This window comes from Dipodomys ordii, unplaced genomic scaffold (genome assembly GCF_000151885.1).
Source record: "Dipodomys ordii isolate 6190 unplaced genomic scaffold, Dord_2.0 Scaffold1, whole genome shotgun sequence".
Taxonomy (NCBI): Eukaryota; Metazoa; Chordata; class Mammalia; order Rodentia; family Heteromyidae; genus Dipodomys; species Dipodomys ordii.
The window spans coordinates 26,425,347-26,497,140 of record NW_012267217.1 but is presented as its reverse complement, the minus strand read 5'-3'; the positions used below and the strand labels follow the sequence as shown (position 1 = coordinate 26,497,140).

Sequence of the window (71,794 nt, the reverse complement as noted above, 5' to 3'; positions counted from 1 at the left end):
AGGGTAATCAGCTAATTTATTATAGCTATATATTCTAAGTACAACCACCCCTTCAATATTTGCAAGTGTGTATGAATCCTGTGACTTAGAACCATAGCTGGATTGCCGAAAATTGTGTTTGATATCTCCTTCTTACATCACCATTTGTATGTTCAAAAGATCTAAAAGCAGATCTCAGAGAACACAAACATTGTTTTAAAGTAGGAAATGAAAACAAGAGGGTTTTTTTCTTTTTTGCTCTTTTAATTTTCTTCCTTTATGTTCTATATATTCATTTATCTGTTTTTAGAGGACAAGGGGGCACAGAAATGGAAGGACAAAGGGTGAATAAATGCAGCAATGGTACTTAGTAGACACTATGTTGAAAATGAACTATATACTTGTGGTTGGGGATGGGAGGGAAAAACTGGGAGATAATGAGGGAAGGGGTGATACTGTCCAAAAAGAAACATACTCTTTACCTGATTTATATAACTGTAACCCCTCTGTATATCCCCTTTATAATAACAATAATTTTTTAAAAATTAACATTGCTGGTAGATAAAATCTAGAGGAACAGCAGACCAATTTAAGGCAGAAGGGTAACATATTGTATTCCAAAAAGTTATTCTTTAAAAACTCCCTGTTTATGGGTGGCTTTTGGAGAAAGGACTATTTTTAGGAGTTACTTTGTGCTAGCTCCTTTCCTCTAACAGTAATCCTAGAAGAAGATATTTTTAGGGAGACTCATAAAAAAGAGGCAAAGGGCCTGAACAAGACACCACCGAGAACTTGGGCTATTTTGTTCACTATTGATTGGTCACTGAACATTGCCCTCAATGTCAAGTTCCCGCAACAGCCTCAGTCTTCCCACTACTGGGCTCAGCATCCAGACATGAGCACTGAACCCTAGCAAGAAGCAAAGAAAAATTTTTTCTTAAGGATCTAGTGCAACACCTTCTTTGTACTTCATAATGTCCCTGGATACTTGCTGAGTAATCAAGACAGCTCACCAAAATATTATTCATTCCAGAAGAATTACTACTCCCTTTCTAAGTAAACCCCAGAGTGGAGACCGTTTATAGAAAACTTATTTTAGAAATACCTTCAAAGTCTATTATGCAATCAATACATGAGAGAGCAGGACAGACTGACCGAGTGTCTCAAGGGGAACAAATCTCATCTTAGAGTTACTGTAGATCGTTAGTTTTCACTCTGTACGCCTAGAAAACAGCCCAGTGTGTTTCCTCTGTGAGTTCCTGGGTCTGAAAGCCAATAGTTCTTGTTTGTATGCTTAGAAGTTGTTTCAAAAAGAAACCAGAACATTCTTAGCCTGCAGGGAGCTCTGCTAGCCACAGACAGCTGGAAATCCTACAATTGCAGTGAAGTAGGTTACATGGAGTCTTCAGCCCCTCCCATTCGAATTCTTGTTTTCAAAATGAAGATGCAGAAAAGCACAACTGCAGTCATAGAGAATTGTACCTGGGTTTCAAGTTTACAGTCCCCTGGAGGGGTGGTGTTGGGGCTAAGGAGAGGAAGGGACGGGGCTAGCAGCCCTTGGATTCTGTCAGATTTTTCAGAGATTTCTGGAAGAACAAACTTGATGTTTCTGTTTCTGTTTCTCAAAAAAAAAATTACATGAAACGCAGAGCAGATTTGTGTTTTCTCCTGCAAACATAATTTTGGTCTCTGATAGAATGTCATTGGCTTATATGTGCTGTTCACAATATCAGACTCACGCCTGAATTTTTAGGATAGGTTTTCTTTTCTTCTTCTCCTTCTTCTTCTTCTCCTTCTTCTTCTTCTCCTCCTCCTTCTCCTCTTCTTCTTTCCAACTCTGAGGTTTGGACACTGTCCCTGAGCTCTTTTACTCAAGGTCAGCACTGTACCACTTGAAACACAGCTTTTTCCAGCTTTTTCTGAGTAGTCTCATAGACTCCTGCCCAGATTGGCTTTGAATGAAGATCCTCAGATATCAGCCTCCTGAGTAGCTAGGATTATAGGCTTGAGCCTCCAGAGCCTGGCTTCTTCTTTTTTAAAAAAAATTATTGTTATTATAAAGGTAATATACAGAGAGGTTATAATTACATAAATCAGGTAAAGAGTACATTTTTTTTGGACAATACCACCCTTGTGGGATGAGTTTTCAAATGACAAAAATAATCATCACATTTGTGTGACATCTTTCTCATGAGTAGCAGAAAGAGTTACAACATTCTCACTAACTCTGGCCTTTCCCTATAAGATCCTAAATCCATTTCTCCACAAACTGCACACCCGAGTGGCCATGTCTCTCCTTCTCTATATGGTTCCTTTTTTCCCACCACAGTAGGAACCTCAGACACCTCTGATACTGGTTGGTCAGACCCCAAGACAGACATAGGAATGCTATTAACCATCTGCTGTTCCAGGTCTCATCTGTGAGCTGTTAGAAATAAAGGATCTCGGATCCCCGCCCAGATCTGCCTTCATTCTAATGAACCTGCATCAATGAAACCCTGGTCTAGATTGTCTTCCTGGGACACAGTTTGAGTTGTGTTGCCAACTCTCGGGAGAACTAGGGCAGGGCACGCCACTGCCACTTCCCTGGGTTTCAATTGCTCATTTGTAAACAAGGAAGTAAAACCATTTCCAGGGGCAGTGTGGTGAAATCAGGCCACACATTGGACATTGAATCAAGTGACTCAAATTTATCAGGCCTGCAGTTACACATCTGCAAGATAGCAGTAAGAACTTCCCATTGGATAAGGCTCCTGTAAACACTGAGTGACAAAATCTGCCTGTATTTCCTGTAGCAACTGTAACACATTGTTTCAAATGCAAAGACTTAACTTCAGGTTTTTATCTTACAGTTCAGTGGTTAAAAGTCTGACATAGGGTTTTATTGGGCTAAAACTGAGGTATCAGCAGGGCCAGAAGGCCCTAGAGGTGAATTTATTTCTTGCCAGTCCATATTCCAGAATCAGCAATGGTCACATCCTTATACCACATCTCTCTAACCTCTCCATCTGTCTGTTAGCACAACCACTTTGCTCTGGACTGCCTGCCTCTAGCACTCACTTCTAGGTGCCCACATGGTAATCTAAGGAAATCTTCCTCTGTTTTAGTCTGTTTTTTTTTTTTCCTATGAGAAAATACCCGAGATGGTCATTTGTAAAGAATAGAGGTCTAGTGCTCACTTTAGCAGCACATAGACTAAAATTGGAACCCTACAGCAAAGATTTGCTTGGCCCTTACCGAAGGATGACACGAAAATTCTGAAGTCTTCCATATTAAAAAAAAAAAAAAAAGACTAGAGGTTTACTTGGGCTCACAGTTCTGGGGGTGAAGAGTCCAAGATGGGGCGAGGAGACTAAGGTCTGAGGATTCCAGTTTGAAGCCAGCCAGGGCAGGAAAGTCTGTGAGTCTCTTATTTCCACTTAACCTCAAAAAAAGCAGAAGTGAAGCTATCTGTGGCTGAAGCTTTGAGCACAAAAGCTCAGGTTCTGCATCCAGGCCCAGAGTTCAACCCCCCAGGACTGGAAACAACAACAAAAGAAAAAACCCAACACTCACCTAATTACCTTCAGATTACCTACTCACTATCTCATTTCAGCAATTACTCTATCCCATTTAATCATTCAGCAATTACTAGGCCAAGTCAGGCCAGGCATGACGTGCTAGAGATAAATTGAGAGTGAGTGGTCATGTACCTATCAGAAGACCCCTGAAAAAGAGTTCTGTGAGTTGCTTGTCTCAGACCTGAAAGCCTTGCTTCAACCTACCAGCTTCAATTTTTTTTAACCCAACACATTAGAGTTTTGCATAAAACTATTTGAAAACAGGATCCTTCTTATGTTGTCTGGCAGACAGTAGGCACAAAGGAACCTGCTAATCTCTTAAATTGAAGACCAGTGGTTTAGGACAGCAAGCCCTGCTGATTCTCCAAGTTTGGCCTTCAAGGTTGCTGACCCCTGAACTCTTCACTCCAGACCCCTTTGCTTATAAGCCTGGAAATATCTTCCTTTGCGGCCCCACAGAGGCAGCTTCAATGGGTCTATAAGCAGCTCCTCCTCCTCTGCCCTTTGTCAGTCCCAACTATTTCTCCTTCTCCTTCTCCTTCTCCTTCTCCTTCTCCTTCTCCTTCTCCTTCTCCTTCTTCTTCTTCTTCTTCTTCTTCTTCTTCTTCTTCTTCTCTTCTTTACTTCTTCTTCTTCTTCTTCTTCTTCTTCTTCTTCTTCTTCTTCTTCTTCTTCTTCTTCTTCTTCTTCTTCTTCTTCTTCTTCTTCTTCTTCTTCTTCTTCTTCTTCTTCTTCTTCTTCTTCTTCTTCTCCTCCTCCTCCTCCTTCTCCTCCTTCTTTTCTTCTTTTCTTCTTCTTCTCCTCCTTCTCCTTCTTCTTTTCTTCTTTTCTTCTTCTTCTTCTCCTTCTTCTCCTTCTTCTCCTTCTTCTTCTTCCTTCTTCTCCTCCTCTTCCTCCTCCTCCTCCTTCTCTTCCTCCTCCTCTTCCTCCTCCTCCTCCTTCTCTTCCTCCTCTCTTCCTCCTCCTTCTTCTTCCTTTCTTTCTTCCATTTCTGAGCCACATCTCTTGCTCTGCTTGTGCTCTTTCTGAAGCTCATTTTGGCCCCTCATGCCGTCTTTTTTGTTTCTTGTTAGTTAAATCCCAACTCATCAGAATAGCTGTATTCTCTAAACCATTGTTGTATTTCCTGCCTTGGCCAGGAAGCATTTTAATATGGCCCTAGTTTACCAGGAGAAGAGGAAACACCACCTGCCCATCCCAGTGCCCTTTCTTCCCTCCCCACAGGGCAACGCAAATACCCAGAGTGTTCTCACAGCTCTGCTGAGGCATCCAAAATTGTTGAAATTAAAGCTGGCTCATCGCTTACTTTCTACTTCTAATAACACCTTATACGTACAGCTCTTTAGAGTTCACAAAACTCTTTAACATTATTGTGTTTAATTGGAGCCTCCAACGCCCATATGAAGTCAGCAAGGCAGTGACTTATCCTTTTCTGCAGAGAAGGAGCGGGGTACAGAAAGCTAGTACCTGGCCAGCCCAAGGCCACAAAACCAGGCCCACGCCAGATCTCAAGTCCAGCACCTTCCGTGCTATGTGGTCTGCTTTACTCCAATGATTATGAGGCTCAGGGCCTGTTTCACAAATAGATTTGGCAAAGGAACAAAGCAGTACAGTTAATCCTGGATGCAGCTGCTAGATCAGTGTTAGCTGCATGTTGAATTTGGAACCTCAAACAAAACTGGTAGGAGGGAGCCACGCACCCATGTCTCATGCCTATAATTCTAGCTACTCAGAGGCTGATATCTGAGGATGATAGTTCCAAACCAGCCCAGGCAGGAAAGAAAGACCATGAGACTCTTATCTCCAGTTAACCAACAGAAAACTGGAAGTGGAACTGTGGCTTAAAGTGGTAAAATGCTAGCCTTAAGCAAAAAGTTCAGGGACAGCACCCCAGGCCCTGAGTTCAAGCACTACAACAGACCCCTCCCTGCCCCCACCCCTGCAAAAAAAAAACTGATAGGAGGAAGACGAATTGTCAAATTGCATTTGGGGGGTCTCCTTTGCCTTCAAAGAAAGCAAAAAAGGAGAAAAATCCACATTTCTGTCCTTGTTACAGTCATGTTAAATTAAATGTCACTTGAAAATTAAACCTGTTCTTTCTGTTATAAAAATCTTTTTTTAAATAAAAGAATGTTATTTGAAGCCAATGAGGGTATAAAGTTTTCTCTAGGTGCCTGTGGCTCATGTCTGTAATCCTAACTGCTCAGAAGGCTGAAATCTGAGGACTGAGGTGTGAAGCCAGCCAGGAAAGTAAAGTCTTTTAGACTCTAATCTTCAATTAACTACCAGAAAGCTAGAAGTCAAGCTGTAGCTCAAGTGGTAGAGTGCTAGCATTGAGCAAAAAAGCTAAAGGATAGTGCCCACCAGTGCACAGACACACAATATTTGACAAATTTCTACACAGCATACCATTGTAAGAGGATAACATGTAAGAGGATAGACAAGGATTCTGGAGGTGAGGAAGTAGAAATAAATGGTAGGGCACATGTGTAGTTGCAATTGGCCCCAAGTTCAATCCCCAAAACAGAGAGAGAGGGGGGAAAGGTCTCTTAACTTGATGTAGTATACATCTGTCACATTTGAGCCAGTCTGGGCTACATAACAAGTTCCAGACCAGCCGTGGTTACATAGTCAAAGCTTGTCTCAAAACAAACAAAAGATGCTTCTTCTTAATTATTTGGTAGCAGAAATATGACTCCCCTAAGTCTCAGGACACCAAATAGTAAAATGCTAATGCGTGCTATGTGGTATCATGGTGTTCACTTCTCTGCCATTCTCTCCTTTATTCTACTTGAAGAAAGCTGTAAAATTTGAGCTGTAAAAGAGCTCAGGGACAGTGCCTCATGACTGATTAAAAAATAAAAAAAGATGTGCATCAGAAAAAAGTTAGAAGTGGCACTGTGGCTCAAGGTCCAAGTGGTAGGGTGCTAGCCTTGAGCAAATGAGCTTAGGGACAGCACTCAGGCCAAGAGTTCAAGCCCAAGGACTGGAAAAAAAAAAAGATGTGTATCTTAAGAGGATATGGAGAAATCTTAAAGGCATACATATTACTTAGTGAAAGAAGCCATTCTGAAGTTACATACTACATAATTCCATTATACAGCTTTTCGAAAATGGCAGAACTTTAAAAATTATCAACAAAGCAATGGCTGCCAAACACTTGGGGTAAGGAGGAAGACCCCCTAGGTGAGTAGGGGAGGAGGCATATAGGGTGATAAAACTATTCTGTATGACACTGAGGTGTTGATTCATGGCACTATAAATTGCTAAAAGTCACAGAGCCTTATAGAAAATGAAAATTTTGAAAAATAATTTAGAAAATACCAGTATGGAATATAGACTATCACTAAACAATCTAACTGTATTAAGATGTATAATATATTTTCTTTGAAGAGGTGGATTAAAAAAGGCACTGATCTAAGTAACTTTGAGGAGAGTGAATCTGAACTCAGGGTATGGCTTATGTGGTAGATTCCTTGCCTAAGTAAACAAGAGGCCTCCAGTTCAGTCCTTAGTGTTAAGAAAAAAAGTGGTAACACATCTTGCTATTTGTACATTTTGATATAAAAAGTGAGAATTTAGGTAGTTCAGAAGTAGGTGGAATTTGTAAGATCGAAGTCAAAAGGAAGTTCCATAAGCACCATACTCTAGCTAATAATGTCACTCTAGCTAATAATGTTGCTTCACACAAGTATACAGATGAACAATTCTGAAACCACTGTATGTGTAAACTGGAATTAAGATGGTAGGTGGCAGGTGCTGGGAAACAGATTTCTCACTGCTGGGACAGGAGCTTGCAGATAAGGAAGGCAAGAAGGCTAGAAGGATCAGAAGGTAATTGATCAGAATTGGATATGAGCATGAATTCATGTGTAGCTTAGTTATAGGTACAGATGATTTTGTATGAAAATATTTGTAGATACATGTATACACATGTATTATTACATATATTTCCCATTGTCAGCTAAGAGAGCCAAGAAACAATATGTCACAAGTAGCACCTTGTGCCCAGACAATAAACCAAACCAGGGCTTCTTGAAGAAAAAATTGGGGCAGGGGATATATATGAGAATATTGAAAACTATTAATTAAGATAAAAAAATACTTAATGATGAGAGTTTCCAAAAGAGACATAAAACCAACTAAAAAAGTTCCAGCACGGCTGGAACAACTGATATAATGAAATAAATACTTAGCATTGCAATTCAAAGGACAAAATGAATATCTATAAATTTATACTGAGATAAATAAATGATCAAATAAGTAAAGAAATTTCGTGATGGAGGGGAATATGCAAATAATCAGTGTAGAAGAATTCTACATAATTTATGTAGCTAATCCATCATCTAGAAAGTAGAATACTTCTCCCTGTTTTTTAGGCATGACTATGCAAAATACAAGGGGGTGGAGGCACAAAATACCTTTCCAGTGGGAAAACCCAAAAGACTGCCTGGGCCAGGTAATTAAGGTTGACAGCAGTGATATAGTGTCCCTCTGTGTAGTCCAGGTTGGCCTTGAACCTGTGATCTTCCTGCCTTAAGCCTCTTGAGGATTACAAAGGTGTGCTATTGTATGCAGCTCATCTTAAACTATTTCATGCTTAGTGATTCTCTGTCACCACCATGTAAAAGTACCAATTACAGTAAATAACTAAATACATATATACATACATAAAATACAAAACAGAGCTGGGTTCTGGTAGCTCACGGCTGTAACCCTAGCTACTCAGGAGACTGAGATCTGAGGATCGTGGTTCAAAGCCAGTTCAGGCAGGAAAATCCATGAGACTTACCTCCAATTAACCACTAGAAAACTGAGAGTGATGCTGTGGCTCAAAGTGGTAGAGTGCTAGTCTTGGGCAAAAAAGCTCAGAGATAGGTCCCAAGCCCCAAGATCAAGTCCATGACTGACAAAAAGAATAAATCTATACATACATAAATAAAACAGAACTATGAAGCCATTATAACAATTTGAGTATGATTGTGTTACTTCTTTAAACTATATTCTTATTTCCTCTAGCCAATTATATCTGCAACTTTTTTCAGATTCTCTTCTCAAAATATGCAAGTCTAACACAAACTACATTGCACAATTTGTTTTCTTTTTGTTTTGCTTAAATAAGGAGCTGGGATAAAGTTGCTGATCAAGGCAAGCTAGGCAGTTGGTATTTATAAAACCTCTCAAAGTGCCTCTTATCACTGCTATAACAGTGCAGGTCAGCAACCCACAGAGGAAGTCAAACAAAGACAAGGAAAGATGATCCATCTAAACATCCTCCTTTATTTTCCATGGTCCCTATGATCATCATTTTTTTCTTTGCTGTGATAGCATGAATTTTTTTATGGGCTGTTATTGCCAATTACCTCAGAGAAGGAGTATTTGTCAATCCTTATTTCTCTGTAAAAAGTGTCTTTCTGCTTTTGTGGTTGTAATTTTATTTTTAATCTTTTCCCAAGACTGGTTGGCAACTCTCTATAGTATCTTCCCCTGGGCACTTTTACCAGCAAGCAGTCTGAAACACTGACAAAAATCTATGGCTGTCTTGCCAGTGAGTCACACGGCTTATTAAAAGTCTATCAAAGCCCAGTGAGCAGGGATGATTTGATAGTTGACAAAACAAAGAAGTCTGTTGCCGTTTTTGTTGTTGTTATTTTAATTAAAAAAAGCTCACTTAGCTTAATGCTCAGGTTCTTTGGCCATAGTCACTTAGAGTTCAAACACTTACATTTAAATATGGTAATTACCCTTAAAAATGAAAGCAATTCAAGTTTGGATAAAAGCAATCTGAAGAATGGGATTCATAACTGGAAGCTTTATAGCATAAAGAAAAGATGGCTTTGTCTAAGTCTTCAGTAGAACTGGTGGCTGTTGGATCAGGCTAGGACCGGGTGTTAGCTGACTAATCCCATTCTTTTTTCTGTAAGGTAAATAAGGAAGCTGGGAGCTAGGGAATCAAGTGACTCACCTAATGTTAGCAGGAGACAAAAAAGAAAAAAAAAGACTTGTTCCAATTTTTAGAATTATATTATTTTTGGACATTTGGACAATAAAGGAATATATTTATTAATTAAATTGCACATTTCCTACCATTGCTAGATATTATTATTACTATTATTATTATTAATATCTCCAAAGGGCAAGGAACCTGACAGAAAATTAAACATTTTTCTTAGGTCAGGCATAGCGGTACATACCTACAATTTTAACTATCCAAGAGTTAGAGACAGGAGGATTATGACAGGAGGCCAGCCCAGGCAGCGTTAGACAGTCTATCTCAAAAGCAAGTAGGGCATAAGGGTGCATTATTCTCTAATGACAAGCATTTCCTGTAGAAAAGGCATTAAATGTCTCAAGTCCATGTGGACCACTTTTTCCACACAAATGGCATTAAGCTAGAAGACACTTATAAAACATAGATTTGCATATCTGTGTATACTTGTGGTCTAGGAGCACATTTTAATGAGTATCTCTTGGAGACCTTCACTGAAGACCCTGACCTTTTAGGATAACTTGTTTCTTTACCCTGACCTATTGTAGAAATTCAGGTATATTTCCTGAAGTTCATTAGGTTAGTTTGTGTCTGTCAGAGACTTACTTCTTTTTCCAAAGGCCTTAGAGGTCCAACTGCATTTCATTTCCCTGTTGAAGAGTTTATAAATTCACATATTTGGATGTTAATCTGATTATATATTTATGTCATATAATAACAATATACCTGAAAATAGAACTTCCAGTGTTTAACTGGCAATGTCAATCTTATCATGAGCTTTCAACTTTCAAATTAAATATTATTGTAAACAGTAGAAGCACAGCCAGATGCCTGTGACTCATGCCTGTAATCTTAGCTACTCAGGGGGCTGAGATCTCAAGGATCACCTTAGAAGCCTGCCCAGGGAGGAAAGTCCCTGGGACTCCATCTCTAACTAACCAGCAAAAAGCTGGGCTGAAGGGAGGCATGGCTCAAACAGTAGAGTACCAGCCATGAGCAAGCAAGCTTAGTAAACACAAGGTCCTGAGTTCAGACCCCGGTGTCCACAAACCTTGGTATTGAACAACAACAAAAATTTTTTTAAGCAAAACAATGGGAAAAATGACTATTAGGTTAGATTTTTCAAAGTTGTTAAAGAATAAACAATTCATGGTTATTGGCATAATTCTTTCAAAACTCAAGGTGCTTGGAGAATAACCAATAATATAATGAGCTTCCAGCAAATTTTCAAACTAATACTGGCTGATGCAATGATTGTCCTGCCTTTTGAAGTCACCTGTCTCCATTTGAAGATGTCAACATCAAAAGTAGAACAGTATTTACAGAGAGTGTGTCTTGCTGCAGGCAATGGAGTGGAACCAAAATGAAAGAGCCTCACCCAGTTAGCTTATAATTACAGGGGAAATGACAGGCAGGGTACTTCAAGGGACAAATACATAGAAATAACAAGATAACATTGAGCAAGAAGAAATTTCAGCATGAGCTCAGGAAAATAATCTCTATCAAACTTCTCAGCATAATCATGGAGCCATTATCCTACATAATGTTGTTGGGGTTATTAGTATTAATAATAGTAATCATCATTTAATATGAATTCAGCATAGAGAACAATTTTGCAGTGGTAGACAGATAGGATAGATAGACTTGAAGAGAAATGCCCGTTCAATTCAGTGAATCCCAAGAACAAAGGTCCTAACCATTTCAGTGCTGCCTGACCACATCTAAGTCTTCTCTGAAACTCTATGCCTGTAATTAAAGAAGATGATTCTTAATATGACTGACTCAGCTGACAAAACCCCAGAAAGAGAATGGTCCGTTTACTGTTTGTTAGCTGTTAGCTGAGAGAACATTTATCCTTGTCAGCTATCTAACCACCTCTTCCCAATGCTTGATACTTTTCCTCTTCTTTTGTACTGACTCTTATTCAAGGAACCATATATACGATGTTCTAATCCACCATCTTGCCCTGCCCTCCTCAATTTCCTGTTAGTATGTACTGCCTTCAACTTTCTCTTTGTTTTGCTTTTAATGTATCTCATAAATTTAGGTGTGCGGTATCACTTTCATTTGAAACTTAGTAAGACAATTTAACGAAATTTTATTGAAATAATTGTAGATTCACATGTAGGTGAAAAAATTGAGAATACTTACTACCAAGTTTCCTAATTTTGCAAACTATAGTGGAATGTTGCAATCATAATGCTGATACTGATACAATTCATCTACTGTAGACATATCTCCTCAGCTCAATATGGATAATTTATGTGTATGCATTTAATTCTATACAATTGTTTTATACATGCAAAGTTTGTGTCATTACCAGTCAACATATAGAGCATTCCATTACACAAGGAACCCCACTTTGCTCTTCTATAACAATCCTAACTTCTTCCCTTCCCCATCTTGCAACCCTGCCAACCATTTCTAAAATTTTGAATTAAAAAATGTTATATTAGTTTGGTGTGGTGTTTCACACCTGTAATTTCAGATCTCTATGAGGCAGAGATGGCAAGGATCATAGTTGGAAGCCAGTTCAGCAAAATTTAGACACTGTCTCAATCAATAAGGATGTGGTCCCAGCTATACAGGACATAGATAGGAGGATAAAAAGAAACTGAACTCAAATAACTATCAGAATTCAATAAGCAACCAGCCACTGGTGGTTCACACCTGTAGTCCTAGCTACTCTGAAGGTTGAGATCTGGAGGATGGAGGCTTGAGGCCAACCCAGAAAGAAAAGTCTTCAATTAACCAGCAAAAATCTAGACTAGAGGTATGATTCAAGAGGAAGAGTACCAACACCATGAACCAGAAGAGCTAAATGAGAATACAAGGCCCTAAATTCAACCCTCTAACCAGAAAAATAAATAAATAAAACACACTAGAAGCAATGTAAAGCAAAGAAGCTAGATGATATGCTAACATACCCAATAGACTAACTATAAAAATTACCTATTTAGATTAATTTTGAGATGATTAGGAGGAATATTGAACCACAGAAAGATCACAACACAGAATATTGGCAAGTAAGGAGGAAAACAGATTCAAACTAAGACTGATATGTAACTCAGTGGAAGGATCACTATTTAATTAATGTTTCAGCTACCTATTATTTATTTATTTTTGCCAGTCCTGGGGTTTGAACTCAGGGCCTGTGTACTGTCCTTGTGCACTCTACCACTTGAGCCACAGTGCCACTTCTGGCTTTTTCTGTTTATGTGGTACTGAGGAATTGAACTCAGGGCTTCATGCATGCTAGGCAAGCACTCTACCACTAAGCCACATTCCCAAACCTCAGCTGTCTATTATGCAGCTGTATATTTCCAGTACCAGAGGCTTAAAACAAGTGATTTTTATTTGCTTATAGTTCTATGGGTAAATGGTTCTTTCAGTGACTTGACCAATGCCTGTACTAGGACAGTTCATACACTGGATGCTGGCTGACACACTCAAATGGGACCATATGTTGGGACCTTGTGTCTCATTCTTACCCCATTTCCTCCATTCTCTTTCATATAGCCTCAAGTTTCACTGCTTCTCCCTTTCTATGTGGCCTTTCCATCTGATAGCTCCATGCTGATCACCAGTAGGGATAGCTAGATCCTTATTTCTGTAAAATACTGCTAAAAGTTAGTAGATTCAGACAGTCCTGGGCTTGAAGACCAGTTCACCTTAAGCAAGTTGCTTAACCTTTCCCAAGCTTAAGTTTCCCATTTCTAAAATGAGGACAATAAAACAGAGCTTATAGCATGGAATTATTTTAAGGATCAAAACAGGTCATATGTAATGGTTTGTACAATGCCTGACACACAATATTGCACATACAAATATTATCTTTATGGTTAATTGTGCCTGTTCTTGATATATAATAGGTCCTTTCTCCTTAACAGAAGTTCTTGTCAAGAGCTTCCATGCATCAAATTCTTTCTTTCCTTCCTTCCTTCCCTTCTTCCTTCCTTTTCTCTCTTGACACTGGAATTTGAGTTTGAACTTCAGGCCTTATACTTTACAAGTAAGTCCTGTTACTGTTGAGGCCTGTCTTTAGCTCCATCAAATAATTTTCTATGTGCATATCTTAATATTTTTTAATATTTTAAAGTACAATCAGATCAGGCCAAAAAGCAAATACTCATGGATAACAGTTTGGGATATAATGCTAAACATATCAACTTCGTATCTAAAAACTTGTTTTGACCCACAGCCACACACTATGTGAACAAAAGAGAATTGTAAGACTCACTGGTGTTGTTTTCTTGATCTCCAGTTAGGTATCCAAGAGTCAGGGCCAGAAATTTTCTACAGCTTTCTTGCCCAGTTTTTGTTTTTGTTTTCTTTTGTGTGTATGCAGGTCCTGGGGCTTGAACTTGGGGTCTGGGCGCTGTCCTTAAGCTTTTTGCTCAAGGTTAGCACTCTACCATTTGAGCTACAGCTTCACTTCTGGGTTTTTTGGGGTAGTAAATTGGAGATAAGAGCCTCATAGACCTTGCTGACTGAACTGGCTTCAATCTAGTCTGTAGATTTCAGCCTCCTGAGTAACTAAGATTACAGATGTGTGCCATTGGCATGCAGTTGCTTGTCCAGTCTCATTTTTGGAAACTCTGAAGTTGGGCTTACCTGAAACCTACAATATAGTAATTGTTTCAATATACAAAAAGTTAAATTTTCCATTTTGTTTCTCATCCGATGATGATAAATATGAGACTAACAGTTCAGACCTTCTGTTACCTTCAGAACCTTTATACCTAGCCTTGCAAAGTCAGATGAGGCACTGGTTTTCAGGTTCTCTCTAATAGTTGGGACTGTGGCATCAAAGATTAGTTAGGAGCTAGCATAGCAGATAGGAATCCCAGAAGGATTGAATAGATACTAAGTAATAGAGTCTCTTCTAAATAGGGCTCTTCAACTTTCTAACCAGCTAGAATGGCATTCTCAACACAAAGTAGATCTGAGATCCTCAGTACTGAATGGTTCTGCCTTTACTCCAGGTTGCTAATTTGCTACAGTGTGTCCCACAGACCTAGCTTAGGTCAAGCTGAGGCAGTAAGATCAAGTTTGAGTTCCTGCTGTTCCAGAGAAGCATTTGAGGGCCTTGTTTTAAATCTGAGTTGAGTGTAGGACAGTGTTTTCCCTACAAAGAAATTTTAACACAGAATCTGTTTTGTAGGGAAACTGCAAATGTCCTGTCCCAGAAGTTTTAGGACCACTCCAGAATCTAGGTGTAAAGAATACCACCTTATTGAGAACCAAGACATTGAAAAAAAATGTCAAGGTTAAAATCTGGCCTTGGAATCCATGGTTTATTGTTTTTGTATCAGGAGGGATTTCCACTGTCAATCCCAGGTCAATAGGTAGATCTACCCAACCTAAACACAAACCTACAAATGAACTGGCTAAGAGTTTTGCCACATCCATCCAAGCTACCAGGTACAAGCTGTTCCTTTTTCAGAACTCTGAAGGGTGGATAGAAAACCTTCCCCACCCCTTCAGTTTTACTGTCCCTTAAAAGCCCTCCTTAAGATTCCATTAATGCTCTGAGAGTAGAGAGAAATGCCCTCAGAGATTATATAATGTGAACATTTAATTCTAAAGTTTTCCTTTCTTCACCATGGCAAATGATTACTGAAATTCCCCTGGACTCTTGAAACCACATCTCAGTAGTTTCCCTACATCTACATGACCTTCTCCCACCATCTTCTAGAGTGCATCTGCTGCTTAAGTTCATCGGGGTACTCTAGAACTACCTCTCCAGATTCATCACTTTAGATAATGAACTCATTACCTGTCTTCTTGGGATTTATAACTTTAGATTATCAAGTCAAGGATAACAACGTTATTTTCTACATTTAATTTGCCATAAAAACTGTCCTAATACAAAGTACACAACAATTATTTTGTTTTTGTCCCCTGAAAAGCTTGGCCTTGTTTCCTTGTGGGATAATGTGGGTTGCTAAAATCAGCTATGAAAAGGACCGTTAGATATAGGAAGATAGGACTAGCTTCAATTTTGCTCCAGAAGCCTAGCATCTTAAAAGTATTTCTAAATTGCATTTTAAATATTTCTTCTAAATAATCCTAAATAATACTCTAAGCATATACATTTGATTTTAAGAATGTATAAATTTTTTAGGATAATTAAATGGACCAATGAAATTGAAATTGCTTAAATATAGGCTAAATTAAGATTCCTTAGTATTTTTTTTACTAAGTGAAAAGTGCATCAGTTATGTTTTCTTAGTGAATAAAAAATGATTCTGATAAAACATATGTTTTTCAGAAAAGTATTTCTTCAATAGGATAATTATGCTCCACTAGGCTAAAGAGTATTGTTAATTATTACAACATATTACACAAAGCAAAAGAATCACAAAAATGTTTAAGTCAGGAAATGCTTAGTGTTTCTGGAAAGCGTTTATTAGGAAATGTTATTCTAGAGTCAAAACATTTCCTGTCTGATGACCATGCCATAGGAAAAAAAACATGTGATGCCAGATAGAGGTGTTATTTTTAAAAAGACTTTTTTAAATGCTGGGATTATTTATTTTGAAAAGAAATCCATTACAAGTAACATGAAATAAATAAGAATTGCCCAGAACCATGCTTTTTAAAAACATTTACTGTTCACATAAAAATTTAAACCTTTTAGAAAAATACAGAAGAGAAAGTAAATATATTTGAGTAAACATATTTCTAAGCAGGTCTCTGTAAACATATATTATGTTCAATTTACATGCATAATTTAAAGATTTTTATATTGGCAAATACATCTTGCATATCATGCATGTCTTTACCTGTCATAAGTCTAGATGTTAGTATTGAGGTTGGTAATTGTGTATCTGTCACATGAACCCACTGGGACTTCCCAAGCTTCAGTGATAGCTCTCCAAATAAGTCCTCATCTGCCAGCAGGGGAAAAAAGAAAGCAAGAGAAGCTTGAGTGGGTACCGGTGAGGGCTTGTACCACAGGTTTCCTCCAAACACAGGTCTGACTGGGGCCACTCACATGCTTCCCTCTCACATTCATTTCCTAATGAATTGGTGTGATGAACTCAGAAAAGCGTTCTTCTTTGTTGCCTACCAAATTACTACCTAAACAAGAATCAGTCTTCTGTGAACAAGAAAAGGAGATGACAAGTAAGTAAGCTTAATTCATGAATCCACCAAAAAAAATCAAACAGCCCACAAACCTAGCTGATGATGATTGCAGAATATTAGGTCAACCAACTCACTTTTGCAAACTGGCAAATTAAAGGGATCAAATGCTTATTGTTCTTTCTCACATCAACTGGGAAATCAAATCATTAAGGAAGAAGCTTCCATTTGCAGTAGTATTTCTGCTCATAAGAAGTGGTAGAAGCTGGGCGCTGGTGGCTCATGCCTGTAATCCTAGCTACTCAGGGGGCTGAGATCTGAGGATTGCGGCTCAAAGCCAGCACGGGCAGGAAAGTCTGTGAGACTCTAATCTCCAATAAACCATTAGAAAACCAGAAGTGGTGCTGTGGCTCAAGTGGTAGAGCACTCACCTTGAGCTGAAGAGCACAGGGACAGGGCCCAAGCCCAGAGTTCAAGCCCTACAATCGACAAAAAAAAAAAAAAAAAAAGGTAGAAGCCGGGTGCCAGTGGCTCATACCTAGGTACCCAGGAGGCTGAGATCTGAGGATCAAGGTTTGAAGCCAGCCTGGGCTGAAAAGTCCCTGTGAGACTCTTATCTCCAGTTAACTACTTAAAAATCAGACATATAGCTGTGTCTGAAAGAGCTCAGAGACAATGTCCAGGCCCTGAGTTTAAGTCTCAGAACTGACCAAAAGAAAAATGGATAGATATCATTATATCTAACATCAACTGGATTAATAGATGGAGGGATTGAACATCAACAACTATCAACATTTATGCCTTTCATGTAAGGACTGAAGACCATCTAAGAAGTCATCTTCCAAAAAAAAAAAAGAATTGAACCAAGACTGTAAATCCAATCACCAATTTATGAGAAACATGGAATGTGTATTCAGGGAAATTAGAGTTCAGAAAAACATGGATGACAAGTAACTTTGGTCCTTTTTTTTTCCTGATCCAGGCTTGAAGTCAGGGCCTAAGTGCTGTCTTTAAGCCTCTTTGTGCTCAAAGCTAGGGCTATCCCACTTGAGCCACAACACCACTTCTCGCTTTTTCTCAACAGTTTATTGAGAGAAGAGTCTCAGGAGCCTTTCTGCCTGGGCTGGCTTCGAACCTCAATCCTCAGATCTCAGCCTCTTAAGTAGTTAGGAAAACAGGCGTGAGCCTCTGGTGCCTGGCTTGTAACTTGGATTCTTTAATTAATAGATTTCAAGAAGACAAAAAAAAAAAGGTTGGAGGAAGAATCAACAGACTAAAAGGAGCTTAGAAGCTATATAAACCAACTGACATGTGCAAGCTTTCTTTGAATCCTAAGCCACACAAAATATTAAGGAAAAATTATACTTATGAGGTACTTGAAAATTCAGACTCTGAATATTACATGACCAAGGAAGTAGTATTACTGTATATTTTTTTGGGGGGGGAGTCCAGTTGTGGGGACTGAAATCTGAGCCTGGGCTCTTGAGCTCAAGGCTAGCACTCTACCACTTGAGTCACAGCGACACTTCCGGCTTTTTTCTTTTTTGCTTATGTGGTGCTGAGGAATCAAACCCAGGGCCTCATGCATGCAAGGCAAGCTCTCTACCACTGAGCCACCTTCCCAGCCCCAGTATTACTGTTTTTTTTTAGGTATGGCAAGAGTATTCTAGTTTTTTTTAAGTCTTCTATTAGAAGCATTCACAAAAATGCTTAATTTTATTGTTATTATAAAGGTGATGTTCAGAGGGATTACAGTTACATAAATCAGGTAAAGAGTACATTTCTTTTTGGGAAATGTCACCCCTTTCTTTGTTCTCTATTTCCCCCCTCATCCTCACCCACAAGTTGTATAGTTCATATAGTGTCACCTGAGTATCACTGCTGCATTTGTTCACTTTTTTTTATTTTGAAAATACCATACAGAGGGGTTACAATTGCATGGGCAAGATAATGAGTACATTTCTTATCAAGCATTGTAGCCTCCTCCTTTGTTTCCCCTTCCCATCCCTTCTCAGCTCCCCCCTTCCCCTATTTGTTCAGCTTTCTCCCTACATTTCTGTGCCCCCTTTACCTTCCCAAAGACAGATAAACTAACAAACAAGACAAAAAAATAACAACAAGCAGTAACAAAGTAGAAACTTCTTGTTTCCATTTCCTGGAATTCATTTCAATAAATATTATTTTATATGATCAGATGTACATAGGCAATTGTTTCTTTGTTCCTCTCCTAAGAGTATCCTCCTTTGGTCTGTGTGAGATTCATGAAAATATTTAAGTGAAAGGAGATGCTTCAAACTAATATGGTGATAGAGGGACTGAAAGTATTAATAAGACAAGGTTCACCATGAATTCCTAATTGCTGAAACTGATGGGTATATGAAGCCTTACTACTTAGCACATATATGTATACATACATGTACATATGTGTACATACATGCATATATTTATGTACATACATGCATACATACATTTATGTGTGTATATTTATATATAAAAATTGTCTTCCGGAAGTGGCGCTGTAGCTCAAGTGGTAGAGCGCTTGCCTTGAGTTGAAGAGCTGAGGGACAGCGCCCAGGCCCAGAGTTCAAGCCCCACGACCGACCAAAAAAAAAAAATTGTCTTCCATAAAAAGATATATATACATTGTCCTCAATTAAAAAATATATAAATTGTCCTCAATAAAAAGAAAAAGCATGGCTTTTTGGCAGGTTTCTACTAGTAGTTGCTATCCCTCAATTTACTCATGTAGTTTTAGTTTATTATATGTGTATTATTCCCATGTGCTAGAATGTGAATATTGATACCCCCACTCTTCATCCCCATTCATATATTGGAACCTAATACCATTGTGATAATATTAAGACACTGTTCTTACTCTTTCCTTTGTAAGTACAAAGAAACAAGGTGCCAACCATGAAGCACACAGTATGCATTTACCAAACATCAGCTTCATTGATGACCTCACTTTGGCCTTTTCTGGCCTCCATAAATGTGATCAATACATTTCTGTTGCTTATACATTAAATACCCAGTCTAAGATATTTTGTTATGACAGCCTGAATGGACTTAGCCACCATGTATCACAATAAAACACAAGGTGGTGATTACCATTCTTCTACATATTTTCCAATTAGTAAATTCCTAGAGGTGAGATTATTTAAGTCAAAGGGCAAATTTAATCTATAAAGCCAATTATCCTCCTCTATCATACTATGATTTCCACTTCATTTTGAAATTTAGGTAAAATCATTTTTTACTGGTATTACATTAGATTTGCATGTCTTAAACTGTGGCATCATCTTATGTAAAAAGAAAGTATGCTTCTTCATCTTGTCTTTTTTTGTCTCTGATTTATAGTTTTCCCAATATTGATTTTTTTATTGATTTTGTAACTGGTCATATTTTCTAAACTCTATTTTTTGTTTTTATTTTTTGTCAGTTGTGGGGTTTGAACCGTGGGCCTGGTCACTGTCCCTCAGCTCTTCAGCTCAAGCTAGCGCTCTACCACTTGAGCCAGAGTGCCACTCCCGGTTTTCTGGTGGTTAATTGGAGATAAGAGTCTCATGGACTTTCCTGCCCCTGCTGGCTTTGAACCATGATCCTCAGATTTCAGCCTCCTGAGTAGCCAGAATTACAGGTGTAAGCCACCGGTGCCCAGCAAACTCTACTGTTATTTCTAAAACTTTCTTAGTTAATTCTTAGTTCCAAAAATAATCTCAAGTCTATTTAATTTGGGTCATAAGAACAATTAATGTGGTGTTTGAGCAGGAGAGCCAGTGTAACTCAAATCCTGCCCTTGACCTATTTGTTGCTGCCCCAGGAGAACTGCATACACAGGAAAGCAGAGCAGGGTAAATGAGCCATTTTGCAAGTTGAGGATTTGATCCAAGCTCTAATGTCAAAACTAAGAGTAAATTAGGCTATGCTAGTATGCTCTGGATACCAATATGACTTAGAACCATTGTCTGCCATGAAACCTCTCCTTATTTACCAGCAATTCATCTTCAATCCTCTTCAATGCTGGGAAAAGCCAATTTATAGCAGAACATTGACCTGAAGTAGCTGCAAAAGAGCATCTACTCCATTGCTGGGAGTAAGTGAGCTAGCATTGTGCCTGTCATATCCTTTGGTGTACAAGGAAGGAAAAGCTGAAGATGGAAATGAAAATGTCTCCAGGTTAGGAGTCATTTCCTGACTAAGGGTCACTGCCAGTATATACCACTGTGAAGCAAACACTGCCAAAGTGAAATGTGACATGCTCACACCCATAACCATACTCAGGAGATTGAGTTTTAAGGACTGAAGCTCAAAGTCATTCTGGGCAAAAAAGTTCCTGAGACACTTCTCCCCTATTAACCAGCAAAAAAGCTGGAAGCGAAATGTGGTTCAAGTAGTACAGCATTAACCCTGAGCAAAAAACCCCAAAACTGCAAGGTCTGAGTTCAAGCTCCAGAACTGCCCCACCCCCCAGCCTGCAAGAACAAGCTCAGAAACTATTAATTGGTCAATTTTACATTCTTTCCTAACTTCTATACCTAATCTTATTATTTTAACTCACTTTTTCTCAAATGCATTCTCTCCTCCAGGTCCCCTTTCCTCTCTTGTATCAGTGAGTCTGGTCAAAGGGGAGGGAATTATAGCATCCAAATCTAAAATCCTATGTAAGATCTTGTGATGCATCTAGTTGTATTGCCAAGGCCTTTTATTATTTGGCCTGCTTTCCTAATTAATTTGAAAGCGGCTACATGGTCCAGAGCATGAAGTTCAGTCACCCCCAACTCCCACTAGTTATAGGACTCTAGGCAAATTACAGGAAGTGTCTTCAAGACGATGACGATTACTTAAAGTGCAGGTTATCCTAAGGATTGAGATAAAATACTATAAAAAGCCAGGCAAAGAAAATTGGTGTGAAATTACTACTTAAAAAAAAAGTTCAGCTGGCAACATTATATTTGTATCTTACAACATGTTTTGATATGTATACACTGTGGACTGGCTAAATCAAGCTAATTAACATGTGCATTACCTTACTTTTTTGTGACATTACTATGGAGGATGTGATGGGTGGAGGGACAGAAGCTGGAGACTGAGACAGGAGACTCACGAGTTTCGTGCCAGCCTGGGCTGAAAAGGGAGACTGCCTCAAACTTAACAAAAAACCCTCCATCAGTTAGTATCTATTTCTCTTAGCAACCTCCGGCATACAATACGTGGCTATTCTTATTAACTACAGCTTCCTTGTACCTGGTCCTCTTAGCCAGACATTTTGCATCTGTTCATTAGTATCTCTCCCTGCGTTTCCCCAAGCCCCAGGCTTTAGTATCCGCCATTCTGTTCTCTCTCCTCGAAGAGATGTCACATGCAATTAAGGAGATATTTGTCCCCTGAGCCTGCTTATAAACTCCAAGATAAAGTCCTCCCAGTCCGGTTTATCCACGTGGTCACAGAAACCAAATCTCCTTCTTTTTAAAGACTTTGGACGAGGCGGCCAAAAACACCCCATGAAAAGAAGGCCGTGCGGCCGGCCAGTACACGGAGCTGGGGAAATTAGATTGTCCCCGTGCAGAATGAAATCAGACACAAAAAAACCACCCACAATGGACTCAAGCTTCAACCTAAGACCACGTGTGGGGACCACAACCCTGGAGCGAAGCGCGTCCCGCCGGGGTTCCCAGGGACCCCCGTGGAGACGGGGCGTCCCGAGTCCCAGGAGGAGAGGGAGGGGGAAGGGAGAAGGGCGAGGCGAGGGCGAGGCGAGGCCCCGGCCCCCTCCCCCCCCACCGCCGCCCGGGCACTGGAGCGCAAGCCGCCGAGGCCAGGCCGCTGCGGGCAGGGGGAGGCGCCAAGCCGTCGTGGCGCTGGGCCCAGACCGTGCCTAACGGCGACCCAGAAGGCGGAGCGGACGCGGCTCCGGCGGGAGCCGGAGGTAAGCAGGTGGAGGGATGGCGTGGGAGGCTGAGGGGAGGCGCCGGACGTAAAGCCAGCCCGCTCTTCAGGTACCTCAAGCCTGGGAAGCGCTCCCAGACCGCCTCCGTCGCGGCGGCAGGCGGCAGGGGCCCCCGGGGCCCCTGATGAACTGAGGGCCTAGGCGTCGCCGCGCATGCGCAAGTCGGCTGGCGGGGTGGTGGTGGGCGGCTGGGCGTGCAAAGCTCGAAAGTGATCCCCAGCGCTGGCCCCGTAGCGGGGCCGGAGGGCGCCTGAGGGAGGGGGCGTGTGAAGGTGGTGAGCATGCGTGTGAGGCCACAGCGCTTCTCTGGCATTGCGCCCACGCTGCACTGCGCGCGCGCGCGAGCCGAGAGCGGCGGAATCTCCAGGGCCTTTGTTTCTGTGAAAGTGGCTCCCTTCAGGGCGTTCTGTTTTCCGCTCGTCTTTCCGCTCTTCGCCCGGCGTGGGCTGCCCGTGTTTTCACTTCCGCCACCCCGTCACTAGCACCTGGCCCGCGCACTCTGGCAGTTTCTGTTCCCGGGGATAAACGCGGGCGGCTGGCTTCCCAGGCCGCCGGTGGCGGTGTGGAGGAACGTGGGGAAACAGTTCGCGCATCCTAAGCCGGAAGGCCCCGCGCGGCTCAGACCGGAAGTAGAGGGCTTTAGCCCGGGAGAAACTGGGAAGACCCCGCCCAGGCCAGCCTAGAACTTTCTGAGTTCGAAAAGGGGGCTTTTTGCTCCTTCTGGGGTGGTGGTTCCTGGCGGGACTGCCTGAGCTGTGAGCGCTGGAGTGGAGGCTCGCAGCAAACCCGTGTGGAGGCGCTCTGCGCCAACGCCTGGCTGCCGAGCCCGGCCTGGCTCTGGGGTTTTCCCGAGCTGTGGGAAGCCGACGTTCTCAGCGTCCAGCGTGGCCGGCCCTGTGCGCCGTCGGTGCCCGCTGGGCTGCACTCCTTCCCGGACAGGGCTAAGCCGGCTTCTGGCAGCTGGTTACTGTGTGCCTCGAGGCGTTCCGTGGCGTGCCTGTGTGTGGTATTGGGACTGACATAGAAAAGCGGAGAATCGGAATGTTCCAGGTGAAATGTCATCTTTTCTTGCAGACGCGCCGTTTCGGGGAAAGCACAGCGGGGCGTTCCCGCGCACGCCGCTCCCGCGTGCCGGCTCTAGGGCTGACTGGGCACGCCCAGAGGACCTTCACCCCAGGGCTTGGGCGCGAGGTGTTTCCTCAGAGTTCGCTCTGACTCCACCCACGTCTCTCCGTGGACGCTGGATCCCATTCTAGACTTCCTGACAGTTGTGAGAGAAGTGGCTGCTTCATCTGAAATAACCACGGCCCTGTTAGTCCCACCTCTTATATCTTGCTCTTCGGACTCTGTAACACCTCATCACTCTATGATTTTATCTTAATGGTCCTCTGTGTTACCCATAACCAGAGCTCAGAAGTTGTTTTTTCATGGTATCAATGAAGTGGGACTCCAACTCCCGATCCAGAGAAATGTTGTGGGAATTCCTGGGCAGGGAGGAGCTCAGGGATGGGTGGAGCCAAGGACCAAAGGTGGATGTCATGCTCACATGCCCTCTATGCACAAGAGATTTCCTTATACTGCCCTTGGACCAGATGCTTCCCACCACTGCAAGGGTACATTTAAGATGGCATACAAAGTGGAAGGAGTTTAGAACTAGTTATCGTTCTAGGAGAAAATACTTGTTACCATGCTCTAGTATATCTTTCATGGGTGCAATCTGTAGAATAATCATTGTGACAGATACAGAATTTATGGTATATAGTTAAAAAATCATTTTCTTCAAATAGAGTTCAATTTAACCACTCATATCAAATGAGGAACCTGGATTCATACAGGGAAGAGTCTAACCAAACACTAAAACTGTGCGGAGGAAAATTAGACAGTTGGCTTTCCATATACTGTTGTTCTGCACCCATAGATTCTGAGTTGAATTTTTCTTGAGTTTATACTAACATGTACTTTTATATGTCACTATTTCTAAACAATAAAGGATATTAATATTCACATAACATTTACATTGTATTATGTGCCATAATTAACTTAGAGATGATTTAACGTATATGAAGAGGAGGCTAAGTGTACATTATCTGCAGTGTTAGGCTATTTCAGATAAGGGGCATAAATGTCCACAGCTTTTGGTGTTCTTGGAGTGCATGTGTATGTGGGGTGTCTTTATACTTGTCTCCCTTGATACCAAGAGACGGCTGTATATTCACAATTTACTTCACTTTGCAATTTGTGTGTGTGTGTGTGTGCACGTGCACGCGCGCGCACACACACTAGTGGCTTAAACTCAAGGTCTGAGGGCTATCATTTAGCGTTTACTGCTCAAGGCTAGTGCTCTAGCACTTGAGCAACACCTCGACTTTCTACTTTTTGATGGTTAATTGAAGATAAGAGTCTCAGACTTTACTGCCTGGACTGACTTTGAACTGTAATTCTCGTATCTTAGCTTCTTGATAGCTAGGATTATAGGTGTGAGCCACTGCGTCTGGTGCCTTTTCTTTATCTGAAACTGTAGCAGAGGAGCTTAAATATGATAGACTTTATGCTATCATATTCATCTCTCTTAGAGAGTTTTGAATGAGCCAGACAAACATAATTAACTTTTAGACCTTACTTATAGGAGACTTAGAGAAAGAGGACAACAGGAACAATTTTAGCAGGTAAATTGTTTCCCCTAAGGTCCTTTCTACTTAAGTACATCACAAGCAGTCAACATTCAGACATTAAAAATGACTAATCTAGGACTAAAATGTAGGAGACACACTGAATTTGCTTATACCATTAGATCACTGTCATGTTCAATTTCAGCCTTACCAGTAGCTAAAGTAAAATTAAAATGCTAGGAAGTTAATGCTACTTTTGGAGTTCCTTTGGAGTTACTATAAATCATAATTGTCCAGGATCAGAATTATTGGTATTGTAGAGTGATGTCAAAGACTCCTTCTATTCAAAGCTGAAAACAGGTCCATGTGGGAATGTGTGTGCTGCTACAAAGGAGCAGATAGTTTCCCTCTTGTAAGGGGTGTTCATAATTTCTACCAATGGAAGGCTGATAGGATCCTTACAGCTTTTGATATCTGAAAGGAATATGTATTTTAGTTCAGTGGTGATCCCCTCCTAACAACATGAAAGTCTCTAGGAAGTTTTAAACCATAATAGTTTTTTTTAAACAGTAATATACTACCAAAGTGTGTCTTTAATGTCTTAAGCCTTGTCAGTCTAACACGAGATAATTAATTCATATGTATCTCCCGTGGAAAACATTTTGAGCTAACAAGAACCAGTAGATGGTATTGTGTGAGTAACTTAGACATTTTCTGTATTGTGTTGAATGTATATGATACTGACTAAAAGGAATCCTAAGTGGAAATGAGCTGAGGTCAGGAGAGTACCATGTTCTAGGAATTATTTACTTTCTCAGGCCTATATCTAGGATTTTGTTTAATAGATACTTTAAGACCTATTTAAAAATTGAATTAGTTTTTTTTTTTTTTTTGCTAGTCCTGGGGCCTGAGCACTGCCCCTCAGCTTCTTTTTGCTCAAGGCTAGCACTCTGCCACTTGAGCCACAGCTCCACTTCCAGCCTTTCCTGTTTATGTGGTACTGAGGAATCAAACCCAGGGCTTCATGTGCACTAGGCAACGTTTAGGTCACGTTCCCACCCTGAATTAGATTTTTTTGGGGGTCGGTCGGGGGCTTGAACTCTGGGCCTGGTGCTGTCCCTCAGCTCTTAGCTCAAAGGGAGCACTCTACCACTTGAGCCACAGTGCCACTTCCGGTTTTCTAGTGGTTTATTGGAGATAAGGTCTCACAGACTTTCCTGCCCAGGTTGGCTTTGAAACATAATCCTCAGATCTCAGCCTCCTGAGTAGCTATGATTACAGGCCTGAGCCACTGGCGCTCCGCGTGAATTTTTTTTTTTTTAAGAGACTGAATTTCAAGTGGGTTTACAAATAAAACTCAAGTACATTACATTACTTGTAACAATTTAAGTGTTTTGTAGTTTATGTTGAATATTTTCCATATTTGAAAAAGGCACTTTTGCTAGGTATGATTGAAAAGGCCAGTATTGATGAGCTTAGTAATCTCTTTAAATTTAATATAGCTTTGTTGTGGACCAATCTGTTCCAATACTCTTGGTGAAATTCACAAACTTTTTTTCCCTTGTGCTAGTACTGGGGCTGGAAGTCAGGGGTCAGGGGTCAGGGTCTGGGTCCTGTCCCTTAGCAGGTGGCTCACACCTGTAATTCTAACTACTCAAGAAGCTGGGATCTGAGGTTCACAGTTCAAAGCCAGCCTGGTCAGGAAAGTGTATGAAACTCATCTCCAATTAACCTCCAGAAAACCAGAAGTGGTTGTAGCTCCATGTTGGTAGAGTGCTAGCCTTGAGTGAAAAAGCTCAGAGACAGCAACCCTGAGTTCAAGCCCCATGACGTACAAAAAGAATAAAGCCAGGCGCTGGTGGCTCACTCCTGTAATCCTAGCTACTCAGGAGGCTGAGATCTGAGGATCACAGTTCAAAGCCAGCCCGGGCTGGAAAGTCCATGAGACTCTTATCTCCGGTAAACCACCAGAAAAACCGGAAGTGGCCCTGTGGCTCAAGTGGTAGAGTGCTAGTCTTGAGGTGAAGATTTGACGGACAGCAGCCAGGCCCGGAGTTCAAGCCCCACGATAGACCAAAAAAAAAAAAAGAATAAATAAATTTATAGTGTCTATTCAGACTTGGCCTTAGTGATTAATAGTAAGCTTGTCCAATGATGTGTTGTCATGATCTCTCTCTCTCTCTCTCTCTCTCTCTCTCTCTATTTTTTAAAGGGCTTAACCTTATTTTGATTATCTGCTGAAAGGTTCTAATTCTGTTGTAGTGAATATCAGATAAAATCTTCTGAGATTAGTACTTGAAGCATGATTGTATTTAAGTAAATAATATCCTATATAATAAATTAGGAAAAAGTATTATTAGATACTGTTTATATTATATATTTATATACGTATATATAAATACAAATATAAAATGTAAATATAACAATACATATATTATGTATGCATTATGTATGTATATTATGCATACGTTATATATGTATTGTTATATTTACATTTTATATTTATATATACATATTTATATATATTTATATTTACATTTTGTATTTATATATACATATATGTGTGTGTAATGCATACATAATATATGTATATATGTGTATACACACATATGTATGTATATATATGTGTATATACATATATATGGTTGTATACATATATATACACATGCACACATATATATATACACATATACATACCAGTTATCTATCTTGTTGAATATATATATATATACATATATATATATTTGGTTATCATTCCTGTTGAATGTATATTCAGCATGGATAATGTGTTTATATGTATTCTTGTTGAATAGATATAGATGGATAGGATAGATAACTGGTAAGAATTTAACCACAGTGTGCACATACTTCATGCTTTCCGGAGGGCTGCTTTTGTCATTCCAGTGTCTGCTGTCACTTCCACGTGGTGGCAGCATGTGGAGATGGTTGTTTTTTGTTTTGTTTTGTTTTTTTTGGGGGGTCTGGTTGTGGGGCCTGAACTCTGGGCCTGGCCGCTGTCCCTCAGCTCTTCAGCTCAAGGCTAGCACTCTACCACTTGAGCCACAGTGCCACTTCTGGCTTTTTTTTCTTTTTGCTTATGTGGTGCTGAGAAATCGAACCCCAGGGCCTCATGCATGCAAGGCAAGCTCTCTACCACTGAGCCACCTTCCCAGCCCAGAGATGGTTATTAAGATAAGAACTTTCAGTATTCTTGCTCCATACTGGATGACTGTTATTTCAGACTATTTTTATTGTTGTTGTTAAAGTCTTGGAAACAAAGCTGTGTTTATTCATTCATCCTTTTCATTCATTTCTCCTTTTATGTATTTATTTTACAGCTTAGCAAGTCATATATTCTTCTGTGGAACTGAGAATTGATAAGTCTGATCTTCACTGGAATTTTCTAAACCCAGAAAAAAAAGTTGACCAAGATATCAAATTTATGAATTTTTCTTACTTATAGAACATTAACTCTGAGATGAAAAAATCCTGCTGATGTTCTTGTAGCTAGAAGGACCTACATTTATCCTGGGATTGCCTCCCCAGACCTCAGCAGATTGATTCTATCAGAATTCCAGAACAGAACACCTGTGGATTTTATTGCTGTGAACTCCCATACCTAAAGCTTATTTCCCTTATCTTCCCTTTCCTATAGTTAAGCTTAACTTGTCTTTGTTAATTAAAAGTAATTTTTTTTTAAAAACATGGGGTCTCACGTGTTTTTTTCTCAGGCTATTCTCTGGCCTCAAGCAATCTACCTCAGCCTCTCTGTGGAGTGACTACAAGTGTGCAACACTACCCCTCATCTAGAAGTAAAATAATTTTAACCTATTCAGTTTCATTTGATATATGGAATCTTGATTTTACCATGTACTTTTCCTTCAGGGACTGCACAGGACTGAGTCCATATGGAAGAAGAACTTCCCCTTTTCTATGGAGAAAGTGGCCAGGTTAGGAAAAATAAGCATGCCCTGACAGCATGTGTGTTCTCTTGCATGAATTATATTTCATCAGATATCCATTGGCCACTGATGTGAGGACCAATAAGTTAGTGTCTGCCTTTGTGGCACTCTTGTGTACTGAATGAGATGTCACAGGTTTGTGGAATGCTGAAGGGCAACGGGGAACTGGTACCACCTGAAGGGAAGAGAGAGGACTGGGGTGAAGGAGGGTGCGGGCAGATGAGGATGACAGGCCTCTGCTTACACATGGGTCTGGGTCTGTCCTGCAAAAAAGCTCCTGAGTTGAACAACATTTATTACTTCTCCAAAGATTAATACATATATTATGTAATCTTAGAAGATATGTTCTCATTTCATTGCAGATATCTTTTAATTTTTCCATCATATGTGAACATAACACTCAACTAGCTTTAAGTCCAGTCAGCATCCAAATGATACTAAAAATTGCACACTTTTTGGCATGCCTGGTGATTCCCATCATGTTATTAATTTACCAAATATCTGTTCATCACCATTAAACAACTTAATACTAACAGTCACTTTTTGTGCCAGCTTTTCACTTTAATAAAACACAGTAAATATTCAACAAGAGATGGAAGTAATTATGCACAGGCTGTATGTATGTACATATATATGTATATATGTATGTATGTATGTGTTTTAAGACAGGCTCATTATGTAGCCCAGTCTGGCCTTAAACTGAATCCTTCTGACTCAGCCTCCCACGTGCTGAGATTACAGGCAGGTACTACTGCAGTTGGCATTCATAGACTATATTTTAAGTTGAATTATAACAACTTGGTGGTTATCCATCATCAAAAGAAGTGTGGTTATATACTACATTCCTCACATTGATGCGGAAGCATGGCTGTACAGCAACATACTCTCTAAAGACTGGTGGGATGATCTCTTGATTTTATGGCACCTGTATTTCCTTTATTATGTTTTCCTTGAGATTATCTCACTACTTTGCCTTCCAGAGATGCCAGCTACAAGTGGGAGAAGTGGATTGAATGTGATCTAAGTAATAAAAGACCACTGGCCTGGGGTTAACTACCCTGTAGATGGTAGTACAGTCAGGTTACTTAGTCCACGCTAGGACTAGATTCTAGGACATGATGGTGCTGGGCCATTCCTATGGAGGCTTGTTTCCACACATAGATTTGTTTCCTGCTGGTGTCAGCTCTTACTTAGCCCATCTCTTATCTGACTCAGGGAACAGAGCTGCTGAGGGTATTTGCAGACACACTGCCACCATGCAGAATGGCTGTCTCACAATCAAAGCTTCTGCAAGTGCTATGTGTGAATTTATATACATTGTCTCATAAGTATGTTGGACAGAAGCATTTATTCTAATGTGATTGACGGTGTAAGATTCCATGAAACTACTATTAAATGTTCATGTCTTGAAAAGAATAAATATGTGCATTTTATAAATTAAGCCATCATTTTCTTATTTCTCACAGCCTTAAAAACATCAGGCTTTGATGACTAATGTCCAGCAATTGGCCTTTTGATATATTTAAAAAGTATATATCTGAAGCCTGGGTTGGTGGCTTATACCTATAATCCTAGCTATTAAGAAGGCTGAGATCTGAGAATCATGGTTTGAAGGACTCTTTTGTCCAATTAACTAGCAAAAAGCCGACCCAGAGTTCAAGCCCCAGAACCTGCACCAAAACAAAACCGGAAGTACCTATCTGGTGTTCATAGACTGTAGTACAATTATTTATGTTCCATTAGATTATGACCTGGAAGGGAATAATTTTATCTTTAGTAATCCTGTCATACCTGACGTTCTCTTGATTGGTAGCATCTTTTATTATTATTATATGTGTGTATGTGTTTGTGTATGTGTGTGCACATGTGCCAGTACTGGGGCTTCTACACAGGGCCTTGTGCTCTTACTGAGGATTGCAGGTGTTGAGCCACAGGTACCCGGTTTCAGTAGCACCTTTTAATAAAGGTAATACTATAGGTTGCATTAAACACATACACCCTACATTGGAATCCCAGTAGTCAGAGAGTTACCAGTGGGCACTATAGCTATTTGTATAAGTGGACTAGGAGGAGAGTTGACACCTACTGCCATATAGATAAGTGTTTAGTAGCTGATTGGAATTTACAGCCTGATTGTATGCATCCAGGAAGCCACTTGATTTTGTAATCAAGCAGAATGAAATGAAGGAAAATGAGCTAGTAGTTAGTCATTGCATCTTGCTACCAGTATTGTTTGCAGAAGACAGTGCAGAGCAGGCATTAGCACTCTGAAAACAACCATCAAAGCCCTACAAATACAAAGAGCAGACTACAAGTATATAGCTTTTTTTAAAGTTAAAAAAATTATCTTTAAGTAGTTGTTCAGAGGAATTGCCATTTAACAAAGTAGTTTATGAATACAATGCATCTTGGTCAATGTCCCCCTTTCAACATTCTCACCTGTCTCTTCCAACCTATCCTTGGTGTATAACATTTTGTGTGGACTTTTCACTCAGCCATTAGATGATATGTGGAAAAAAATATATGCTTTAATCTGGGCTCCTCTACCTAAAGCTACTGATTTTGTAGGATGTTTAGTCATTTTTTTGTGCCTTACTTTCCTCCTCCTCACACGTATATATAATATATAAAAACTCTAATTAGAATATTAATACATTATCTACATTAGATAATTAATATCAATTACAAACTTTGTTCTTGAAATTTACAGAAGGAAACAATAAAAAGCAGACTTCTTAGAAAATAAGATTCCTTCATGATAAGAAGGTAGGTAAATTAAAGTAGGAACTTAGACTACATTTTTAATATAATCTGATCTTTCCATCTCTGTATAGTGGCCTTGGACAATTGCGTTTCTTTCAGTAAACAATATTTCACAGGGCTGTTACCAGTACTGGTGTTTGAACTTAGGGCCTTTGGCCTGCTCATCTTGCTTGCTCACTGGTGCTCTACCATTTGAGCCATGTATCAGCCCTGCTTTTTCTGGTTATTTTTGGAGATGGAGTATCACGTACTTTTCTTCTCAGGCAGATCTTACACCTCCATCCTCTGGATCTTGGCCCCTGAGAAATTAAGATTACAGACATGAACCCTAGCATCTGGTTTTCTTTTCCTTCCCTTCTTTCCTCCCTCCTTCCCTCCCTCTTTCCCTCCTTCCCTCCCTTCTTCCCTCCTTCCCTCCTTCCCTCCTTCCCTCCCTCTCTTCCTCCCTCCCCTCCCCCTCCCCCCCTCAAATAAAATTGGATTCCAGAGCAGAAAATGGAGGTACAGGGTAAGGGTAATGGAGTCACAAAAGGTAGGACTGGAAGGCATGTTTTGAATGTGGAAGTAGAAGTAGAGCCATTTAGCTGAACATTTATTTGTTCATTTAACCAATATATATATCATCTATGATACCCCATGCAAAAGATCAATGGCATGATGGTAAAAGAGACTGAGTCTTTCTGTCTCCTTGAACTATATTCTAGAAGCCTATGAAGGTGGCCTCAGAAGCATGCTGGGTAATAAGGATGGGGGCACCTTGTAAATCTGTGGCATGCACTTTGCAAGTGAAGTATTGTTCTCTTGTGCTCTCAGACATCCTCAAGTGACTCCTAAGATGGAAAGAGCAATGTTCTTTTCTAGAAAATAAGTGGCTGGCCCACAAGTCTATATTAGAAGTCATTCCTAGTAAGGTTTATCTAGTAGGTGATGCATATGGCCAGATAATTTTTGCTCCATTAAATCAAACATGTTATCATGTGAACTGAGCAAACATGCCATTAGACAGCAGGTATCAGCATGGCATATTGTCTGTTTATGCATCTTGCTGTACTATTCAAAATTTTTACATGTCAAAAAATATGTAAATAAAATGTGTCAGTAGCAGATAAAGACTTTTGAGACAATTTTATGATGATCTTAATAAATGCTGTTATGGCCTTACTTGTAACCCTTCAATATTCATGTGTTCAAGTCCTAATTGACCAGTACTTCAACATGAAATGGAATCATGGCCGATATAATTATATTAGTTAAGATGAAGTCACTAGGATGAGCCCTGGTGTAGTCTAACTGCTGTCTTTATATAAAGGAGGAATGTAGACACATACACATCCAGGGTAGATGGTGCAAACCGACCTAGGGAGAAGGCAGCCACCTGCAAGCCAAGGTGGAGACTAGAATAGATCTTTTCCATATCACTTTCAGAAGGAGCAAAAATAGCTGATTTTGAACTTTGGGTCTACAGACTGTGGGATAATCTCTGTTGTTTAAACCTCCTGCTTGCAGTACTTAGTTATAGCTGCTGTAGCAAACTGAGTGTTTCTTCTAAACAGTCCCAAACCTGAGGGTTGAGCAGGGAGGAAATCCAGCCACTCCTCAAACTGAACATCGGCTGATGCTTGCCCAGGACCATGCCTCCGGTGGCCCCTTCAGCATTGACCGTTGCCAAGGATTTGTTTTATTAGGATTGAGGCATCCAAGTAGCCCTTCTCCCTTTCCTCTTTCTCTCCCTAAGTTTTTTCTTGCCTTTTTTTTTTTAACCAAGCCTTGTTTCCATGGCTACATTGAAAACACAGCCAATATTTAAAGTACTTGTTGATTATTCAACTTCCTAAGGGCCAACCCTGGGTAGTTCCTGTGCCCTTGAGGAAAATGAATAGATGAGATCTGAATCCATCTGGGCCTCTGGTGCCTACTTGCTGCAAAAGCCTTCCTGAGGCAGCTGCGAGGGGCTCTCAGTGACAGACACACATGTTTAGGACTTGCTTCTTAAGATTTTGGTCCCCCTTCTACAGAAGTAAAGGGACTAAGAAAATGCATTTTTTGTATTACTAATCTATTCTATTTTTCCTTTTCAGCCAGTACTGGCTACTCTCTCGTCATTGAAGATGTTAGATGTGGGAAAGTGGCCAATTTTTTCTCTTTGTTCTGAGGAAGAACTGCAGTTAATTCGTCAGGCTTGTGTCTTTGGCAGTGCTGGAAATGAGGCTTTATATACCACAATAAATGATGAGGTAACTTGAAGAAAAACATCCAGCCACCCCATATGTTTAGTAATGGATTTGTTCAATTGAGGATCAAAGCAGTATTTTTGTTTGTTTGTATGTTTGTTTAAAGCATGGCAAGTTGATTTGTACTTATTCTCTATGAAGCAGTTTGCACAGGAAGACTGCGCTTATTTGTGGTCGTTCTTGGCTCATCACATATTGGCCAACTTGAACTGACAGTGTTTTTCCCACAGATTTTTGTGCTTGGCACAAACTGCAGTGGCTGTCTGGGTTTAGGTAACATCCAGAACACCATTGAACCTCGGAGACTGGATTCCTTAAGTGGCAAGAAGATTGCCTGCCTCAGCTATGGAAGTGGCCCACACGTCATCCTGGCAACAACAGGTAACAGGAACTCCACAGAGAATTGTAGCCATTGCTTTATTGATTGAGGAACAAGACTATTACTGCCCTGGAATTGAGAGGAACGTTCTGATTGGGAGGGCATTGCTGGTTCTGTCCTGTGAACTTGACCATGCATTAGAAAAGGTGAAATAACAATGTATTTCAAGATCTGACCAAGATAATGTAGCAGATGGAAGGTAGGAAGTGTTGGTATTTTAGATGTAGGAATACCTGCTGCATGTCCAGTGTTCCTCTTCTCTTTGTAAATGAAATTACTGTGTGAGAATCTTATACTTACTTTGACCCCTGAGATGACTACATTTTGAACTTTAGATGTCTGAGCCATGAATTGAGTGACTAAATGTGGATTCTGGCATTTTGAGATTGTTGAGCTAAATAGTGACATGAAATTAAACATTCTTAAGGCTATTTTATGAATTAGACTATACAATTAAAATTAAATTATACCTTAGAGTTAAAAGTTCCAGGGTTTTGGTGTTGCCAGTAATGGCAGGTGAGAATTTTCACTGAAAACAACTAAAGTTCTAGATTGTTTTGCTTTTATTTTATCTCATAAAGCACTGACAAGACAGAAAGGAATGGTTAGACCAAATTTAAGAAAAAGTATCAGGGGCTGGGAAGGTGGCTCAGAGGTAGAGTGCTCGCCTTGCATGCATAAGGCCCTGGGTTCGATTCCTCAGCACCACATAAGCAAAAAGAAAAAAAGCCGGAAGTGGCGCTGTGGCTCAAGTGGTAGAGTGCTAGCCTTGAGCTGAAGAGCTGAAGGACAGTGCCCAGGCCCAGAGTTCAGACCCCACGACCAGAGGGAAAAAAAAAGAAAAGAAAAGAAAAGGTATCAAATCCTAGTATATAGGAGAATTGGTTACTGTGTTGCTTTCAAGGTGCCTGTCTCTATCAGCTGGAGCTAAGCTGTGGTTGTATGTACACAGGAGGTGAAGGAACACAAGTCAAGATCCTGCCTAGGAAACTTCCCAAGTAGGCTGAACAGGAAAAGCTTCCTCTCTAGGAAAGGATTAGCTACTTCCTAAGAACAGAACAGGAAAACTTTTTTCTATGAGCAAAGCAGGGAAGAAAAAAGAGGGAAATGAAATAAACCCCCAGCACTTGGATGATGGAGACAGGAGAATCACTATTTTGAGACCATCCTAGAATTACCAAGTAAGATCCAGTCTTACCTCCCTCCGAAAAAAATTTAAGAGAGAGAGAGAAACGTTCTCTCAGAGTTTAGATCTCTGGATTAGATTAATTAGTTTAGATCCATAGGTTACTTTAATTCATATTAGACTCAATGGTCCTAGAAACCTCAAATTTGAATTTATTAGCAATTCTGGACTAGAAGTACCTTAAAGGTATTATAGAAATTAATGCAGATCATTTCTAGAAGAAGGCTCTTCCACTAAAGACCTGGGGGAAATCATCACAAATATCTTTTCAGTGATTATAAACAACAGATAATCCAAATAGGCATAGAAAAAAATGACAAAATCACAAGTTTAGTTTACTAAAGATTTTTATTTATTTATTTTTGTTAGTCATGGAGCCTGAACTCTGGGCCTGGGCGCTATCCCTCAGCTATTTAGCTCAAGATTAGCACTCTACCTACCACTTGAGCCACAGCACTACTTGAGGCTTTTTTCTGCTTTGTGGTGCTGAGGAATCGAACCCAGGGCCTCATGCATATCAGGCAAGCACTCTACCACTGAGTCACCTTCCCAGCCCATACTAAAGATTCTAATTGACTTTTCTTTGTGATACTACAATCACACAATACTTCATTCCATAAAACAGAATAAGCATTATGATAACCTGATTAGAGGAGGTTGGTTTTATAGATAGAGTAGGACTGAAGACGAGGAAACAGAGAAGAGAGCAGACTGATCTTTTCAGTTATTTTCCTTATAAGGATTAAACCAGAGGGAACATCATTATCTGCTGACTGAAACTGGCATGTTAGGCAATTTTACTCTGTCTTCCTCTCTTGATTCTCAAACCAAATAAACAACTTAGTTTCTGCTTGGTAAGGTGGAAAATGACTACAAGGAATGACTATTTTGCTTTGGTTTGTTAGGCCTACTCTAAACCAATGGCCTCCTGTACATTCTTAAAAAAAAAAAGAGAGAACCAATAGAAGCAACAGACCCAAAGAACTGACTACTAAATATCAAACATTAGAATTTAATATAAATTAAACACTGATTACAAGGCATTTATAGTTGTTGTTTGAAAAATTTTTTATAGAGATCATAAAAGATTTAGAAAAGACCCAAGTAAACAGTGTAGGTATCAAAAAGAAAATTCACTGAACAAATTCTCTATCACAGGAGAAAATCAGTAAACTGGAAGATAGGTCAGAAGAAAGTAGAACATAATACAAAGAGGCAATATGGGTACATATTGTATGAGTCCATTTATTTAAAGTTCAAAAACAGGAAACAATTTATGCAAGATGCATGTATGAAGGACTTTGTATTTTATTACTTGAGATTGGTACATAGATGTGTACTTTAATTATTTATAAATAGTAACTGTGTTATCATCTGTGGAAGCCATACAATATATGTGTTCATATAATGAAACAAACATTTTGAAGGTGGTTACTTTCTTTTATTTTCAGAAGGAGAAGTCTTTACTTGGGGTCACAATGCTTATAGCCAGTTGGGCAATGGAACAACGAATCATGGTTTAGTACCCTGTCATATTTCTACTAACTTGTCAAACAAGCAGGTGATTGAAGTTGCCTGTGGGTCTTACCATTCTTTGGTCCTAACTTCTGATGGAGAGGTAAGGACAGTTAATGTAAAGCTCCCCACCCTTTTTTTTTTTCCTGTTGCATTCTATAGATTCCTTTATCAGTCCTGGAAATAGGACCATTAGATTAAAATAACCACTTTTCTCAAATTCAGTCATATTCTTGATAGCAACTCATAGTTGTGGGGTTAATCTATCTTTCCTTCTATATTGCTATGATGAAGAGATTATTGAAGAAAAGGGAAATCCAGAAATATTGGAATATTGAAAATATTGCTGAGGCAAAGTAAATACTTTTGTGTAATTGATATTTAATAGTAATTATTATTGTTTGACTAGATAATAACAATATCCTCATGTTACAAACTAATGAGAGAGTAAGTTACAGAAACTTTAATACCAGTGTTGTGAGAATGGCTAGCTCTGAAACACCTTAAGAAGAATGTGTCAGTATTTAGTGGAGAGACTATAAATGATATTCCACATATCAAACTTTGCTTTCAATAGGTGTTTGCCTGGGGTTATAATAACTCTGGGCAGGTAGGCTCTGGGTCAACAGTGAATCAGCCCATCCCTCGAAGAGTCACTGGTTACTTGCAGAACAAAGTTGTGGTGAACATAGCGTGTGGACAGATGTGTTCAATGGCTGTCGCAGACACTGGGGAGGTAGGAAGGTCATTTTGTAGTTTGTTTCATTTTTTTCTTTCTTTCTTTTTTTTTTTTTTTTACCATATCTCTGTTGTATGAGCATGACATGTTATATTTCTCAAACAAACATAAGCCTTGAGTTTCTCATCTCCCCCTAGGTCTATGTCTGGGGGTACAGTGGGAACGGACAGCTGGGACTGGGAAGCACTGGCAACCAGCCAACCCCTTGTCGAGTGGCTGCACTGCAGGGCATTCATGTTCAGCGGGTAGGTCCAGCCTTGGTTTGTGTGTATGTTTCAAGGCCTTTAATGATGAAGATACCAATGTGCTAAAAACATAATGGTCTATCAGGATGTAAAGTTGAGCTGTTGAATGTCTTTGTTGAAGTACCTGAATGAATGTTTGGAGATATTCTGTTTCTAGGTTACTCTTTTTTCATGAAAAAATTTATTGTAAAGGTAATGTACAGAAAGGTTACAGTTACATAAGTCAGGTAGTGAGTATATTTCCTCCTTTATTCTCTCCCAGTAAACCCTCCTGACTTCCCATGCCCACCCCCCAAAGTTGTGTAGTTCATTTCCAACACAGTGTCTGGTGGGTTTCACTGCTGAATTGTTTCATCCTTTGTTCTTCCATTTCTGTGCTTCCCCTTTTCCTCCCCAAATCAGATAAACTTATATACAAGACAAAGGATTACAGAAATCTAAAACAGGGACAGAAAGGAATAAAGAAAAAAAGAAGAAAAAAGAAAAAAAAGAATTGAAAACAATATAGTAGAAAACCTCTTACTTCCATTTCTTGGAGTTCATTTTGATAAATGTCATTTTACATGATCTTAAGCACATAGCTATTGAGCCCTTGATGTCCCTACCCAAGAATATCCTCCTTTATTCTCATCGTGTGAATGTTTAGACTGCTGTTTAATTAATCCTGTCCTGGTGTAATTATTTGTCTTTTACTATCCATTGAGTTATAGATTTATAGGCACATTCTAGTTATTACAAATGAGGGAAATCATGTAAACTATGTTTCTTTGGGTCTGGCTTACTTTGCTTAGTATAATTTTTTTTCCATTTCCTTATGAATGGGGTGATGTCATTCTTTCTGATGGAAGCATAGAATTCCATTATGTATATATACCACATTTTCTTGATTTGTTCATCCACTGAGGGGAATTTGGGTTGATTCTATGTCTTAACTATGGTAAACAATGCTGCAATGAACATGGTCACACTGGTGGCTTTAGTGTAACCTGGTTTGTGGTCAATTGGATAGATGCCCAGAAGTGGGATTGCTGGTTCATGTTTAGTCTTTTGAGGAACCTCCATACTGCTTTCCAGAGTGGTTGAACAAGTTTACATTCCCACCAACAGTATAGTAGCATTCCTTTTTAGCCACATCCCCACCAGCATCTGTTACTGTTGGTTTTCCTGATAATGGCCATTTTAACTGGGGTAAGGTGGAATCTCAATGTTGTTGTGATTTGCATTTCTTTTATGGCTAGAGATTTTGAACATCTCTTCATGTGTCTATTGGCCATTCTTATTTCTTCTTTGGAGAAGTCCCTCTTTAGGTCTTTATTTAGCCCATTTATTAATTGGGTTGTTGTTTCTTTGAGGATTCATTTTTGGGAGATTTAATTTTTTAATGCTCTGAGTATATTTTAGATATGGGGCTCTTGTGCTAGTAAAGATCTCCCATTCTGTGAGCTTTCTGTTTTATCTTTCTAGTGATGTCCTTTGCCATGCAGAAACTCTTCAGTTTGATGCAATGCCATTTATCTAGTCTTTCTTTGATTTGTTAATTTTGGATCTTAGGAAGTTTCGATCTGTACCTTAGTGTTTCCTCTATCCCTCCCTGTAATATTTTCAGAGTATCTGCTCTTACATTAAGGTCTTTGATTTATTTGGAATTGATTCTGGTGCAGGATGATATATAAGGACCTAACTTCAGCATTCTGCACGTGTATAGTCAATTTTGCCAGCATCATTTATTGAAGAGGCTGTCTTTTCTTCCGTCCTAAGTTTTTGGCTCCCTTATCAAATATTAGGTGGCTATAGGTATGGGCTCATTTCTGGGTCTTCTACTCCATTGGTCTCCAGACCTATTCTTGTGCTAGTACCAAGCTGTTTTTATTACTACAACTTTTTAATGGAGTTTGAAATTTGGTTTTGACATTTCTTTAGCACTGTTCTTCTTGCTAAATATTGTTTTTGATATTCGGGGTCTTCTGTTATTCCATATGAATTTTTGGATTGCTTATTCTCTATCATTGAAGAATGCTTTTTGGATTTTGATAGGTATTGCATTGAATTTGTAGATAGTTTTGGTCAGTATTGCCATTTTCACAATGCTAATACTTCCAGTCCAGTAGCATGGGAGGTCTTTTCACTTCTTTAAATCTGTTTTAATTTTCCTTCCTTCCTTCCTACCTTCCTTCCTTCCTTCCTTTCTTTCTTTCTTCGTCATGGGCCTTGAACTCTGGGCCTGGGCTCTGTCCCTCAGCTCTTCAGCTCAACGCTAGTGCTCTACCACTTGAGCACCACTTCTGGTTTTCTGGTCATTTATTGGAGATAAGAGTCTCACGGACTTTCCTACTCAGGATGGCTTTGAACCATGTTCCTCAGATCTTAGCCTACTGAGTAGCTAGGATTATAGGCATGAGCCACCAGCACCTGGCTTTGCTTTAATTTTCTTGTTCAGGTTTTTAAAGTTTTTATCATAGAGATCCTTCACATCTTTGGTTAATTCCTGTTATTTTTTTTTGAGGCTATTACAAATGGAGTTGCTTTCCTGATTCTACTCTCTCTCTTCTCATTGCTGGCACATAAAAAAGCTACTGATTTTTGTGGGTTATTTTATATCTAGGGACTCTTATTTGGGACTGTCAATTGTGACAACCTTTCCTGAAGAATCTTTGGCAGTCTCTTGTATCAAGAGACTTAAAAAAATTCCCTCTGACCTATAATTCTACTCCTAGAGAATTGTCCTCAGGAACTCAAGAGAACATTTCTTACAGAATTAGGTAAGAGTCAAATTGAAGTCCATTAATATGTACAATTAATATTCATTAATAATTTCTATAAAATGATTCATAAAAAGCAATAGATATAGTATAATTTACTAATCAAACAGTATGTTAATGATAAGATAAGTTATGCCAACTATGGATGATAGGATGTTTAGAAAGAATAATGAAAGAGGAGAGAGGGTATCTTATGTGATGATAAGAAGAATGAAGATGGAAAGCTGAATAGACAATATCATTAAAAAATTTGTGGTGCATCTCTATACCTGTACATAAATAGGAAAATACCCCAAACCCCGATCTTTTTTTTTTTTTTTTTGGTTGGTCGTGGGGCTTAAACTCTGGGCCTGGGCATTGTCCCTGCGCTCTTCAGCTCAAGGCTGAAGAGCCACAGCACCACTTCCAGTTTTCTGGTTGTTTATTGGAGATAAGAATCTCACGGAGTTTTGGTTTTGAACCGTGATCCTAAGATCTCGGCCTCCTGAGCAGCTGGGATCACAGGCATGAGCCACTGGCGCCTGGCTTCAAACCCTGATCTTGATGTTTCTATTCTTCTCCATTATTTTATGTATTTACTTTACCTGTTAGAGAAAAAGAATGTCTCTCTTACATTCAGCTCCCAACTGTGAGTTTCCTAGAGGGTAAGGAATGCCTCAGGAGAGCCAGTGATCCAGGCTGAGAAGTCAGAAGGACTCACCTACGTCTTTCCTGAAGTTCCAGCCTTTCAGGGAGCTTGTGCCTATACTGCAAGAGTATTGGTTAGCTTAATGTTTGTTTATGGGCAGGCTGCCTCCCCCTCTTGTTCCATTTTCATTCTTAACCTACTTTTTAGAAATAGTGAGATGTTTCCTTTTATTTACAATCTTGAGAGGGTTTGTTTTTTTGTCTCCACAGGTTGCCTGTGGCTACGCACACACATTAGTATTAACAGATGAAGGTCAAGTGTATGCTTGGGGTGCAAATTCTTATGGCCAGTTGGGCACTGGCAATAAAAGTAACCAGTCCTATCCTACCCCTGTCGTTGTGGAGAAGGACAGGTAATGTGTGCATTTTCAAACTTACCCCAGTGCTCTGTAAAGTTAAAGAAGACTCAGAATTCACAACAAAGGATTGTGGGAACTTTACTGCTAGCACTAGACTATTTGTCCAGAGTATTCCTTTTTTAAAAGTTGATTGGGAATGGTTGGGGAGGTTGGTTATATGTTAAATGTTTTCTTTTCACCTGTTCCTCTAATAGCTAACCTCAGTTATGTGAACTGTTACAACTAAGCCCACAATAGCAATTCCACATTCAAATCACAAATTACCCTTTTTTCCTCTTTGGAGATTTTCATACTGAAAGGGAAGTTGACAACATTTGAGGTCTGTCTTTGGTACCTTGGTGGGATATGAAGCCAGTCCTTAGTTCCTATAACAGTCCTCACTTACTTGTAAAATTTGCCAGGTACAGATGAAATGTTATTTTGATACTTTAACCCTCAAGCTATCACTATGAGAAAGAGTAAAATAGTTAGGAAAAAAGTCCTTTCTGGTGTACAGGGTTATGTTAGGTAATTTACAAATATGGAAGTTGTTTCTAGATAATCCTAATATTTTTGAAAGCCTACTGGATTTCATAAGAATGACCATATTGCCTTTTCACTCATTCTTTTTTTCTTTTCTTTTTCTTAGCTTTCAATTTGTTCTCTCTCCCTCCTTCCTCCCTTCCTCCTTTCTTTCTCTTTCCCTTCTTTCTTCCTCTTTCCTTTTCTTCCGCTCTCTGTTTCTCCCTTTCTCCCCCCCTCTGTTTCTCCTTCCCTCCTCCCTCTCTTCCTTTCTGTGAGGGATTGAACCCAAGTCCTTGAGCTTTCTAGGCAAAAGTTCTGCCACTTGAGCCATGTCCCTATCCCTTCACTCATCATTTCAAGACACAGTAGTATGAAGTAAACCTTTTATTTTTCTTTTAAACTAGGGTTGTAGTCATTATAGAAACTAATACCACTGGGGCTGGGAAGGTGGCTCAGTGGTAGAGCGCTTGCCTTGCATGCCTGAGCTCCTGGGTTCGATTCCTCAGCACCACAGAAGCAAAAAGAAAAAAAGCCTGAAGTGGTGCTGTGGCTCAAGTGGTAGAGTGCTAGCCTTGAGCTGAAGAGCTGAGGGACAGCGCCCAGGCCCAGAGTTCAGGCCCCACAACTGGACCCTCCCCCCAAAAAAAGAAACTAATACCACTGTTCTTATTTATATTTCACATGTCATTTTTATTATATTTGATTTGAAACAAACATGAGAAACTGGGCACCAGTGGCTCTCATCTTTAATCCTAGTTACACAGGAAGCTAACATATGAGGATTGCACTTCAAGGCCAGTCCAGGCAAGAAAGTCTGTGAGACTCTTATCTTCAGTTAACCACTAAAAAGTTGGAAGTAGAGCTGGTTTAAGTGGCAAATTGCCAACTTTAAGCACAAATACTCAGGGACAGCTCCTAGGCCTTGAGTTCAAGTCCTGGGGCTAGCACAAAATAATAAAAATAAAGATAAATTGATTAGCATTTGTACAGCATATTTTAGATTTTTTCTGTTGGAATATATAACAATTAAAGAGCCAAATTGTCATTTCTTAGCCACCTCAGTTTTCATTTGCCTATTGTGAACTTGGTGAACTGTATTGAACTTTTGTTGAATAGGTCCTAAAAAAGGTGTTTTTTTCTTTTCTACCCAAAGTCTTAGAATTAGACCCTTAAAATCTTAAATTCAGAGATGGGGGACAGTGGAAGGATGAACTGGCTCAGGAATGCCTACAGAGTTGTGGTTTGCTTGTTTTGTAAAGGTATTCAGAACTACTTAGGAAGGACACACAAGACACACAGTCTTGATGCTTTGAATGACCATACCACCAGTCCAGTTAGTGGGACACTTAGCAGTTAGCCTGATCAACAAAGTGTTGAAGAATCATATGTTTTTTTTTTGTTTTTTTTTGGGTCCGGTCATGCGGCCTGAACTCTGGGCCTGGGTGCTGTCCCTCAGCTCTTCAGCTCAAGGCTAGCGCTCTACCACTTGAGCCACAGCGCCACTTCTGGCTTTTTTCTTTTTTCTTATGTGGTGCTGGGGAATCGAACCCAGGGCCTCAGGCATGCAAGGCAAGCACTCTACCACTGAGCCACCTTCCCAGCCCTGTTGAAGAATCATATGAAGACAGGCTGGACATCAAAACAATGATTTACATGGCATACACATTCCTACTTTTTTTTCTTTACATTCCTGCTTTTTATGGTGTATTTATACTTAACAACTTTAGTTCCTGTATCCCTGGCTTGTAGTCTGTTGTTACTACTCTACCCCCACCCTCACCGCCACCCTGGTGATTTGCTCATGTTGTCTATTGGTCCCTGGTGTAGACCACTAGTCTTGGTCTTCTGACCAGTTCCTGGGGGACAGACAGTTTATGAGAGAATGAACAGAAACAGGGACTAACAATGACAAGTACCAAGTTGGGGACTTTGAGAGTTTCTGTTGCCTGTGTGTGTGTGTGTTTGTGTGTGTGTTTTTGTGTGTGTGTGTGTGCGCGCGTGCACGCGCATGTGCACACATGCTTGCGGTACTAAACTTAGAGCTTCCTCAGGTGATCAACTTAAGATATGCCCCCAACCCTTTTTTTCTTTTTTCTGTTTTCCTTTTCTTTCTTTCTTTTTTTTTTTTTTAGGTAGTATCTTGCTTTCTTCCCCATATAGTTCTTGAAACTGATTCCCAGTTGTTTGTCTCTAAGCAGCCAAGATTACAGGTTTGAGCCACTAGGTACTATACACTATGCCTTTCTGTCTTTTAAAACTGCAGTTGTTTTTAAATTGTGAAGATGGAGCCAGCTATGCATCTGTGCATTTGCTGTGTCTATATTAACATTATTTTGACAGAAAAAAAATCATGGATGAATGAGAGATGTTTCTGACTGCCTTACTTTTCTAGGCTTGGTTTGGGGTGGCAGTATTTCTGAGCTTGCTCAGTGTCTGTTTGGCCTATCACAGTTGCTTGATTTGTTCTGCATTCTCCACCCATTTTAGTGGCTGAACCTTGCACACAGGTTGAGTTCTTCCTCAGGAACCTCCCTCTGACTCTTCCAGGTCCCTTATGGGAGTCTGGCTAGTGAGGAGTATAATTGCATTTGAGGTGGGTCAAGAACAGGTCTTTAGTTCTTAGTTACCAGCTCCCCAAAGAGAAAAGGGAGACTCCATCTACATTGAATTGTTCCCACTTTTAGTGGGAATCATAAAGAGGAGGATTGTGTTCCACGCTAGCCTAGGCAAAAAGCAAGACCTTATCTAAAAGATAACTTAGAGCAAAAGAGGACCCAAGTGGCTTAGTACCTGCCCAACAAGCATGAAGCTCTGAGTTCATATTTCACTACTGACCCTGCCCAAGGCACAGAGAAGGTTTTATGGCAGTTTGCTTGGGTTCCAAGCCCAGACCTGAAGATACCCCACTAAACTCTCTCTACTCTTGTTCCTATGTAGCAGCTGCTGCGGTCAGCCCGGCCCACACCCCACCCCTGACTTCCCTTGTGGAGCGAGGTGTGCCAGGTAAATGTCTCAAGGCCGTGCCTTGGGCAGCCAGTGTCAGTGTTCCCTCCTCACCTCCCTCCTCTGCTCTGCCTGCCCAAGCCCGGCCCAGATCACCAGCTGCTTTAGTGACTGTAGTCCTTCATTGATGAAGGACTAATGATAGACTAAGTGTCTAATGACAGACACTTCAGAAGGGAACACAGAGACTAAATTTTGTTGCTTTTCTCATGTTGGATTGTTTTGTACAGGACACTCTTGTGTTCGTTAGTGGCATTTTTTGTAGAATATTATCAAGAAAAAGGGAGCCAGATGTTTTTTTTTAACCTGGTCTCTGAGTGCACAGAAATAATTCAAATAAAAGTAACAGTCTGTGCTTTGTAGGTTATTATGAAAGGGCTCAGATAGGAAGAGAGCATGTGCAGCTCACCAATGCTTAAGGAAAGATTGTTGGGATGGCCCAGCACCACACATCTTTACCACGGACTGGTTAAGTATTCACGACCTTTTCTTTCTTTTATTTCCTGTGTAACTCTGTATGCTGAGCCCAAAGCAGTACCAGGCCAGGCCAGTATTATTTTGGCCTCCCTCAGTACCATGAGGCTGGGCTTTTCCTAGATACATTCTCCTGGGGCCATGTTCGAGTCCTGTCCTTGGAAATGCAAGCTACCCTGCTTCCTCTGTGGTGACATGGCTTGAATGAGATTGGCCTCTATTAGCTAGCTTCCCACTATCCTTTCTCTCCCTTTCAGACTATCTTTCTCATTGTTGCCAGAGGGATACTTCTCAGAACACCACTTTTCTCCCTTACTACCCCATTCACAAAGCTGTTTCCCGTTTGCCTACCACTTGAGATCAAGACAGAACTTATTGTTCTTATAGCAGCTGCTGGGGTCAGCCTGGCCCACACCTGTCCCCCGGGTATAAGACAGCATAGTTCTTTGTAAGACATGGCTTGCTGCCCCTAGATGTACTCTGTTAGGAGCACTTGTAGTGTGTGCCTCTCTCCAGTTTCACTATGTCTGCCCTCTGCCTACCTGGTGGCTCACTCACTTCTCAGCCTTACAGGCTCTTGGTCCATTTCTGACAAGTCCAAAGCCTCTGGGACCCAGTGAGCTCCCCAGGTCTCTTCCTTTTAGTACCTCAAGAAGTGGTTTTTTGTTTTTTTTTTTTGGTCGGTCGTGGGGCTTGAACTCTGGGCCTGGGTGCTGTCCCTCAGCTCTTCAGCTCAAGGCGAGTGCTCTACCACTTGAGCTACAGTGCCACTTCCAGTTTTCTGGTGGTTTATTGGAGATAGGAGTCTCATGGTCTCTCCTGCCCGGGCTGGCTTTGAACCGCGATCCTCAGATCTCAGCCTCCTGAGTAGCTAGGATTATAGGCGTGAGCCACCAGCACCCGGCTTTTTTTTTTTAATGCTCCACTCTGCTGGGTACCTCATTTCATTTCTTCTGCACCACAAACCCGTGAGATCACCTTATCTTATCCCCTGCCTGTGCCCGCTTTCCCCTCCCTCTGAAAAGAGGATAAAACTGATTCTAAGATTGAAATTAATTAGCTTGAGCCCATGTCCTGTCCAGCTCAGACCATCCCAGAGGACTGGCGCTATTTCCTTCAGGTTTGCTTGTCAAGAAGTAGACAGGAGCAGGGGATGTACTTACCTTTGAGTAGATAAGTTTCCTCTACTTCCTTCTTCCCTTTGCTTTATTTGTTGATGAGTATGCTTATTGGGAAGCCAAATAGTATGAACCATTTTCCTTTGGGTCAAGGCTTCTTTGCAGAGTGGAAGTTGGAGCCAGTTGTCTAACCCAGACATGATCATGTCAGAAAAGGCCTCTTTTAGAGAAGGTGTACTAATTTGGTCGTTCAAAATACTGTACCTTCTTGGAGAGTCATCTGTCACTTGAAATGCTGAGCAATGAGAGTGCTAAGTTAAAAACTACCAGAGGCCCATTGATTCGGACCAAACCTCTGCACTCGGGCTCCCTATACTGGACTAAAAATCAAAATGGAGTTTCTCATGTTAAATTTCCCATCGAAGAGCTGGAACTCAATTGTTTATCTGATTTTCTGAGAAATCAGGATTAGAGAGATAACAAAAGTTCTTAAGCAGACTCATTTTAACTCACATAAGAGTGACATTCCCTGTCCTTAATCTTTAATGCAGAAAGGTAACCTGAGGTAGCCTGATGCCAGCCAGTCAGTCATTTCCTGACAGTTCAATCTCTGTGTCCCTGTTTTACAAGGACAGTAACTGTGTTTCCATCTGCCTTCCATTAGCCCTTCTCTGCCTATGTAACCAATCACGGTTGCTCAGCCCATTGGAATGCTTCTTCCGTTTCATGGAAGGAAATGTTCTCCGATTCTAGAGTTGAAAATGAAGCCAATTAAGATCATTAAAGTAATTCATTGTAATTTTGTCCTTGACTGTATTAAGAACATTAAGAAAAATCTTATGTCACTTGTACACTAGACACTGTGCTTGGCACTTAGCATTTATTTGAACTCCCATGCCAATCCTGCAGTGTAATGAACTGAGGCTCCCAGAGCCTAAGAGTTCTCCCTTCTGCCTCTCAGTTTTAAGGCAGGGCTGGGATTCAAATCTGAATTCCAGGTTCTCCACTGTGGTACTTCATGGTCTCTTTCCCTCTAGTACTACTGGGTATTGAAGAGCTGAGAGCTGTCCTCTAATAAGTCAGTGAAATTGTTTGTGCTGGCCATGAAGACACTATGTGTCAAGCTTGTGAGGTGAGCCAACACCTCAGCCTCCAGGTTGTGTTGAACAATTTTCCTCCTATTGGGAAACATCTTGAGGAGGCAGGGGAGGACATTGCCCTCTGCTGCCCTTGGCCAGTGAGGTGTTACCCAACCCTCAGCTGCCCTAAGTTGTAGAATCTGCCCTGGTTAGCCAGTCAAAGCCTGTAAGTTGCATTACTAAGGCACTGTATTATATGCTTAGAGATCTAGGAGGATAAGCCAGTGATCAGGCCTGATGAGATCTTGTAATCTGACACCAAAAGGTGAACTTTACACACATGAAAATAAATCAAGGCCAAACTGGAGTGGCATAGACGGAAAATGCTATAATTGCTTAGGTGAGCATCTCACTCAAGGCCTCACAAGACAGGTAAGGTTTGTAAGGCAGAGGAAAAAGGAAACATTGCTGTTCTGAACAAGCATGGTAGCCATGAATGTAAACCTCAAGGGGGCAGAATACATGCTATACAACCAACGTGATTTGCGTGAAGGCAGCACTGAAGAGGAAGCCAAGTTCTGCACAGCCTTACTGTCGGCTCTCAGTCTTGGTGGGTGTGAGGTCTCAGGAGGATTGCTAGCTGCCAGTTTGGTGTGACTTGGGGCTAAGGAGAGAGACAATCTACGGCCAGAGCCCAGGGAGACTGTGGGTGTCATAGATAAGGAGTGTGTCTGGCCAATGACCAGGCTGATAGAAACACTTAGAAAGAAGAGCATTGCTTGGGAACTTGCTGTTCTGGAGGAAGTGGCACATGAGAGAATTCAGAGGCCACTATTAAGTGCTGAACCCATCTCTGAGGTTCCTGGAACCTCAGAATTGAGATGCGAGCTTACTTAGGGTCAGAGAGTTACTGTCTTCTTTCAAATTGAGTAGTAGCTTAGTTGTACAGAAAAGAAATTGTTTCTTGATCAATAGGACAATGTTTTCCATTAGGAAGTGTTCTCACAACAATGTCTCCTTCACTCAAGAACTTAAATAGGAGGGTCTTCACTGAGTCAGCCCAGGAAACTACTGTCTGGCTGTAGTTGACTTAGTCCTGGATTTCATCCTCAGCATCCCCCAAACAAAACCAAAACCAAAACAAAAAATGTACTGAATTTATGCAATCAGTGGGAGTTGGGATGACTCTGCATACTCTCTTTAACCTCAAATTAGGTGAAATTTATCTTTTTGAGCTGAGGATTGAATCCAGGGCCATGAACTCTACCACTGAGTCACATCTCCAGCTCAAAATGGCAAAGTTATGACTAAAATATGTATTTGTTCACTCTAAGCCATGATAGTCGATGTCTTTATTAACTACCAAGTAATGTTCTGTTTTTTTTTTGTTGTTGTTGTTTTTGCCAGTCTTGGGGCTTGAACTTCTTTTGCTCAAGTTTAACACCCTACCACTTGAGCCACAGTGCTACATCTGGCTTTTTCTGTTTATGTGGTTCTGAGGAATCGAACCCAGGGCTACATGCAAGCTAGGCAAGCACTCTACCACTAAGCCATATTCCTAGCCCCCTAGTAATGTTTTAAGAGAGAAAAAAAGAACGAAATCATCCTTTTCTTTTTGATGTCCACTTGACTTGCTTGTACTTGAATTTCGGAATGGGATAGTGTGAATTTTTTATAGGCCTACTGGATTGCAGGAATAATAAACAGATCCTTAAAACAGATGAGTTATAAATGTCACTAAAATGTAGCTCCAGTGTTTGATGCCTGAAAATTTAGGAGGTGAGCTGCCAAGTCTTGTTTTGCTCCTTTTTTTTTTTCTCTCTCTCTCTTCTTAGACCTGCTTCTCTCAAGTTAAGTTTACGATGCCTCAAATCAGTTACACAGAGGGAAGGTAGAGACAGTCTGGCTTTCCTCTTGCTTACTGTATTTCTGTGGTGTTTGCTTGTGAATTTAGGGTCATAGAGATTGCAGCCTGTCACTCCACTCACACGTCTGCAGCCAAGACCCAGGGTGGGCACGTGTACATGTGGGGCCAGTGCCGGGGCCAGTCCGTCATCCTCCCTCACCTCACCCACTTCTCCTGCACAGACGACGTGTTTGCGTGCTTCGCCACCCCGGCTGTCACTTGGCGCCTCCTCTCTGTGGGTGAGTTGGTCTCTGTCCATTTGCCACATGGCCTAAAAACCAGGAAGAAAACCTAATGCTTTCATTTTGGTATCAGGATTTCCTTGGGGGCAGGGTTCAGATTCATTTCCTTCTAGTGGGTTCCTGTGAAAGAGAAGTTGGTTACTTTTCTTAAAATCATCAGGAAACACCACTAACACTAAATTAGAAGAAATTTTATTTGATTGCTTTTTTAATTTAATGTACACACAGATACATTTTTTTGGTGGGTGGAGTGGGGTGGTGGTAGGGCTTGAACTCAGGGCCTGGGTAGTGTCCCTGAGCTCTTTTGCTCAAGGCTAGCACTCTACCATTTTTTGTCACAGCTCCACTTCCACTTTTGGAGTGGTTAATTGGAGATAAGAGTCTCATGGGGACTTTTCTGGCTGGGCTGGCTTTGAACTGGGATCCTCAGATCTCAGCCTCTTAAGTAACTAGGATTATAGGCGTGAGCCACTGGTGCCTGCCTACACATATTTTTTTAGCTAGGCTATTCACTCAACCATTTTATTATTTCATTCAAAATTAGTGAAGCAGATTGGGACTTACTTGGTGTTTTGGTAAGACTCATAAGCAAATAGGTGTGATTTTTTTAATCTTTATGGATTGCAGAAATGTGAATCCATATTTTATGAGAAAGCATTGCTCAGTTGGTCAGTTATTTAGCAAATCAGTATTTTGTGAATGTTGGAAGAGCTAGGCCTCATCGAGGTCTATAGGTGTGAGCCTGTGGACAGGGTCATGTAGCTGTGGCTGAGCCTAGAACCCTTGTGTTGCTTTCTTAGAACCTGATGATCACCTCACAGTTGCTGAGTCACTGAGGAGAGAATTTGACAACCCAGACACTGCAGACCTCAAGTTTCTGGTTGATGGAAAATACATTTATACACACAAAGTCCTTCTCAAAATTAGGTAAGGGATCATTTATTTTGAGAATTAACATCAGTCCATTCAACAGTTATTTCCTTGTCCAAGGAACTGCTGAACACTTCAGTAATTTTATTTATTCATGTATTTATTCATATATTGGTTATGGGGCTTGAGCTCAGGGCCTGGGTGCTAATTCCTGAGATTTTTTTGCTCTTGACTGGTGCTTTACTACTTTGAGCCACAGCTCTATTTTGGTTTTCTGGTAGTTAATTGGAAATAAGAGTCTCATGGACTTTCGCAACTGGGCTGACTTCATGTTGCAATCCTAGATCTCAGCTTCCTGAGAAGCTAGGATTACAGGTGTGAGCCACCAGCACCTGGCTGGTAATTAATTTTTATTAATGCTTATACCAGCATAGAATTGAGAGGAAAGTTGTTGTGGCACTTCAATGTTTATGAAAAAGTGTTCTTTGCCCCTGGGAGCACAATGCAACTATGGGAAGCAGGATTTGGGAAACAGGAAGTACTGCTGGTCACTGTGACAGTGCTGGGTGCATAGTGGGGAAAGAGTGCTGTGGTCATTTCTCAAGGTTCTGTCCACCTCGGCATTACAGAGTAGCCAGCTGCCATTGGGTAAATGTGTTTTATGCTTGTCAAGAGCTTTGACCTAAGTTATCTTCCCTGCCAGGAGACTGAGCTCAGCCCATGGTAGCATGCGTTCAGTCTGGATGATGGCAGCATAGAGATGTTTACAATCACATGTGTTGGTTTAATTTATGAACAATGAGTAGTATCCATTTCAGATGTGTGTTGGATGACTTTTGTGCACACCTGTGAGACTATGGCCCCACCTCCAGACATCTAGACCTGGAAGAGTTCTGCCCCAAGATGAGCCTGTTGGCCCCAGCCTGGGCATCCCATGCTCTTTCTCTACCACAAATTACTTACATATTCTAGAGACTTATAGAAACTGATACAATATATCTTCTTTTGTGCCCAGCTTTTTTCCCTCTTGGCATAATAATTTTGAGATTCATCATATTGTTGTGTAATTGATATTTAAATTCTCTATATATTATTCACAGACTTGAAATGACCTTTCAGCCTCAAATTCCTCTTTCTTAAGGTCAGGCTGTGGCTCATGAATTCACTCTCACCATCGTAGCACATAAGCCTTCATTGAGGCAGCAGGTGGACCACTTTTCTGTACAACATAGAAATAGCTCTGACACTTCCGGAGGCTGGAAGTCTGAGTTGTCGGAAGTATGACTTTTAAATGAGGCTGGGAGGGAGGATCTGCCCCATTCCCTTTTCTGGCTTCTAATAGTTCGTGACAATCTCTGGCATTTCTGTTCATGTGACAGTTTGCCTCAGATCATCCACAGTGTGTGGGTTGTGTCCCGATTTCCTCTTTTTGTAAGGACACCAGTAATATTGGAGTAGGGCAAACTACAATGACCTATTTTAACTAACTACTTGGGAGGTTTGAGTTCAATACAAGAACTTTTAGGCAACACAGTTCACTGTATCTTGTGATACAGATCACAAGAAATACATTGGCTCATCTTTATCAACCTTCCTTATTTCAGTAGGGATGTTATGAGAAAAATGGCATCTTCAGCAGCACACGTAAGAGGCAGCTGCCCTGACCACGCACAGCAATAGTAGTTTGCATTTGCAGCCTTGTTGAATAAATGATGAAAAACTTCAGGCCAGCAGAGAAAGTGAAGAGCCAAGGCAAGGATGTTAGCTTAGTCAGTTTTTCTATCACTGTAACAAAATAGCTGAGACAATGAACCACTAACAATAGGCTTAGTAGTTACTTCTAGAGATTGAACCCACACATGCTAGGCATCTGCTATATGTCTAGCTAAAAAGACTTATTTGCCTCATAGTTTGGGGGTGCCAATGAGTGATCGACTGGCCTCATTGTTTTGGGCCTGTTGTATGGTAGCATATCATGGCAAGAGCCCTTATGCACAGAGAGAAAAGAAGGAGAAAGGGGCTTGGGTCCTACAGTACTCCTCGAGAATATGTCCTTCATATCTACCCTACCTCTTAAAGGTTCTGCCATCTTCCAGTATGCCACCCTGAGACCAAGCATTTGCAGTCTCAAGGTCTATATTATGACAAAGAGGAAGGTGTGCAGCTTTATAGAAAGAGTGTAATCCTCTGGAAAGCCTTTGGCTCTGGCCTGCAATCTTGATCAGATCCATTTTCTTTCTTTCTTCAGGTGTGAGCATTTTCGTTCTTCCTTGGAAGACAACGAGGATGATATTGTAGAAATGAGTGAATTTTCCTATCCTGTGTACCGAGCCTTCCTGGAGTACTTATATACAGACAGCATCAGCCTTCCTCCCGAGGAGGCAGTAGGTAACTGCCCAAGAATTTTACCAAGAAACTGGCAAAATGTTGACAGGTGGTTTCTATAGAGCCTAAAAGAAAATAACAGTGAGGGTAGTCAGAGGAATTTCTTTTCTGTGTGTTGACTTCAAACTCTTTTTTTTTGAGTGTGGGTAGGAGGGAACCCACAATCTCATGCAAGCTTTACCACTGAGGTCCATCCCCATGCTAGGAACCTAAACTATGCCATTGTTGTTACTTCACATAAAGGTTTCCTGGGTAGAGAGAGGTCAGTGGAATATCAAACTATCACTGGAATATCACAGGTAGCAGGATGGAGGAATGAAAGAATAGCCTTGGCCAGTGGACTAGAGCAGTTAGGCCATACCTGCTTGCACAGGAGACTGGGAAAGTGGGAATATCCAGATGTCCATGACATAGCCAAACATTCTATGATTTGGAGCAAGGGCGGAATATGTGTGTATGTGTGTGTGTGTGTGCGTGCGTGCGCACGTGCATGCATGAGTGTGTGTGTCCATGTGTATAGGTGTATAGAGGGTAACAACTATCAGCTTTGCTATGGAAGACATGTGATCTGTTTGTAAAAGGTCAGTAATTTTAATTGTTAAGGTGAGAAATGGTGGGCTCTGTGTTTTAGAGGATGTAGCAGTGGAGATGTTGAGAAGAGATAAGATTCTGGATATGTTTTGAAGATGAGGCTGGTGAGATTTACGGATGGAATGTCTTGTGTTAGGAGAAGGATTGACTTTGCTGAGGTATCTGGCTTGCCTAGTTGGATTAGGGCAAGTGTTATCAGCCAAGATGAAGGAGGTACAGAGCAATTCAGTTTACAGTCTGAAAAGTTAAAGAAGTTTGAACTACTTTAATTAACATCTCAGGGACAGTTTTTATTTTATTTGAATTTTTAAATTTTTTCCTTGCTTTTTGGTAGGCCCACCATAACAAGGGGAATAGTCCCAATAGCCATCTATATTGTCTATCTAAAAACTTACAGTTAACCTCAACTATCCATCCTGTTCTGAAGGCAGCACTGTGGTTTGGGGTTGTGCTAGAATGCAGTGGTACAGGAAGGACAGATCTCTGGCCTCTAGATTGCAGCTACATCCTGCATAACAAGGACTGTGCAGGCCCTGCAGCCTGCATGTCCAAACTTAGCCCATCCCGATTCTGGGCCACATCTGGGGTTGCACACTGGTGGTGTGGTTTGTCAGAGGGAAGAAATTTCCACACATGAGCCTCAGGCCCTATGGGTTTCCACATATCCGAAGTGTGAGCTGCAAGGCCTGGGGTTCTTGTGACAAGAGGATAAATGGAGGAGGGGCAGAGCCTGGGATGCAGGCAGGTTTCTCTTCAGGTGGACTGCATCTATTGAGTCTAGAATTTGGGGTTGCTGGTGTGAATTTCAGTGTTCGGGGGGAACTGATTCCAAATAATTCATTAATTCACAGGTTTCAGAAAGATTCAGTGAGCCCTAGGTCTGCCTTAATTTTTTTCTATTAGCCATGTTATAATGAAGGAGGGTTTCTGATCAGATTCTACCACATGGACAAAACTTATTAGGAGACAAATACAAGCACAATTAATAGCTTAACAATAATGAAATACCAGCTTCTTCTTTCAGGCACGCTGGAAAGCTCAACCCTCTGCATGAAAGGGGAACTTGAGGATTTGACAATATTCTAGTAAGCAAGAGTCAGTCAATCTATTGATCAGGTGGCAACCCAGGACTAACTGTAGACCTGGCATAGGTATCTGTCAAGAGTGTCTGGCTACTGGGTGCCAGGGCCGGAGCTCCACTCATACAAGGGCAGAAGCCATATATCTTCAAGAGCACTTATTCATCAGTAACTTTCTCTCTGCTAATTAAACCTTCTAATAAAGATTTAGAGGGCAATATCTGAAAACAAATAGGATCTTCCAATGTTAGTTGACCATTGCTGATGAGGAGCTATCTTATTTTTCATTAGGATAGATGAACTCAGTCTCCATCTAACTATTTGAAACTGGTGACATGTAATACCTCTGGGCCCATCTGCATCTGCACATGGTATTTATTTATTTTTATTTTTTATTGTTATTATAAAGGCGATGTACAGAAAGGTATAGATGATATTTAAAACAGAGGCTGGAGCTCACTTGCTGAAATAATCAAATAAGTATCTGAGTCTGAATGCTGTGGAAGTTGGGTACAATGGCCCAACCAGGGAATTTGGTAGTCCCCAATAAAGGAGAAGAAAAACATAAACAAGAGCAGAGGGTGCCATGAAGTATCATCACACACTTCCAATTCAATGTGAGCTTTGCATAAGAGGAAAACAGAGACTGAACCTTAGGTTTAGCCCTACAGAGGGACTTCATGAGTGGTGGGGGTAGGCTTTTGGTTGGACTGGCCTTTTGAAGACAGAATCAGAGATAAGAGCCATCAGATGTAGACAGCCCTCTAGGAGTTTTACAATAGAGAGGAGTAGAGAGATGGGGCAGTTACAGGAGGCAGACATGCTCTCAATGAAAAAAGTTTCTCTTCTATTTCTTTGGTGCTGGGGATTCAACCCAGGACTCTGAGCATGTTAAGCACATGCACTACACCACGGAGCCACATCCTCAGCCACTTTCCTTTTTAAAGGATGGACTCTAGCACAGCATGATCGCTGATGGGCCACATCTGGGAGAAGACAGTTACAGTTCAGGGGGGCTTGTTATTAACATAAGCATATGCATGTTCTTCCACCCCTCCCCCCAGGAAATCATTAAAGCATCTTCACTTTGCTCCAGTTTTTCTTACAGCTTGTGGGCTTATTTGCTCAGTTCTGTCACCATCTTAGGGGAGCTGCACTCTCCAAGTGTAAATCAGGGATAGTCTGCTTACACAGCACTCTACCAAGTGTCACACAGTTTCAATCAGGATGCTTGACATGCCTCCCTAGCACATCTTAATAAACACTTCTTCCCACCAGGATTGCTAGATCTGGCCACATTTTATAGAGAAAATCACTTGAAAAAACTCTGCCAACAAACTATCAAGCAAGGAATCTGTGAGGAAAATGCCATTGCTCTGCTCTCCACTGCTGTGAAGTATGATGCCCAGGTGAGACAAAGCAGCCTTCTCTAGCTGACCTGGAAACAACAGAAGTTCCCTAAACTAAACGAAACTCTAGGAGATTAAAGATGTGACACGAAAAGAAAACTAAACAATAAAAGTAGTAGAAATAAAGCGTCTATTAGGATGGACATCAAAGGCAGAGACTGCAAAATTCAGTCAAAGAGACATATCTGTTTCAGTGCACTTTTGTGTGCTATATACAAACATTTCATTTCTAAACTTCAAGTCAAACTGTATGATTTTTAAGTGTATTTTGGGATAGTGAGCGTATATCAACAAAACATATTTTTATGTGTAATGACAAGCCACAGTGTCAGAAGTGCATGTGAATTTCCCATTTCATCTCTGAGATTGGAATATATCCAGAGCTTGGAATATATCACACTGCCAATATGACTTTTAGCAGCTTGCTTGTCTGTACTGAGTAGCTTTTCTTCCTGTAGTTTGTTTCTTTTCCTAAAAATAAATGTACTCGAGGTTCATGGGTCCATTGACATGACTGTCAGCATCCTCAGCTTTTCTATTATACTGCTGTTTTGTCATCAGCATTTGCCATAGTTTCTATGTATCTAAAGAAGAAAACAGGAGAGTGTGAAATGTGTTTATATGATTTCTAGGAAGTTACTTAGGGTTAAAAAAAATTAGCTTTAGCAACATAGAGAAGGAGCTTTAAAAATAGACTATGCTGTCACATCTTGTGCTGGATCTGATGACTGAATAGCCCAGGTTCTGAGGCTTATTGGGGTTCAGCAGGCTAATCTTAATTTTCCTCAGGGGGAAAAAAAACTACATCTGCTGGTATGAGAGTGTTGCTCATTGGTAGATTACATACCTATCATACACAAGGGCCTTAGTTCAATCCCTAGCAGTACAAAAAATAAATACTATAATTTTACATATTATATATATATATATATATATATATACAATTATAGTTTGAGATATACCTGATATTATTTTGATGCCTGGGATTGAACTCAGCACCCTGAAAATGCTCAGCTTATACAATACCACTGAGCTACCCCCTAGTTAAGATTACTGAAGGTGTGTGTAGCATGGTAAAATCTATCCATTCTACTCTGTCGTCTTGAAAAGGAAAAGCAGCAGTGTCCTCTTATAAAAGGAAAGTATTTTCCTGGCATTACTTTTTTCTCTATCTCTTTTTGGTGCCAGTCCTAGGGCTTGAACTCAGGGCCTGGGTGTTGTCCTTGAGCTTTTGTGCTTAAGGCTAATATTCTACCACTTGAACTACACCTCAACTTCTGGCTTTTGATACCTAATTGACGATAAGAGCTCATGGGCTTTCCTATCAGGGCAGCTGGTTTATAACCTCAATTCTTATATCAGCCTCCTGAGTAGCTAGGGTTACAAATATGAGCCACTGGCACGTGGCTCCAGCAATGCTATTTGTTATGGCTCCCACCTTTTCTTCTACAAAGTCTTTATAGGTAGAAAATTTAAAGGGCTTAGGGGAACAGAAATGGGGATGCAGTACTTTTAATACATATTGAACATGGAAAGAATAGTTACAAGTGCTATCATTCAAAACAGGTACTGAATAATTGAGCTATCTTTGGAAAAAAGTCAGATTCTTTGCATTGGTTAAGGGAACCTGAACATTTCACTTTGTATTATTTGTGTTTTTACAGGCTTGAGTCCATACTACTTTATATACTTTAGTCCGTGCTACTATAGTTTTTGTAACTATTCTTTAGTACAGTATTGTTGCACAAGTATTTCCTTGTTTGAACAATCTTGCCATGTTCCATTGCATTGGGATATATGAGTTTGTTACTGCTGTTTTTATTGTTCCTAGGATCTGGAAGAATTCTGCTTCAGGTTTTGCATAAACCATCTGACTGTAGTAACACAGACTTCAGGTTTTGCAGAAATGGATCATGATCTCCTGAAGAACTTCATCAGCAAAGCTAGCAGAGTTGGAGCCTTTAAAAATTAATTCCCACCTACAAGAAAGAAGTTTTTTGAGCATTTCCTTTCTCCCCTTCAAATAAAAAAGAAAAAAAAAGAAAAAACAGTTCTTAATGGACAGCATTTATGATGAGCTACAACCAGATGAATTCTTGTGTCATCAGGATGGTAATCTTCTCCATCTACCTAAATCTGAAGTTTACATAGAGAGCATCCAGTGCCCTGGTCAGATGTGATTATACACAGGAAAAAAGGAAAATGTCTTATATATTTACCATTTCTTCTTTTGAGTCACTTAAATTGGATACATTTGGTGAATTCGTACTTACAGTATCTTGGCCATATGTTCCATTATTCAGCTGCTTAAAGGGTAGCTAGACAAGGAATGCTGTCATTATCCCATTTCAGCCAGCATACCATGCGTGGGGTATGGTAACCACTCAGTTAATTATAAATCTGCGGAAGGCTAAATGAAGGAGTTATACAAAATAAATTCTAAAACAGTCTTAATTATTGAGGCTTATATTCTGGAGCATCATTCTGAGGAGTAGTGACTAATTTAGAGCAATAATTGGAATTCAAAAAGGCCTAAGGGCTAATTTTAATTTTCTGTTTACTCTGAGTCATTTATTTCTCCCATGGGATTACTGAATATGAAAGTATTATCTTCGAATGAATGTTACTTCTGGTCTCATCCACCTTACATAATTGCATAAAATCCTTCATTTTTTTCTTTGTGTTAAAGGGGTTCCACCTCTGTAAGTACAAATGAGTTTTTTCTTATTCTTTTTTTTTTTTTTTGGTCCGGTTGTGGGGCCTGAACTCTGGGCCTGGGTGCTGTCCCTCAGCTCTTCAGCTCAAGGCTAGCGCTCTACCACTTGAGCCACAGTGCCACTTCCGGCTTTTTTTCTTTTTGCTTATGTGGTGCTGGGGAATCGAACCCAGGGCCTCAGGCATGCAAGGCAAGCGCTCTACCACTGAGCCACCTTCCCAGTCCCACAAATGATTTTTTTCTTATAGTGGATTTTTATATCACTATCAGTAAAAACCAGGTTTCTTAACCTGGCATTAATATAATTTTAGCATTAAGAATGAAGGAGATTTATAATTTTAGATCAAGTTACCCAATTGCAAATGTGAAATGATGTAGTGTCAGATTTTCTAATTTGTGTCTCACAGAAAGATGCTGTGTAAAGAAATCCATTTAGGAATTAGAAATCTTGTTTTAATGCCCAACTATTTGATAATAAAGTGCTTATTTGCAGTATTAGAACTCATGTGCTTTTTTAAGAAACAGCAAACATAAATTGTCAACTGCATCTCTCATCAATGTATGTTAAGTCTGTGTGTTTGTGTGTGTGTGTGTTTGCATGTTTGCACGTGCACGCACATGCCGGTCTTAGGGCTTGAACTCTGGGGCCTGGGCAAGGTCCCTGAACATTTGTGATCAAGGCTAGCACTCTACTTCCAGCTTTTTTTGGTAGTTAATTGGAGATAAGAGTCTCACAGGCTTTCCTCCCTGGACTGGCTTCAAACCATGATCCTCAAATCTCAGCTTTGTGAGTAGCTACAGTTGCAGGTGTGAGCCACCAGCACCTAACAAATCCATTGTTTTTAAAAAACAGCTGTTTAGCCAGGATTGGTGGTTCATGCCTGTAACCCCAGAAGGCTGAGATCTGAGGGTCACGGTTCAAAGTTAGCCCGGGCAGGAAAGCCTGTGAGGCTCTTATTTCCAATAAACCACTCAGAAGACCAGAAGTGGCGCTATGGCTCAAGTGGTAGAATGCTTGCCGTGAGCTGAAAAGCTGATGGATAGCGCCCAGCCCAGAGGTCAAGCCCCACAACCAACCCCCCCCTCCCAAAAAGCAGCTGTTTAGATAAAGTCTCAGAGCAAAGCCTACACTAAAACATAACTTACTTATAAACAATCTAATTACTATCTATACTGTTGCCTTTAGTCTTTATTAATGAGAACTCTATTAAAGATTTTTTTTTCAGAGTTTGCAGCAGAACAGGAAAGAAAAGAGATTGTTCCTTTACCCCATCCCCATACATGCATGGTCTGCCGCATTATCAGCTTCCCCCTCCAGAGTGGTACACTTTATCTGTTGTGATCACTGTATGGCCATAGTTTACATTAAGATTCATGCACTGTGTAAATTCAATGGGTCTGGGCTGTTGTATTCCTGCCAACAATGAAGAAGAGTTCCTGTTGTTCTACAGCCACACTGGCATTTGGTGTTATCAATGTTGCTGACTGAGCAGTCTTAATAGTATGTATTAGTATGTCATCATTTTAACCTCTGTGATGACATGACAGTGAGTGTCTTTTCATATGCTTTTTTGATATTTTTGTATCTTCTTGATGTCTAGTTAGGTTTTCTGCCATTTAAAAAACTGCTGAGATGTTTTTCTGTTGTTAAATGTGAAGAGTTCTTTGTATATTTTGGGTAAATTTATCAGATATATCTTCTACAATGATTTTCTATCAGTCTGTGATTGGTCTCATTCTCTTGAGATTACTTTTGGGAAGTTTAGTTTTTGACAAATTGTCCTTTTTTTTTGTTGTAGATCTATGCAGTAGAGGCAAAGAACATGGGTAACTCTAGTTCAAAATCAGACTCTTGTGTCTGAAGGGTGTGTGTGTGTGTGTGTGTGTGTGCAAACCAGAGTCCATGACTGCTAGGCAAGAATTCTACCACTGAGCTAACATCCCCAGTCCTATTTTTTTTTTTTTTTTTTTTAGGTGCTGGTCCTAGGACTTGAACTCAGGCTAGGCACTATCCTTGAGCTTTTTTGCACAAGCCAGCTGCTTTACTACTTGAGCCACATGACCACTTCTGGCTTTTAGTGGTTAATTGGAGATAAGTCTCATGGGCTCTTCTGCCTAGGCTAGCTTTGAACCACGATCCTCAGATCTGCCTCCTGAGTAGCTAGGATTATAGGCATGAGCCACAGGTACCATTTTTATTTTTATTTTGAGACAAAATCTTTTTTGTTGTTGTTGGTCATGGGGCTTGAACTCTGGGCCTACGTGCTGTCTCTCAGTTCTTCAGCTCAAGGTGAGTGCTTTACCACTTGAGCCACAGTGCCACTTCCAGTTTTCTGGTGGTTAATTGGAAATAAGAGTCTCACGGACTTTCCTGCCTGGGCTGGCTTTGAATCACGATCCTCAGATATCAGCCTTCTGAGTAGCTAGGATTACAGGTGTGAGCCATGGTGCCCAGCAAGACAATGTCTTTTTAAGTTCGCCTAGGATCTGTGCCTCAGGATCTGGCACTGTATATTCTTATTTTCTTTAAAGAGCCACACACTGTCTTCACTTTTTATTTTATTAAACAAAGAAACATTTCGACGTGGGAAGGACTAATAGCCATCATTTCTAGCCATTAAGACAACCATGATCTTCATTTATTTGATCTTTATTCTCCAACCTCTTATGCTAGCTTGAATAGACTTGGCCTTTACAGCTTCATGCATCTTCAGAAACATTAGGTTCCTTTTCCTGCCTATTTCCAATCAGGTCTTCTTAACTTCTCATGCCTTTTTATTTTATGAGTTTGTTCCATGTAAAAATTGAAACATTCAAAGGGGAATGAACTGCCCTGTACCAAACTCCACAATGAGCACTCTTACTGTACAGGTTGTACCTGTCAATTTTTTATTTTCTGCCTAAGCTTTAAGTGGGGGACACACTGTTATCTTAATGCTTATCTGTATACAACATAATCTATACAGAATATAGATTTGAGGATTCTAGTCGAGTATGTTTAAGAAGCTCCCTAAATTAGTTTTATGTTTAACCAAGGAAAAGAAGTGGTTTAGCTCTTAAAACTCATGGCTCCGAACAACAAGGAAGTACTAATTTTAGAGCAGCTTGAGAGATGACATGTGGTCTGGGTGTGGATACTTTAATCTAAAAACAAAAAAAAACCCAGATTTTTCTTTCTAGTTTTCATAGGCTTGCTGTTGACACTTATATGGGAAAGCAAAATATTTCCTTCCTTTATTTCCTTCTGACAGATGAGTGAGTGGAAAGCCTCAGAAAATCACTCTGCTTATTAGTGGTAGAGAGAAAGGGACATTTTGATGATATCATCAGAAATGACTGATCTTGACTGGGTCTTTTCTTTTATACAAGCTCCTCTTATGCTCTAAGCTCTTAAGTTTTTTTTCTCTTTCTTGCTCCCACGTCAAGAGTGCAATATAATTTTACCCTAATGTACACAGGTGCTAATCCCCACCTGTAGAAGTTTGTGAAGGTAGTTATTTGATTTTTTTTTTTTTTGCTTGCCTTGGCCTTGAACTCTGGGCCTAGCTGCTGTCCCTATGATCATTTTGCTCAAGGCTAGCATTTGGCCACTTGAGCCTGAAGTAGTGTTTCCGGCTTTTCTGTAATTAATTAAAGAATCTCTCTCACTTTCCTGCCTGGGCTGGCTTTGAACTGTGATCCTAAGATCTCAGCTTCCTGAGTAGTTTTCGATTATTCAGGCATGAGCCACTGGAGCCTGGCTTGATTCATTTTTAAAAGCAAAGTTAAAGCATATTAAATTGTGCTGTTTAGTTTACAGCTACTTTAATGTACTATCATCCAGTCTGTAGGGTTGAATTATAAAGAGAAAGGGAACTAAATAATCTTTAAAGAAATGTTGCAGTAGCAGGGATTTGTAATTGTTAGGCAGGCACTGTACTGCTTGAGTCATGCCTCCAGCCCCTTTGCTCCTGTTACAGGAGGGTCTTGCTTTTTGTAAGGCTTTCCTGCTCCACAATCCTATTTATGAAAGGTGTGCACCACTGTACCCAACTATTGGTTAAGAAAACTTTTTGCCCAGGATGCCTGAAACTGGCAGTAGGATCCTCCTAATATTCTCCCTCCCCACCCCACACCCGCAGGAGGTAGGATTACAGGTGTGAGCTCCAGCTCTCAGGTGAACATTGGCATCTTACTATTATTTTTAATTCAGTCTTAAGCTGGGTACTGGTGGCTTATGTCTGTAATCTTAGCTAATTGGGAGGCTCAGATCTGAGGGCTGAAGTTTGAAGCCAGCCTGCACAGACAAATCCAATACGGTTATCTCTGACTAACCACCAAAGGGCAAGAAGTGGAGGTGTGGCTAAAGTGGTAGAGTACCAGCCCTGAGTAAAGTAACAAAGCAAGAGCATAAGGTTCTGAATTCAAGTGCGAGTACTGGCACATGCACTCAAAAATTCAGTCTTTGTCAAAACATAGCAACATACATCCTACACATTTTCTCGGTAACTTCATTTAACATCTGTAACATTTTCACTTTAGGAAGTAAATACTGGTCTGTCTAATAAGAATGTCAATACTAATATTTAAGTATAGTCCCATGCAAAAAGATTTATAAACATGGATGAAGCCGGGCACAGGTGGCTCACGCCTGTAATCCTAGCTACTCAGGAGGCTGAGATCTGAGGATCGCGGTTCAAAGCCAGCCCGGGCAGGAAAGACCATGAGACTCCTATCTCCAATAAACCACCAGAAAACCAGAAGTGGCACTGTTGCTCAAGCGGTAGAGCGCTCGCCTTGAGCTAAATTGCTGAGGGATAGTGCCCAGGCCCAGAGTTCAAGTCCCACAACCGACCAAAAAACACAAAAAAAAAAACAAAAAAAATAGATGGTTATCCCAACTTAATCGTGTCCATGCTATTCCCATATGTATAATTCAGCATTTTATTTCTATTTTGTAATACGTGAGGGCTACCATATAAAGAGAACAGGTTTGTTTTGGCTCACAATTCTGTAGCTTCCAGTCCAAGATCTCTCTGGGCCTCTGTGAGGGTGTTGTATCATGGTAGAGTTTACTGCGAAGCAAACTGCTTATGTCATGAGCAAAGAAAAAGAAAAGGAGACAGGCAGGTGGGGGGGGGGGAGAGGTGTCCTATGGGGCCTTTAAGGATATGTCCCCATGACTAAAGAACCTCCCAAAAGGCCTTAACACTGGTTTCTCCACCTCACAGTGATGTTACTCCGCACCAAGCTTCTACCAGGATGGGGGGGGGGCACTTAAAGTTCAAATTATGACACCATGATGTTTCTACTGAAGAAGGTATTTGTGGCAGAAGCTTAGTACAGTTTTTCTAGAGGTAACGTTTCAAGATACCCTTTAAAAACTACTGAATCCAAAGGAAAAGTCTACTGACTCTTAACTCATACTGTATATGCTATATTGGCCCCAAAACGAAGGAACATAAATATGCTTCTAAAGGCTAGGGTTCATGAAACTATCCACATAATAGAACTAGAAGGTAGAGAGTTACACCTTCATCCATTTGTGCCAAAATTTTTAATGAAAAATAAATGTATGATTTTGGATGTCTCCTTTATTATAATCCTATAACATAATCCTTTATGTACAATACAATCCTACATTATTGTATGTAATAATGTCTCTATTATAAGTTATTATAACATTTAAATCATTGGGATGCTTACCATAAGTGATGAACTTTTTTGTAATTTAGACTACAAATGTTTGGTGATAGCATTAGGCTCTCTGGTTTTTCCTTTACTGGGACTGAGGTATTAACTCAGAGCCTTGTACTTGCTTGGCCTACTTGGCTAATGCTCTATCACTGGAGCCATGCCTACAGCCCAGCTTTTTGTTAGGTATTGTGAAATGGCATCTTAAAAACTTTTTCTGGGCTGGCTTCAAATCAAGTTCCTCTAGACTTCAGTTAGGATTACAGGCAGGAGCCACCAGCACCTGGAAGCTCCTTGATTTTTACTTAATCTAAGTGATACATTTCATGTAAGATCATGAACAGGAGTACAGCCTATTGAGATGCAACTTTTCATCTTGTCCTCTGTGCCTTTCTCCCTTCAGTAGCTTCTGTTCCAGAAGGAACAGCTCTGTTTTGAGAAATTATGTAAATTCAAATCCATAGTGCTGAATACATTTCACTGTTTGTTTTTTTAAGTTATAAATGATGGTATGAGGTTGGAGGTGTAGAGGTAAAGACTTGCCCACCAAACCTAAGCCTGGAGTTCAAACTCCAGTACCACCACGAAATAAATAGTAAGACAGATGATATATAATACCCAGAAATCAAATTTGCTTCCATTTCTACAGAGAAATATGAATATTCCCAGTATGTGAGATAGAAGGATGCATGCCTATTTAGATATCAACATAATTTGTGACAGCAGGGGTTGGAGGCATGGCTCAGGTTGTAGACACAAGCCAATGAGTGAAAGCAAGCATCAGATACCAAGTTCAAGAGGAAGGAGGGAAGAAGGGAGGTAGGAGGAAGGAAGGAAGGCAGGCAGGCAGGCAGGCAGATGTGGCACCAAATACACAGAAGCATTCGGTTTTTTGAATTCTAGATTTTCCTTTTCTTGTTTCTGGAGATTGAACCTCAGACCTCAGGCATGCTAGGCAAGCACTCTACTACTTGAGCCATGGCACTAGCCCAACTTGCTATATTTTATTTTATTTCTATATTTTAAAAAATGAATAGATTAAGCAGTGGTCCAGACAAGAGTTAACCGAGGACGCCTTTTAAATGTTAGGCTTTTTCACAGTGTTTAGTAAAAGGGTGAAAGTGTAGCATAGAAACCAGTACTTTTGTTTGATCTTGATTTAAATCTCTAGAAGCTGGGAGCAGGAAGAATTTGACAATTTGATTGGCTATGAGAACTTTGACTTCTGAGGAGAGGTCAAGTCTAGCAAAATAAACTTGGGGATCATCCAAGTCCATCAAAGGCTGTGAGGGGATGAGACACTTGGAGACAGTTTACATACAGAAGAGAACATCACTTCACATAATTACAAAGACCACACACCAGACCATTAAGACTTAAAGACTAATTTATTTTAAAATAGACAAACTATTGTAGAAAATAGTAACATAGCAATTTTAAATGTACAGTTTTAACCAGTACAAAGAAAAGGCAATAAAGCAGTATATGATAAGCCTGAAGAAACTTCAATGCATGATCTTGGAAATTCCTAAAATTCTGTCACTAATTCTAATGTCAGCTTAGTAGCAAACAACCCAGAAATATGGTAAGCCCTTGACCTAAAAATGAACTGATCTGTCTGTAAAATATTCATGCAAAACTTTAAATGAAGAAATGGGGTAAAGCTTTCTAATGTCATTGTTATCCAGGTAACTGAAATAGTGAGCTTGAAACTTAAGCACAAAATAAAATTGTTCTCTGACAAATAAGACCAGATTTCTTTTTAAAAAGAACTCTGAGTTTAGACAAAGTGATTTCCCTAAATGCTAATTGATACTATCTTAAATACCACCTATTTTAAATTATACCATCTCTAAATAAGTTAATCACACAAGATAGTTTAAATACACCTTTAGGTATGGGGGTAGGGAGAAAATGTCTCTTTTTCTAATACAGCTATTTTAATTGAAAATTTTGCACAAATCAGAAACATAATACCTAACTTAAAAAGACCTTTGAATACTTTCAACTTCAAACTAGAAATGTGGCTTTGAAATATGCCAGTGTTAGACCATATTGACTTCAAAAGATACATGGAATGTATCATTCCAGAGCAAACACAAACCTTCCCAAATCTAGGATGGCAGACTCATTGTTGCAGTGATTTGTCCTTAATATCCAAGGGGGAAAAATTAAGGCTCCTACAGTTAACAGTCTGTTTGTGGAATAAATTTATGTCATGATTTTTCAGGACCCAGAAACCTTAGAAAGTGCACTTGAGACATACTATTATCAGGGTCCCCCTGTGGCAAAGCTCTGGCTGGACACTACTTTTTCAAGTATTAGATGGGTATATATATAAATTCAGTGATCTGAATGGTTTTTTAAAAGTTTCAAGAGTATTTTCAATAATCTTTTTTTAAAAAAAAGAATAAGTTGGATGAAGAAAAGGGTAAGTTCTAATAAGTTCTGAGGTATGAAATCTGTTTCAGTAGTATGATAGTATTACGTTTAAACTCTGTGTTTTGCTTGTATTTAAAAAGCCAAAGTTTGTAATACAAGCACATGTCAAGTCAGATTCCAATACTAAAAGTCTAACACGTAGAAATTAGTAATTTTTTCCTAGTTTCTACTGTGTTTTACAGTTTATGATCATCTGGGTGGTAGGCAGTCAATTGCATTTGGAAGACAGGAGACATTTCCTAAAGGTGTTCATGTTAAATTAAAAAATATACATATAAATTAATAAAAACAAGAGCAAACATCACACATATGCTACAAGGGAAGGCAAAGTAGTCAGATGGGCATGGCCTGTTAGGACGCTACTCCAGAGCCAGCCTCATTACTCATAAAGCAGAGCCATTTTACTTTGGGAATGCAAAAATCTGAAGTACTTTTTAAATGGCATGGTTTACACAAGATTCTCAATCTTGTGTAATACATCTTTATACCATTGACCACAACATCAAAAGTGGCTTAGGAATTACCACGTACAAATGTGACTTACATCTGCACCTTCTATTATCTACAAAGCTGGAGATGTTTCATGGGCTGTAAACAGAACCAGGGAGAGGGCCTGGAGAGATGGTGAAGGCAGAGGTGTATGCAGTGTCCACCAAGGCCCTGAGATCCTCACTTTTCTTCCTTCTTCAAGGTATCCATGCTCTCATTCATCTTCTGCTTTTGCATTCGTGTTCGAGTAGATGCTGAAATGAGGATGAAGAACTGTTAATAGTGTTGAGGGCATTGGGTTAGTTGGAAAGGGCTGCTATATAGGTTATATACATATCATATTGATGAAGTTCAGAATGTTCCCCACAGTGGTCTCTAAGGTTATTTTGTGAAACGGGCTCTGGATATATAGCACAGGCTGTCAATCTTCCCTCCTCAGCATCCCCAGTGCTGGGACTACAGCTATACCACCATGCTCAGCTAAAGTTTTAAAATCAAATCACTAGAGGCATGCCCCAAGTAATTGAGCACTTGCCTAGTAAATGCAAGACCACTGAAATACCTATTTTCCTCTCAGTAAAACTTTTTCCAAACATGTGCCACCAGATTATTTGCCTGTCTCTCAATCTGAATTGCTGTGCATACAAACTATAAAATATATACCTCAAATAAACAGTAAAAGGAGGTAAAAATAAATAGTACTTCTTTCCTTTGATATACCAAAAGCTGGTTCTGCACATTCCCAGATATGCCCCACTTTGAGGTCAAGTTTGGCATGAATTTGAGCAAACTAGAACTATGGGCTAGCTGCTGGCTCTGCTGGAGTAAGTGGTGGTATTCTTTACAAAGCTACCAGGTGGCTTGTATATGGAGATCCCTTGCAGGTATTACAAAATTAAATTGGACAGGAACATCTTGAAACAAATTATTTATTTAAGTCTTGTAACATAACTTTAGAGGTAGGGAAGAATTCTTTTTTTTTTTTTTGCCAGTCCTGGGACTTGAACTCAGGGCCTGGGCACTGTTCCTGAGCTTCTTTTGCTCAAGGGTAGCACTCTATCACTTGAGCCACAGTGCCACTTCTGGTTTTTTCTGTGTATGTGGTACTGAGGAATTGAACCCAGGGCTTCATGCATGCAAGCAAGCATTCTACCACTAAGCCACATTCCCAGCCCAGCAAGAATTCTTTATTTGAAAACACACATACACAAACAAACACACATGCACGCACGCACGCACGCTGGAGTTATGGCTCTAGCCATAAAGGACTTGCCTAACAAGCAGAAGACCCCAAGTGCAAACTCTGGTGCTACAAAAAACAAAGGGTGCGTTTGTGGTAGTATATACTTGTAATAAGCATCACTTGGGAGGCTGAGAAAGGAAAATTTTGAGTTCAAAGCCAGCATGAACTATGAGACTTGGTCTCATAAGCCAAAATAATAAGGGGAAAAGCTTTCTGAGAAGGACCCCAAATTCAAGTTCTGGACTCTCAGTCCAGAAAAGAGAAAGGAAGGAAGTAAAGAAAACAGGAAGGAAGAAACACAAGAAATATTCATTTCTAGAAAAGAAAGGAAATAGGAGCTGCACCACTGCTCCCGTTCCACTTGGGCAATCTAGCACCATGTGATGATCTTTCCTGAACGCCACAGGCAAGCGGACAGGTCTTCTGGAGAAAGCCTCACTTGGCCTTAGCAGTTAAAGCTCCCATTGCTTGTCTCCAGTACAAAGACTGCGAACTTCGGCCTGGCAAAGGAAAGTCAACATCTTAGCTCCTGTGTCACTAGGAAATGGACGGAGTGCAGCCACAAAACTCTTCTGAGGCAACAGACATGTTTTTAGAGCCTTCTATCCCTTTTTAAATGTATGTTTGTGATCTCGAAAATGCTTCTCAATGTTTACAAGAGATAATTTTGATTAGAAGCTTCATATCCATTTTCATGTACTTGGGGAAAAGCTACAACTACCAAGATAACTAACAAATATATTAGTTGATGTAAAGCCTACAAAATGTAAATGCTTAGTATATTCAGTTGTTATTGTAACATATTAGCACACTTAGGAAAAAAGGTTCAAAATTCAAACAAAAGCATTATTTTAAGTACTTCATATCTCAAGGTTAGTTTGTACAAATGAGTCCAAAGCCTATCCCTATGCTTTAGTTGGTATTACTCTCCCTGATGTATTTTCTGATGCAGGAATGGCACTTACTAAATCTTTTTCTGCTTTCCTAGTCCCCCTGTTCTTTTTTTTTTTTATTAATGGATGTGACAGCAGCTATACTCATGAATACACTTCTGAGACAACCAGCAGTGGTCAGCAAACATTGACCTCTTTCCTGTAGTACTTCCTGTCTACTTATTTGAACTAATTTTTTAAAGTCTCAGAATAGCTTAAGATAAGAGTTTCATTTGTTTTAGGATTCCTTGAAATAGAACCTAGGAGCTTGTCCACTCTAGACAAGCAAGTATTTTACCACAGAGTGATACTCCTAGCTTAGCATTCTAAATCTGCATCATTCTGAAACTTAGAAAATAGACTTGATGTTCTTTATCAAAATTTTGATGGCCAGGGGCTAGGAAGGTGGCTCAGTGGTAGAGTGATTGCCTTGCATGCATGAGGCCCTGGGTTCGATTCCTTAGCACCACATAAGCAGAAAAAGCCAGAAGTGGCACTGTGGCTCAAATAGTAGAGCACTAGCCTTGAGCTGAAGAGCTGAGGGACAGCGCCCAGGCCCCATGATGGACAACAAAAAAACCCCAAAACCAACATTTCTGCAACTTAGGCAAATCCAACAATTGCAAAACTAAAAATGCAAGTGTGAGGAAGTTTAGACATGGTAGGTTTGTGAAGCCTTTCCCTGTACCTCACATTATGGAAGAGCTTCCAGGATGATCCTGTTGAGAGTGCTTCCTGAGCATGAGTCCCTTGGATATGGTAGGCAATGTTTTACTTCTTAAGTCTTCTTGAATGGAAGGTCTTAGGGTGCTGATGACCTTCACTTTGTACTCACATTTAGTCCACAAATGTGTAAGATACATATACACCTGATGATTTATATTGTAAATGTATTATAAGTCTGCTACTTGAAGGAATAATGTATGTAATCTGTTAATAAGGTGAGAAACTTCTTTGCAATGAAAATAATTTCTTTTGTAGTGCTCTGGTGGCTCTCACCTATAATCCTAGCTATTCAGGAGGCTGAGATGAGGATGGCAGTTCGAAGCCAGCCTTGACAGGAAAGTCCATGAGACTCTGATCTCCAATTAACCACCAGAAAACCGATGTTGCACTGTGGCTCAAGGGTGGAGTGCTAGCCTTGAGCTGAAGAACTCAGGGACAGCGCCCAGGCCGAGTTCAAGCCCTACAACCGACAAAATTTTTTTTTCTATTATAAAGGAAAATGATAAGTACTTACTCATTTCTGCCAGTTTCTGTTGAAATTTGGACTCCCCTGGGAGATGTTTACTGCAGATTAAAAAGGCAAAATATTTCATATTAAAGCATAAACAGAAAGCTAAAAATGAATAATTATGGTATATTCAATATCATTTATCCTATTGTTTTAGTAAGAAATTGTTAGTCTCCAAAGTTTACAAGCCATCTAGAAATGTCACACATTTAAATTTGCTTCATAAATGTATTATAAAACCCAGGAGTTAACATTTTTCAAGAGTAGGACTTTGTAAATCTAATATTAAAACTAACAAATTTTTTATCAATAGTTTAAAAAATGATGACAGTTTTCTTTTTGTGTGTGTGGTTTGCAGAGTAATTTATCCATTAAAGTCTACTCAATATGCCATCAACTCGTCTCTT

The 71,794-nt window shown here is 40.2% G+C and overlaps 2 protein-coding genes across 7 annotated transcripts in view; one reads left to right on the top strand and one right to left on the bottom strand.

Annotated features, from left to right (window-relative positions):
- The first annotated feature begins 22,470 nt into the window (after positions 1–22,470).
- On the top strand, positions 22,471–59,431 carry Rcbtb2 (regulator of chromosome condensation (RCC1) and BTB (POZ) domain containing protein 2). Of its 4 annotated transcripts, none has more exons than XM_013011498.1 (14): positions 22,471–22,543; positions 29,059–29,123; positions 31,846–31,901; positions 33,977–34,132; positions 34,360–34,510; positions 37,146–37,312; positions 37,787–37,945; positions 38,086–38,193; positions 41,850–41,992; positions 50,131–50,321; positions 51,125–51,251; positions 53,443–53,582; positions 56,528–56,658; positions 58,490–58,715. In XM_013011498.1, exons 4-14 carry the CDS (start codon positions 34,007–34,009, stop codon positions 58,628–58,630), a joined length of 1,584 nt encoding a protein of 527 aa, XP_012866952.1. In that variant the 5' UTR covers positions 22,471–22,543; positions 29,059–29,123; positions 31,846–31,901; positions 33,977–34,006; the 3' UTR covers positions 58,631–58,715. The 4 variants fall into 4 exon arrangements, with proteins under 4 accessions (XP_012866952.1, XP_012866945.1, XP_012866939.1 ...); XM_013011485.1 differs by lacking the exon at positions 22,471–22,543 and adding an exon at positions 23,523–23,614; XM_013011491.1 differs by lacking the exon at positions 29,059–29,123 and having other exon boundaries at positions 22,482–22,543.
- Positions 59,432–66,416: 6,985 nt separating this feature from the next.
- Rb1 (retinoblastoma 1) overlaps positions 66,417–71,794 on the bottom strand; it is a 134,807-nt gene continuing 129,429 nt past the window's right edge. For all 3 annotated transcript variants that reach the window (XM_013009310.1, XM_013009330.1, XM_013009321.1), the window contains 2 exons: positions 71,394–71,443; positions 66,417–68,232 (listed from right to left, as the gene is read on the bottom strand). In XM_013009310.1, coding sequence (XP_012864764.1) covers positions 68,159–68,232; positions 71,394–71,443 — 124 coding nt within the window. In that variant the 3' untranslated portion in view covers positions 66,417–68,158. The remainder of the gene's footprint in view (positions 68,233–71,393; positions 71,444–71,794) is intronic.

Excerpts from the sequence above, each read along its gene's own strand:
- Rcbtb2 (XM_013011498.1), top strand. The coding sequence starts at position 34,007 with ATGTTAGATGTGGGAAAGTGGCCAATTTTTTCTCTTTGTTCTGAGGAA. Across the intron at positions 37,946-38,085 it reads CTGTCGCAGACACTGGGGAG|GTCTATGTCTGGGGGTACAG; the intron begins GTAGGAAGGTCA and ends ATCTCCCCCTAG. Across the intron at positions 41,993-50,130 it reads GTCGTTGTGGAGAAGGACAG|GGTCATAGAGATTGCAGCCT; the intron begins GTAATGTGTGCA and ends TTGTGAATTTAG.